This window comes from Sinohyriopsis cumingii, chromosome 1, assembly GCF_028554795.1.
Source record: "Sinohyriopsis cumingii isolate HCF-2022 chromosome 1, ASM2855479v2, whole genome shotgun sequence".
Lineage (NCBI taxonomy): Eukaryota > Metazoa > Mollusca > Bivalvia > Unionida > Unionidae > Sinohyriopsis > Sinohyriopsis cumingii.
Window position 1 is genome coordinate 145,008,919 of NC_142961.1, and position 72,089 is coordinate 145,081,007.

Genomic DNA, 72,089 nt, shown 5'->3' on the forward strand with positions numbered 1-72,089 from the left:
CCGAGCTATAATATCAAGGAAGGTCATCCTCTAGAAAACGCCAGCCAAATCCAATTAGCCATCCCTCTTACTAAGTGGGGTGGGGGGGGGTATAACAATTCCCAAGACAGGTAGATTATAACTTATATATGGCTTTACAGCTGGGACTTAGCAAACGTGACACATGGCTATATACTAAGACTCAGAGGAACCCAGCCGATACTAACACTCGGCGAAATAACTGTTGCAGCAGAGACAATAATAGTAAGGGAGCCCACACCAATTTTGAGGAAAATAAAAAAGCAAATTGGAGAACTACACCTATCAGACATCTCACTTGAAATACCACTGCAAGCAACTGTAGAACAAATTTGATCAAAAAATTCAACGTAAAGGTGATAAAATCAAGACTAGCTACCATTCCATTAATATTCATTTATATCATCACCATTTTGTTGTTGTTGTTGTTGTTGTTGTGATTATTATTATTATTATTATTATTACTATTATTATTATTATTATTATTATTATTATTATTATTATTGACGTTGTGGTGATTGTTGTTTTTGTTATATAAGCACAGGAGGACCGAAAAAATATACCGAAATTGAAATCATAAGAAACTTACGGAATGAAATCTGCAAATGCTTGTTGTTGCTTGGCAACAAATCTGACTCGTCTATCATATTTTTTTGGAATATGTTTTCATTTTGACAAGATGTTTTTGTCCTGTATATAGATATTACAGATAAAATCATGTAGAGATTTAAGATATTATTATGGTGATTATCTTACTGTTGCAATTGCATGTACTTGTCGTATTTTGCGTTTTATAAAGGGAACAGTAGGTCCAGAAAGTGCTATGGCTAATTTCAAACTTGTTATGCGCTGTATATACTTTTAACGGAAATGGTTATCATGTACTTAATTCCTGCTCTAAAAAACACTCATGGCAATGCATGTGCCCTTTGTAATAATCCTTTGTGATTTCAAGTGACATTTTCTGTTTAATAGAAAAAATATTTAAGCTTAACAATTATACGTAAACTAATGCATGCAATACTGCGTAATCTTTGAAAAATATTCTAAAAATGAAAGGAAATTTTAACATTTCGAAGATTGTGATATTTAATTTTTGTTGTTGTACGTTACGATTTAATTAGTTATTTAGCATTATGTACAAAGGCCAAAGTCGATATAATATAGCTTAAGATTATCACATTAAAAGGTTTAATCAGTCCCCCCTCATCCGTGAACGTACATCAATTCAAATAAATATTTATAAATAAAAACTTTTGATGCCATCCACTTCGAAAGTCGTGTGAAAGTGCACGGGAAGCAACCCATTTAGTAACCATTTGAATCGTAACACGGTTGTCTGTGAGTGTATATGTGTATGGGGTTGGGTGTGTTGAGTTGTTGTCTTGTTTTGTAACTTTGTTTTGTTTTGTTTTGTACCTTGAATATCTGTAAGTTATCTGTTCCCAATCATGATTTTGGCGTTAACAGCAGACAAACCGTTTCGCCATTAGAATGGAATACGTACTAGACTAAAAATGGATGATGAATCAAAATAGGAACCTTTCACTTTAACTAAATGCAGTTCTGCACTGGTGCACAAAGGAACTGAATGTGTGTTAACCCATAAGTTTCAAGGTCTATACATACATTGTTCATGACTTCTTTATGTGGCAGACGGCAGATGCGATAAAGTCGGTTTATGTTCTGCAACGTTATGGACATTTCATGTGCAAAATGTGAATTATAACCGTCTACCGTGAGCACATAGATCCAACGGTAAATTCAAGAATGATGTCATAATCACAAACGATTAGGGCTCGACTATATTCGTCATATTTGAATTTTATTTTGACAGTTTTATCTTCAACAAATATGAAGGATGTGATGAGTTCTTTTTCTTAAAAATAAGAGGTCTTTTCGAGGCATTTTATTTCTAACACTTCCGGGTCACAATCCCACCGACCGAAAGGTAAATGTCCGGTTCCAAAGATAGGTAAGATATTAGAATATTGACTTAGTTTGGTCAGTTCTTGCTAAGTTAATGTTGCCATATTTGAGAGTGCAAATTCTATATGTTCACCAGGTGTCACTGTAGCAGTAACAGCGGCATACTTGGAGTCAATACAACTATTAATTAACTCAGTATGTTTCAGCCTGTAACCGGACGAGAACAGGTAAATGGGAATCAACTCGTGCTTTTGCAGACACGTTTACAGGAAAAAATATCTTGTTAACAAACCTCATAAAGAGTGTAGATGTGAATCTAAATAGTTATGATAATGTAAAGACATTAAATTTTATCCAAATTGCATGCAAAACTGTATATCATTATCTTGGCGTCATCTCATTTACCTTGTCATTCTCTGCAACGTAGAGTGAAACGATATTTACAGACACTTAACGTATGCATAAGGTTTCTTTTTGCATTATCGTAAGGAACCTTGATCAGGTTAAAATACAGTCATGTATTAAATAGAAATAGCACTGTTCCTCATATATGCAATTAAAAATCAGCTTAAAAGGGCGAAAATTAAGGTAAATTAAACAAATGTTTGTTACATTTTGACCACGTCGAGGAAAACGAGAGTCAAGATGCATAAAGCAAAATGGAAATAGAAATTTAGAAAAGAAAAAAAATCATTTTTAGCTGTGCTTTTAAAAACAAATAGTCTCAATAGCATTACAGATATAAATACGTTGGAATTCTCGTATACTTAAACAAATTTCCAACTTATCTATCTGTGGATTGTTGATATCATAAATGATTTGATGAAAAAGAGGTTTATTGAAACATATTATAAAATGTATTACTACCTCATTTGTAAAGCATGGCGTACATTTTCCATCATTTGATTCAACATAGTTCTACTTAAGTAATTACCTTAGGGTTACGTGTTAAAAGTATCTTAAAGTTCATTTACGAAAATATCAATATTCTTTATCAACAACAACTCTAAGTAATATTCTTATTAGACTTCGACCGGTCCTTAATTGAAAACATATAACAACTGCTTGCTGTCGCAGCTAAAGAAGAGAAATTATGTAAATGTAGGTGGCTCAGTCTGTAGAATATTTGTAATCCTTAATGAAAACATGTCTTCATGATAAACGTCAATTTTTACATTTAGACTTTATTATTGATGAAAGTATCCATTCCCTAAAGAGATAAAGAAGAACAGGAGAGATGAAGATATGTTGCATACAGTTCTTTACAACGTTTCGTTCAAAACAATCAAGCATTCGTTACCAAAAAGCATTTGAGTAATTCATTGTAAACAGGAAATGTTGAAAAATTCGTTTGCTTTTTGAAATTATATTTCTATGAATATTAAAGACTGAACAATTACAATATGAATAACTCTTATTCTAATAAACATTCTGCAAATGTGACAAAAACATTTTTCAACAGGAGATGAATAATTATTACCTGACTATTTGTCTTTGTACTGTTTTTCATACATTTGGCTAGAGTCGGCCGAATTCACTTTTAGTTTCCAATACTGGACAATCTGAAATCTTTTTTTATGTTCCAGATCATCGAGGTTACTGATTTGGCGTCAGAAGTGGGATAATGGTCATTTCGTATGGCTAAGAATAGATAACAATGAGATGAATCTGATCAAAGACACGATATCTATGTGTTTGAGAGGATATAAGAAAATATTTCATGAGTGATGTATATTGTGTGGTCACAAGTGGTCAAGCCACAAGTGACAATACTAATGTTTCCACTTCACGAGTGAACTATTTTTTTAATATCTGCTCCAAAACTATAGGTTTGCTTTTTATTATATATTTTAAAGTCAAAACCCGTCGAGTTGCATTTGTTTCTCCATTTTGTGTCTAATACAATGAATATGTGGTTGCTAAGATAGGAGGAAAACCTGGTCAGATCCACTTTGGCGCGGAGTTCGGTTACTAAGACCACTCTTCCGCAAATAATAAAACGTCATTTGTATACTATTAAGTAAGTGATGATGTAAAATCAACAAGCAGGCATGGCCTTGGTGAATGCTCATGTGTAACTCTTTAACAGCATTCCCAATTATGTGGCTGTCCAGCCTAGTTTGTAACGGCACAGTCGAATAAAACAATGGTCGCTATTCACCGCCACGGGGTAAATAATGACTTCAAGTGTAGGTACAAGCCGGTACGAGTCAAATTACAATATATGTCGAGGCGTTACCGCGTATGCAACAAAATAAGGTCCAGGTCCTCCTCCAGATCCAGATCCAGTTAAAAGTCCCGTTTTCCTTCCTTGGGGAAGCATTCATGCATGTTTATCATGCATAAAGAATCCTGACTAACTTTTCCATAGCTAATAAATCAAATGTGGTCAACAGAGAGTGCATTTACCCGTCGTTCCGAGTAATCGAAGACCGTTTCATGTCCCCGAGACGTTGTGCGGGGTCTAATCCCACTTTTCAGGGCCGTACCGGGTGCAGTTCCAGCTGTCCCTAACCCAACCTGTTTTTCAACCGCAGAAACCGCAGCTGCTAACAGGGCTGGAATATCAGCGATCTTTGCATTTGTGTCACCTTTGACTTTGAAAACATTAATGTCACCGAGTTGGTTTTTTTATTTGGCCCCATTAAGGTGATGAAGTTGTATTTGGATAAATCAAACAGAGACATTTCAAGTTAATATTTGCGGAGAATGTCTCAAATTTGCCACGCAATTGTTTCGAATTGTGTTCTTATGCTTTGCAATCTGCTTTGGGCCAACCTTAACGTCGTGATAGGATATTATTATTTGAAATCGTAACAGGTTCAGTTACTTTGTTACGAATTTTCCACAGGCGAGTAAAATACTCTCAGTCGATCACAGACCAACAACAGTCTTGTCAGAGACTATTACCGCAAAACATTTATAACTGCCGACTGTAGCCTCGCCCACACATGTATGAAAGTTCAGGCTCACAACGGACTGCCTGAACAAATAAATGGAGGTGTTCCAATGAAAAGTAATAAATCGGGTACAATGTACAAAAGTACTAAAAAATCTGCAGACCCGTGTCAATGTTTTGATGTTTTCCAAGTACAACCACATATTGTGAGATGCACGTGCGACTTGATTGTCTTAAAGTTTTGCAAACTTTATTCAGAGGGTTCATTATGGCTGTTTAACCGCAGAGAAACTTCATTGTTGAACATCATCTTACTCTGCTCCTGGTCATTATCTTGATTTACATTTTGAAATTCCACGAAATTTTTTTTGAATATGGCTTACCAAGGGCGAGAATAGTGAGTGCGAGAAATGACATCGTTGACGCAGTTTCAGACGACATAAACGACAACAAACCGTCTTTTATGGCCAGTGAAGGGTTTAACACAGCCATCGTTGACACTGTCCTTACATAATAATGCGACTGTATTTGGCTCAAAAAATTGCTTCGATTTCTTTTCTATGGGTGGAAATACTTGCGCTGTCGAACAATTCCATTATGCCAGTTTTGATATACCCGACTGGGTTTACTGTCAAGATAATTATCGTTGTCATTATGTAGAAGTTTTCGAGCGATTTGTAAAAAAGCTTCACAAGGAAGAAAAACAGACATGTTCTATACTTGTAATTCTAATTTTGGTTGATTGAGCTACATAGCCGCATACGAACAATTCTGTAAATATATGTAACTTCTTCGTACCAGCACAGTTTACCTTAGAATTTTGCCATTGTTTATACATAATCAGTTTTGTCTAATACCTTTTGCGAGACAAATATAATCAACTTTCCATTGCTATATATGCAATCGCGGATTCCGCGATACGTTGTTGAGTGTCTTCATTGATGGTGTTATTGGCCATGGCTGGCATCATTGCTGGCGATTGAAGTATAATGGCTTTGGCTCCAAATCGGAGATTCTTGAGTCATTAATCGTCGAAGTTCATTTTGAATCGATTTAACCGCCTGCAATCACATATTTTTAAACCAATCCGCAGCAAAGGTCTGGATGCTGTCAATGACTCCCGTTGCAATTTGTTCAGCGATTGGTGCAGCGCGCAAAGACAAGGCCGCGTGCACATTTGGTGCACTTATGAACAATCCCAAGGCAACGTCACCACGGCCAGTCACATATTATGTAATTATGTGATATAACCGGGTTGACGCAGCTTTACAACACGCACGGGTATTACGCGTTCACAAACTAATGTCATTATATTTAAATATCAGGCCGATCTCTAATATACAGTTCCAACTTGTGCCCGTCCTGGTCCATAAATGTAAAACGAATAATGCTAACAGACAGTTATGACATGAAATATACACTAGAGCCGCGGAAGTAATCGAGAGCAATGTACTCTGGGAAAAATCCAGGAAGAATCCATACAATATATAAACCTTGAGGCTATGTTTCACGAAGCTATGATTGTGGAAGCTCCGCTTTCATACCTATCACTGAAAATGTCACAGTTCAGATTAATAGGAATCGGCGAGATAATTCTAACAATATCTGATGAGATATGGTTTCCAGAGCCTTTTGGCCCTGCAGTTAAGATTTATTTGTCATCAGGAACAGCGTCAGGCCAACCGAAAACCGTTTTCAGCGACGTCTATGCGATATCAAACGCGTACTGTAGAAATTCAATCACACAGCCGTGTTTGTGCTTGTCTTCATTTATCTATTTTAGAGTCTTTTTCAGTCACCAATGAAATCCTTCGTCGGATTTCTTCATTGAGGGAGGCAATGTCGGGCGCGATAGTGGAAAGTCAGTAACATTCCAGGCTGCGCCACCGTCTGAGGAAAACACAAACGACTTATTCATAGGAAGACCCCCTAATGACCGCGATCGAATATTAGGCCAACTGTGATTCACGCGAAGTGACGGTAGTGTATTGATTTGAATGTAAAGCACCATCCATGCAGTCTGGCAAAACCTGTGCACCCAATGGATTCATTGCATACACATACCAAATGGTAGATATAATTGCAAATTAAGTACGTGTTGTGCGTTCTCATGTTCAGAACATGTATGGTGCGTTCTGCAAAGGGGTGATTTGGCATTGATACAGGGCATCAGAGACTTGGGTACAGTCATTGCTTCTGGCGCTAGCGCGTAATCGTTGTGAAGGTGGTGGATTTTCTTTTCCAAAACTTAATAATTATATTTCCAATATAACAAATAAAAGTTTTATACCATTTGTGCTCGTGTTAGAATTATCTTTATGTTCTCACACCGTGCACACTCGTGTCTGACGGAAGGGTAAGTATTGGTAATATCGTGGGGTATAGAAGGCGTGTACCTATCGCAGCTACAAAAATGTAAAACGTCTGTCGTGGTACTACAAAACCAAACTGGAAGATTTGGGTGAATTTTTGAGGTAAGACCATCGTGTTACATTGTCAGACGCTACAAAAGAATGTGCTTGTAATGTTGGCAAATAATGCAGTTTAAAAAATAGTAACAATGAAAATATGTTATTCAGTACGAAACGAGCGCCCAACTGCTGGTCTAATGGCGTCTTATGTATACCACGTAGTATTTAGAACAATGTAGGCATGCCGATAGCGCTTTTCTATTTCGGTATCGGCACTACCATGGGTTACAAAATAAAATCCACTAGTGTCAACTTCAGCGGGTATTTCCGTTTGGGTTTGGCTTTGGTATTTTACAGCACAGCAACACATGCATTTTTTTGGTGCCAATACAATTGGAGTCGAGTGCCATACCAAAGGACGCACCGCAGTGGCCGAACAGGGCTGATACGAGGGTAGAAATTCTAACAAGCACCTTTTGATTGCGTATTCGACACGCTAACCACTGAGCCATCGTGGCTGCTTCGTAGTAAAAGATTACAATGTATTCGATATTCATGCAGACACGTTTATATCATGTCTACTGATAGAATGAATACACACACACACAAGTACAATTCAAATTTGTCACTAGGTACGGTGTATTGTGTTTTACCACACAGTAATTAGAACAATCGAGACAGACAAACAAATGTATCTCAATCTCGTCTATATCATGGGTTACAAAATGAAACCCAATAGTGTGGACAGAATCGATATTTTAGTGAAAGCTGATTATTCAGACTGACAGATATAGATCTACTGATTAGGTGAATTACTAATGTGTACATGTACATTAGACACTCACCTGATTATAAAACAACTATTTCTGAAGTATGAAAGAAAAGAACAAATGACTTGGAACAGTGTGCAATACTTTATGTAACCACCCACCTCCATAAGTATCTTTTTACTTACGTATGTAACTTCCTACGTATATTTCTATATATCTATATACCGTTTTACCTACCTATCTACCTGCACATCTACCTACTCATCTGCCTTCCTATCTGCCTACCTATTTACCTATCTACATATATACCTACCTATCCACGCACCTATCTACCTACCTACATATCTATCTATCAACCTACATATCTACATAGTTATCTACACACCTATTTACCTACCAACATATCAATCAGCTAGCTAGTCGATTAAGCTGTCTCTCTCTCTCTCTCTCTCTCTCTCTCTCTCTCTCTATATATATATATGGACAAACGTCCATCCATGTATGTATGTATGTATGTATGTATAAATACATGCATGCATGCATGTATGTATGTGCCAAAAGTCATTCTTAACCGGTGTGTCAAGGGTTACATCCAACGAGAAAGGAGTAAGCATCAGCTCAGTGTAATATATCTCGGGCTATAAAAACATAATGCCAAAAATGTCACATGTTAATTTATACTGTGTACAATACTGTAATGTATATGACTATTAATACTACCATTATTGTAACTAATACTATTCATTCCCTGGGAGACTATAGCAACAACGTACCCTTCTCTCTAATTATATACAAGGTGTTTTAAGATTTTAAAACACACATCCCAAAAAAAGAGCATTTTCGCAATTACGGATCAAATTATTTTTCACTGGTTACAAATCATATGGAATCAATACGATCATACACGGCATGGTGAATTAAATCAATCAAAATGCACAAACTAAAACACGCATTATATGAGAACAGTTTAGAAGACGCTAGAAAGAATGAATGAATTTGAATGAGGAAACGTTCGAAAGTAAAACAAAAGTATTTGCATGCGATGACTCAAGAAGAACGAGATTTGTGTAACTATCGGTAACGACTAAACAAAGACGTTCATTCTTGAAACATGGTAGAGTGCAGACTTACTCATTTGTATCATCTAAAACAAAGAAACAAAATGTACAATGCCACCGTCTGACGTATGGTGTATTTCCGTTGTATTGAGGAACTAAAGTGACAAAGATGCGAGGAATTCATGCAGGTGTATATAAACGATTAAACTTCAGACAAATTATTCGTATATCTACATATCTACACACCTGTCTACGTAACTACATATTAGAATAATTATTCACTTACTTAAAATACGTCAAATCGATGAATTAAGTGTTCTTGAAAGAAGGCTCATTTATGGTACTGAAATAAAATGGGCTCTACGATCGGTAAACGGAACAAAACTGTAGGAGACTGTAAAAACAAAACTGTAGGAGACTTTAAAAACAAAAATGTTCAGAGAAAAGAAAATCAATTTATAAAGAGTTTTAAGTACGGACGATGCAACAGCAATCACGAATCTAAAATAGATAGACTAAAAATAGATTTGGAGAACGTCAAAAACAGGAATACTCTACTAGAAACCGAACTCGGCGAAATGAAAAAATCGCCATTAGTATCGAGTGCTTTGGAAAATAGTTTAAGAGAGAAAAACAGTAGCCTTGAAAAGCGGTTTGAAGAAACGCTGATTGCAGTCGGGAATGAACTGGCACATCTTCAACGACCAATCACGGCGTTCATAATGCCCGAGGGCGGAAGTGTTCAGGTTGGCGATAATAATATTATGAGTATTATCAGCGATTCAAGTGCGGATATTAGTGATAACAAGGAACAGATCGGGAAGCTTGAACAAACAATTAATAACTTAATGGACGAAAACGGCAGACTAGTTCGTATAAATGCAGATCAAAGGATGCTTCTCTACCAGACTCAGGTATTAATTGTTGCGTGCGTGCGGCGTGCGTGATTTGATGTTTGGTGAATAGCGTTGAGGCTATGACGTGTTTGTATATATATATATATATATATATATATATATATATATATATATATATATATATATATATATTCTGTTTGTGATCACCTTGAATAGTGCTCTTAAAACTCACTTATTTCAATTATAAAAAGACTTAATAATATTTACTTGCTTAAAAATTATTGTCAGCATGTTTTTGTTTTGCAATTTTATTGTGTTTGCTTTTGTAATTTTGACGTTGCATATGTTTCTATGTGTTATCTAATATTGCAAAGCGCTTAGAACGTCTAAAGATTCGGCTCCGATCTAAGTCCAAACTTTGGATATAAAATTAAAGTTTAACGATAATGTAGACTGTGATCACCGAGACTAATTTCAATATACTTTTTACCAATAACAGTAGATTTTCTATTGGACCAAAGAGCAGGCAGTATCAGTTTTCTCTTACATGTTTTAAATGTAAACTTTTATTTATTATTCAAACGAACTTTTTCAGACGCAATGTAACAAGATGCGACGTAACATCACACGAATTGCGAATGTACTTCACATGAAAAACAAGACGATTGACTCAAAACTGTCCCAGATTTCATGTCTTGTGCGGTCTTTTTCAGTCGAAAGTAGGTAAACCTCTTTCAACTTAACCTGAGCCATTGTCCTAGTACCCATACCTGCATGTCTCAAGTTAAGGAAATAAGAAAAGGAAGGAGGGAGCTGAACAGCATGATGTAAACGTGTAAAACAGAAATTACATTTTTAAGTACTATCACAGTACAGAAAGAAAATAATTATCTAGTCATATTCACATTCTATATCCAACCTCTTTAAAAAAAAAAAAAAAACAACAAAAAAACAAAAGCAAATGATCAACAAATAATTTTACTTTCTTTGCGCCAATTTATGATCCAAATAACATCCATTTTGTATATTCAAATTATGTGCCTGTATATTTAAATTATGTGCCTGTATATTCAAATTATGTGCCTGTATATTCAAATTATGTGCCTGTCCTTTTATGTTTCTTTCATTTCTAGGTGTTCTGAAAATGAATGTTGTTCTACTGCACTAGTCTTCAGTTGTCATACACTTGCACCTGTAATTTTCTTTTCTTTTTCAGATTAACACGAAAATATGCCATAATTTGACAATACTCAGACGACAAAGCTTACTCTATCACTAAAACTAACCAAAATGACGTGGTTGGTTGGTTCCGGTGAGAATAATGGCTGCTTGACGTGTCTCAAATTATGGTGCAATGTGTCTCTCAGACGACAAAGCTTACTCTGTGACTAAAACTAACCAAAATGACGTGGTTGGTTGGCTCCGGTGATGAATAATGGCTGCTTGACGTGTCTCAAATTATGGTGCAATGTGTCTCTCAGACGACAAAGCTTACTCTGTGACTAAAACTAACCAAAATGACGTGGTTGGTTGGCTCCGGTGATGAATAATGGTTGCTTGACGTGTCTCACATTATGGTGCAATGTGTCTCTCAGATATATAAATTTGAACAATCAGAATCGTTCAAAATATGCATTTTGGACATATTCGCAAATTTAAGACGTGGATGATATCTCAACTCATCTGTTTACTCTCCATTAAAATACGTTATCCCTGCATTCTTCTTCTTCTTCTTGACATAAAAATGCTTGTTTGTTTCATCACTTGCTAATGTATAATGTGACGTGTTTAGGCTCGAATAAATAGTAACACAGGAAAGAGCGAAAACAACAAGCTTTGAAGAAAAAAATATAATAATTTATTATCCACGAAACATTCTCTACAAATGAAAAAAATATGAACTTACGATTTTAAGAATCAAATCCAAAGTAAATCGAAAATGACTCAGTTTAAAAATATGAACAAGTCTCAGTTAGAACTAAAGTATTCAGAAATAACAATGAGAAGGTCTATCACATGACCCGTGAGTGCAGTTAGCTTCATCAGGGAACAAAAAACTCGCATCTCCGAGTAATTCCTAAAGAATGCGTAAGCGTGCTCTAATTCCGAGTAATTCCTAAAGAATGCGTATACGATGCATTGCCCAACCAAAATTTAAAAAAAACAGCATTAGGCAGAGAAAGTGTGGAAAACACAAGGGCAAAATTGTTCTAATCTGGGTGGAACGGTGACTACCAGGCTTAGTACTTTTACATAACGAAGAAACATGATGGTGATGTAGCACTGCCTGGATTGTTGTACAAAACCCGTTAGAACAAGAGAAAGCATCAGCGACAATGGCCTTAACTTAAGACTCTAAACTGACTGTAAAACAGAAAGGAACGGTTATCGCTAGTAAAACAGAAAGGAACGGTTATCGCTAGTAAAACAGAAAGGAACGGTTATCGCTAGTAAAACAGAAAGGAACGGTTATCGCTAGTAAAACAGAAAGGAACGGGTATCGCTAGTAATAATGTTTCATAATGCAAAGATACCAATTCAAGAACCTCCAGTAATACGGAAACCTGACCTTCTCCAGAGGGTGACACTTCAAGCTGCAGAGATAGAAATGGTACTAATAATCTCCTGTTGTCGCCATATTGTTGAAATAATAGTAATAATGATGATAATAATATTAACAACAACAACAACAACAACAATAATAATGATAATAATAATAATAATAATAATAATAATAATAATAATAATAATAATATGTAGAATATTGGTGTAGAGAGTACCCACAGAATTGCTGTCCGGAGACAATAAGCCTGGCCATCCCATAACTGTCAAATTTCATTGTTATTATGACAACTTGGGAGAGGTGTGACTCACCGGGTATCTGAGGACTTGACACGAAAAGTGGGGGCTACCAGAAATGCACTAATTCCATAATGCATGAATGTGATTAATTGTCACTACCTAGAAAAACAAAACTAAAGATTGTGGGAGAGATAATAATTTGATGACAGTTTTATATGCATATCTAACGAAGGGACAAGCATTGTAGACTACGTGGCTTCTCCGTAAGGACTTTACCAGTTTATAACACACTTCCATATTATAGAAAGAGAATGTACGTTCAAGAAAAAGACGATAGTGTATATTTCTAGTAAAATGCATCCTACGTTTTCCTTATAAAAATTTTAGAGGTCAATACAAGCAATGATTATATGCAGAGTGTACTTTATCTGAACAATTAATATGTGTTTTAAAGAGGAGTTTAAGGAACTGTTTTGTCCATTTTATCGAGACGCATTTATATGTGTGTAATTGATTAACCACGACATCGACAAGTCGGTTAAGTGTGATTTTGAATTTGCTATGTAGGATTTCTGATGTTTCGAAGTTCGCCACATTCTCTTTGAACTAAAGATCATCTCAGCTTGTTTTGTGGGATAGCGCATGTTTCAAAGTTTGCCACAATCTTTTCAAACTAAAAAGCATCTCGGCTTCTCGGCTTGTTTTGTAGGATACTGAGTGTTAAAGCAGTAAAGGTGACAGATATACGTTGTTACGTTTACGCAGTTTTAGACTAATAAACTCTCCAAAGAATCAAGAGTTATGTAAGCATGCCAGGAACAAATTCAAATATGTGTGTAATGTAAAGAAAGCAAAATATCAAGATAAACAGGAACTTTCTTATTTCTGTGAGAGATAATCCATAATAGGTTTGAAAACCGCTTATATCCTGTGGTAACAGGGCTCATTTCAGACAATTTGACATATCTGGCTAATAGACCTATACTTGTTTTAGAAACCTTCTATTTTCAGAAACAGTTATCGATTATAGTAATGAGAAGGAACCTCTCTTCGATATATACATCATACAGATTGTGTTGTTATAAATTAACCCACACATGTTGAGGAAGTTGTAAACAGTGTAATTAGACTCAATTCTGGACGGCCTTGTGGTCCAGATAGGATAGTAATTAACTTGTTCAAGAGTACTTCGCCACTTACCACACCATTGCAAATAATACTTTTAACACAGGTTTTAAACTAGTATTTTTCCCCAGATCACGAGTAGAATGTATTATATAGACACTATATAAAGAATGATCTTTAGAGGTCCTAATAATTTTAGGGGTATACCTTTCATTAATGCTATGTGTAACATCTTTACCTCTATTTTAAACTAGCGTTTGGTTGAATGTACTGAAAGTAATTTGATAAAGCACAAACTTGGTTTCGGCGGGGATGCTCCACTACTGATAACCTATTTACTCTACAGTCTGTCATACAAATATATATATATAGATTGATGTGTTTTTATAAGTATAATTTGTTCTTCCCTCACTGTGTCCGTCCTTCCTCTCAAGTTTATTTCCTTCATTTGCAACGTTTGTGTATCTTTCATCCAAATATTTTCATAATCAAATCAAAATAAGCAAACGTGTCTGAGGTAAGTGTCATCGATATATCTGACTTGGCCCGTTATTTTTCTTTCCTGCAGTGTGAACGGAAACGCTGTGCAAACTGTATGAATACACGAAAGAGGCACATCCTAATGTGTGCACAGTTAAGAGGCTTTTCTCTCTAGACATATAGCGGATCTAGAGATCTTCGGTTCATGCTTCACTGAACTTACAGAACTAAACTGCTCAGTACTTGAAACTAAATTTTACACATATTAAGGACATAATAGCTGGAACTCCCCCCTCCTAAAAAACACCCATCCCCCTCCATAACATATATTCGTTCTAACCGCCAGTTTTTGGCGTTCACGAATGAATGCATTTGCCTCCTGGTAGAAGTTACATATGCCTGCCCTAGTTAGTAAAATCAACAGACTTGCAACGTCAACGGAACAATGAAGTCAAATTAAATCAAATTAAATCAATGGCAGATTAATACGCAAGCGATTGAAAGTGCAATATAATTTCCAATTTAATTCGTATGCCATATTTAGCAATGTCGAAATGAGGGATAAGCGCCGACCACGATAATCATACAACATTCTTCTTAAGAAAGTTGTTTAGACCAAAACACGAAATGAGAAATATATTCAACTGAACATATCAAACTTCTGTAAAAGGCAAAGAAGATTGTTCGGTGTTAATATCAATAAATAAAACATTCTTCAAGAAAAAACGGTGAAGAAACAAAGTGATTTGATTGAAAATCGAATTGGCGCATTGAATTCAGACCCGCGAAATGTATTTATGAGCAATATCATCTACGAAAATGAAATTTTCTCAACTTTTCGCTCATTTAAGACTGCTTCCACCTTTTTAAGATTAAATGATTAAAGTAGAAGAATAATAATTGATTTAAATTGAAGTTTAGAAGAACAAAATGTATGTTTGTACTGCCTTTACTTTAGGGCACAAAGCCATTCAAAATATGGAACTGCGACTTGAATGAACGTTAGGCGAAGTCAACCTATTCGATACCGCTTTAGTAATCGACTCACCGTGACCGTACAATTTTTTTTTAAATGTGTGGTTTACTTGTTAAACTGTTACTTGGATTGGAATGACAGGACTGGCGCCTCTCTCTCTTTCTCTCTCTCTCTCTCATTTAAATTTGTGATCTTCATAGTTTCAAAGGCTATTATGTTGAATTTGCTTTACACTGTACACCGGAATTCCAGTTACCGCTTTTCGATTTACTGTTCTCGTAGTCGATGTAAACAAACATCAGCTTGCAATTTTACTTTATCCATGATTCTCTGCTAATGGTCAAATTTGAAAGATGGGTTTATATCATCATTTTGAATTTCTGATCCAATTCTGAACAAACTTGGAATATATGTATATCTATTAAAGATCTCGGACGATTTCAATAATGAGAAAGACCCACTCGTTGTAATTAGGTGATTTTGAATCTGACTGGCTGAGATGTTTTTTTTTTATTTATCTGGAAGCCATATTTCTGATATGAGTTTTAGCAAACTTGGAATATACGCTTCTACCTTGATCTTATGCAAGTTAAAAAATGAATGAGATGCACGCATATTCGTGTGGTGATCTTGTTTCTGGTTAACTGAACTTATTGCCACTCAGGAAGCCACATTTTGTATCCAATTTTGATCAAACTTGAAATATGGGATTATATCATCAAGATCTTGCATGCGTTTGACAACGAGCGAGATCCGCATATATTGATGATGCAATCATGTATTTGTGATCTCATTTTGACCAAATATGAAATTGATGCTTACGTCACCAAGATCTTGCATGTGTTGAACAACGAGCGAGATCCACGTATATTAATGACTTAATCATGTATTTGTGATCTGATTTTTACCAAATATGAAATTGATGCTTACGTCATCAAGATCTTGCATGTGTTGAACAACGAGCGAGATCCACGTATATTGATGATGTAATCATGTATTTGTGATCTGATTTTGACCCAATGTTGAAATGATGCTTACGTGATAAAGATCTTGCATGCGTTTAACGAGTGAGATCCACATATATTGTTGATGTAATCATGTATTTGTGATATGATTTTGACCAAATGTGGAATTGACGCTTACGTCATCAAGATCTTGCATGTGTTGAACAACGAGCGTGATCCACGTATATTGATGATGTAATCATGTATTTGTGATCCGATTTTGACCAAATGTGGAATTGATGCTTACGTCATCAACATCTTGGAAAATATTCAGAATATGCTAGATCCACGCATAATAATGAATTGATCTTGCATATGACTGGTTGGTCTTTATACCACGTGCTAAGTAATATTATGAGTTTTAATCGGACTTGGTGATTGTCTAATATCGTCAAGATGTTCATATATATCTTTATGAACTGGTCTTGTATGTTTGATAGAAATTTCATAAAACTTAGTAAACAAGCCTTTGTCACCAATGTCTTGGTTAAAACTGATTATGATGTGACTTTGCATCAGACTGGATTACGCTGCATCCAAATGACTGAATTTGTCAACAATCTATCAATTATATTTATTATCAAACTTTTATTAAATATGATAAACAGTTTATATTATCAAGACGTTGGATTAATTTGGTTATGAGCAAGATCATGATTATTTTATTTGGTAATCTTTTATTTGATTGGCTGACCTTTTTACCTCTCAAGTGACCGAATACCAGTCTAACTTTGCCCCACCTTAATCTTATAGTACCATTGTCACAGACAGATTCTGTATGATAAGCGAGACCGGATCATAATAATGAGATACCTTAAATCTGATTGGCTGAGCTTGTTACCTCTCGAGATCTAGATACCATGTTTATCAGGCATTTCTGTAAATCAAGGGTTTATATAATCAAGATCTTGATGACGTCGATTTTGAGCAAGGGACTGTTAGCTATCAGTTATGAATTTATCCATTGCACAAACTTTGATCAAGATATAATAAAACAGGTAAAATGAACTTTATATAAAGTGTATATCGTAATGCTTGTGCAAGTTCGACTCTATTTAATGTGGTTGAGAAAATCATCCTGTGGACATTTGTTGCACGTTACGAAAATTAGCAAATATATTGCACCCATGGTAATGAAATAACCAATCAAGCATGTAGTCAAAAGGTCAAGGTTATTGGTTTTACATGAGCCTCATGGGCTTGCAAGTCACTTTTAGAAGATAGGAATCTATACTTTCTAAAGTGGATCTTGAAGCATTGTCACTACAACACGTTTTCCTTTCTTTAAAGGGGTTGTGGAGATTATTATTTATTGAAAGGTAAACGAACTAATTATTTATAATTGCTTGTAGTTTGTATAATGATATGCTACTCCATAAGTCTTGAGCAAATTTTTATACCTGCTGAAAGTGAGATATAAATACAATCGTAACTGCCTCAAAGGTCATAACAGTTAAGCAAGCACCTTTCTTAAAAAAGTTAATTTTTGAAGCTATTTACATCAGATACAGAATAAATGAACCTCTGTAAAACGAACAACTGTTTTCAAAGGCCACTTGTCTCTCTTACCATACATTGCTCCTTAAGACAGATTTGCTTGTATGACTCTATTAGGACATAATAGACGATTAAAAAAGGCATAAAAACCAAAATATTTATTTTAAATACTAACAAAACAAAGTCCAACTACATGTAAATAAAGCACATTTGCTGTAGCGGATAAAGACCGCACCATTATGTACCTGGAATATGTCGGTTTAATAAAAAAAACCTAAATGATATGTATTTTGAACAAAGTATCTACTTTTAGCTTAAAATAAATGCTATCAAATTCCCGAGGTACAAATCCGTCATGTAAACACCAATATCTGGTTCTGGTATTTGACTTGCGAGTTGATTTTGTATAATTTAATGTGGTTGAGAAAACCGTCCTTACAAGATCCAACAAACATTATTTAACGTCGAGAGACGATATATCATAAAAAAGCACTAGCCCTGGACGAGTTATTTACCGACATTACATACAACAGATATTACATATCAAAATAGGCAGTTATAAAGATAGTACACATTTACACTAAAACAATACATTACAGCGCCAATAGTGACATTAAAGCGTGAGTACGTATACGATCCATTTAATATGACATATATTAGAACATATTAAAATGTATATTTACCTCTGACAACTAAATAAAACAGCACAAAACACATTTACCACTGCACTTGTCAAAGAAATAAATTCTGATGGTTTGTCATCTGAGCCTGGTGGCACTCTTACTATGTCCCAATTTGTAGGTTTTCCTAGGGATTGAGTTATACATTTGTTTAAAACTGCTTAATACAATACGCTTTCAATATGTATCAATTCTAAATTCACTGTTCGTGTTAGGAGGTAGGTCTTTTTAGGGTGGTTTTTACTTTTTTCGGAGCATGATTAACAACGATATCCTATAAAACTTGTCATACACAATATTTAAAGTGAAATACGTAATTAATGTGAAAATGATCTTTAAACATAATTAAGGACTAATTATATGGAAATATGGGAACCAGCCTGTAAATGGGTGAACATAAAATAGAGTATATATGGGTTTGGCTGGCCAGGATTGGTTAATAATGTAAGTTATGTTTTAGGGAAAATAATCTTTTGAGAGATTATCCAAGTTGTAAGTGAAAAAAATAGAGACATTGTTTTATTGATGGAATTTTAGTCGTTTAACAGTCTTGAGTTTGGAACACTCATTGCTAAAATTGGTGCGGAATTCAAAGCACATGTTTCAAACACATGCAGATCCAGAAAATGCCGCGGCTCATATCCTTTCCTCTACACAGAAGCTGACATCCAGGATTCGTCTATACTGATAAATATAGGTTTGATCATGAGCACTCAAAAATTTTAAGTTATAGAATTTTTAATATGATGGTGTTTGCATAGGTTTACTATGGGAACTGAATTAGTACTGAGTCCTTAAGGATGCTTTTCTTTGAAGAGTTTTCTTTTAGTTTCTGAAGTGATTTTATGAACTCTGTATGAAACATTATTCTGTTAATGTCGTAGCTAGCATGTGATGCCATTCATTCTTGGCAAAGAAACAAAATTTAATTTGGTTTCAGCCTCAAAAACAGCATTTACTAAGCAGAGGCTATATAGGTGCATAAGACAGAAATGTTTATTGAAGTGGAATTAAATAATAATAATAATGAGAACTTTGTATAGCGCCTAATCTTTAGAACCTCTAAGCGCTTTACAACATTAGACAACACCTATAACATAAAAATCATATTAATATATATAATGATGTGATTACAAAAAACAAACACCATGAAATTAGAAAACATAAAAAACCATGCTGAAATATTTAAGATAGGAAACATTACTAGGTCTTTAAGTTTGTTCTTGCAGTCGCAATAAGTGAATATTAAGAGCACTCTTGAATGGGATCACTGTGTCTTTTTGTCTAAGTTCAGTGGGCAATTTATTCCACGTTGCTGGGCCCTGGTATGCAAAATAACGTTATCCATATGACTTCGTTTTCATAGTGGGAATAATGAGTATAAATGAATAAATGAGTACAAATGAATACTGATTCCATTGGGTTGCATTCTAAACATTCGATGAGTCAAAAAAGGTCAGACAAATAGTAAACAAGTAGAACTGTACAGCTAAATTTTTTATTTCTTTCAAAACAGTAACCCTTAAACTTAGATAAATCCTGGCTAAAATAACTGTTGAATTAAGTCTCTAATAACAGAAACCGATGAACCAGATCATTCAGAAAGACTGACGCAATGTCATTAAATTTATATCTTTATAATACTTATTTTAAGATGACATTATCGGTCGTAATTGGTTGGATATAAGAAGCTTACTCAGCATCACAAATGGGTCTGGGGCTTCACTCGTATTCACATCGTCCCTTGTGTCTTTCTCCGTTTGTGCCGCAAGGGGAATAACTTTCAGTATCATAATTGTGATTGTGTTTGTGGAATGTAGACTGAAGTCCAGGAGTGATGAGCGTCGAATGAAAGTGAGTCACGACGATGAAAATATATGTAAATAATACTGATGAAAAACGAAAAGTTACATATGCTTGGCACAAAGATAATACAACAATAATATTCTGTTTTAACAGTCACATTCCCAAAAATTAAAAGCAAACAAACAAGCAGAATCCTCGAACTGACGTGCACATAAATTCTTTGCAATCTGTTTATACATATCCTCAATACAGTTACTACAAATGGAGTATGTGGCCCCGGTTGACCAAAAGGTCAAAGGTGATCGCCTTTACCAATCACTGCCATCTCACCCCTATCCGCTTGGGTTCGAGTCTCGGGATCAGCCAGTGTGGGTATGTGAGAAATCACCCAGTCTCTTCCTGTGGGTCCAGGTTTGCCGAGTTCTTCCTCCGCCAATTATACCGGCCACCATTTGTAGCCAATCTTGCGTTGAGAAAAGGCGTTGAACACAAAACAACAACAAAAGGAATAAAGTATACATGAGTTGCGTATTAATTGGTATACAGTCCTGTGTACATTAACATCTTTTGAATGGCGTTGATTTTAATGTTAAATACACAAAAGAAATTACATTTGGAACAATTGGTGTTTACACCATATCTATATATGTTGCCAAATTTTGCTGCTAATTAATAAAAAATTACCATACAACATATTTTCGCCAAAACTTTGTTACCATTCACTAAATGGACGGTAACTCAAACAAAATATAGATATTATAAAGGCTATTTTATAAACAACCTGCTTAAATATCTCGCAACTTTAGAAATTTATTTGTAATTCTTTTCAAGGCATGCCTTATAATAAATTAATTGTGTTAATGTTACTGAAATAAAACCTGTAAAAATAACATAGTGCGACAATAAGTCATGTGTAAAATTAACAATTCAAATTTTGAAGGGGCTTTAACTAAAAGTTTGCTTAGAATTAACTCATCTACTACACAATATGGTCAGCGTTTGAACAATTGAAGAAACTTGCTGCGACAAAGAAAAGTAATTACATTATTAGCATGGAAGAGATATTTCCAATATGTACTATTTTCTGCATCTTTATTCTTAATAGACGTACAAGACGATTATTTTTTTCGTCTTTCCTGGTGGGCTGGATTCAGAAGATATCGGGAGTTATTCCTACGCTTAATGTGATCTGATAAAGTGTTATTGACGGAGAAGTCAAAATTCTCACGTATCTATTTTCAAACCTAAACAATCCCTGCTGTCGCTTTTGATAACTTGGTTGTGTACCAAAAAAAATATAAGAAAATATGAATTGTAAAAGGGACTAAAAGATTTTTGCTGGAGCAAATGATCATAAACGCGAACAACACGGTTGTTTTTACACGTTGTGTTTACTGCTGTAACTGTGGTGGAGAATCCCATGATTCTTCTTACATTAGGTATCTATTATGCAGAACAGCCAGGGCAATTTTAAAAAGTCAAATATATTTTAAGATTTACCTCTGTTTACAACACACTTAGATTGATGCCATTTAGGGATTCAAATAATTTTAGAAAAGGTTTTCCTACTTTTAACGTTTCCAATAATTCAGGGTATCCTAAGGCTTTTAAGTTTGTCAGGAACATCAAGCACAAGGAGTACACAGTCGAATGAAAAGAAATATTTATGTACATCAAAAGATCCGACAGAATATTTTAGCAGCCCGTTCGACTACGTCGGTACAGTGTTATTGAAGAGTTTGCCGCATGATATTAAATAAACACCCAATGTTTCAACTTTTAAGAAACTGAAATTTATAGACGTGTCGTATCATACCCACTCACACGTACGATCACGTGCAGTTTGCATTAAATGTTATGACTTTGACTCCAAGATATCGTTAACGATTAGAACGATTTGTACTCAAAATATTTAAAAAGGTTTCCAATAAAATAGGGATAAAACATATTAAAAAACCTCAGGAAAGCAGTAAAATAAGAGCACAATTCTGAAACAGACTGGATATTCACTACAATGGAAAAGGAAATAAAATGATAAGAGCTATACGTTGTGCACAGGATTGTAACACTTCAAAGGATACAAACCTTGGCTGTGCATAAAGTCTGACTCTTTTCATTACATACATTATCCCGTTTTACGCGAGAGAAAAAAAAAATAACTTGAAAAATGCAACAAATGGCAATGTTCACGATATTAAGTGTGATATGCACGGTATCAAAGAATCTCTAATTTTCATATTTCTCTCTTGGTATTTCTGCATTTAAGTTAAAAGATGCTTTATCTAAATTCCTTTTGAAAAATGTGACATTCATATGTTTTCGTTGAAACAGCATTATACGAGAGAGAGAGATTATGACATTGGTTTTTTTATCGACACTCTTGGTCTCCATCCTCGAATAATTGTTTTAACCTTAAACGTATCTAGATGAGTTAGATTAAATGGCTCTTTGGAGAGTAAGTCAGAAAAATTTTCATTCATTAAATGCTGGAAAAAAGCGCCATCCAGTTTTCCTGCTTTACATGTATTAGCCAGTTCTTCAAGTCCGCAGAATATGAAACAATCGTAAACCTCCCTCACGGTGTAAGAGTAAAACGTTTCTGGGGGTTCCATTTCTTCCCTTGTGCCTAGAGGTAATAGCGAACAGTAATCACCTTCTTTGTCTGAATCAGGTTTTTCAGCAGCCATATCCCCACTGTGTACAGATTGTGGGATCAACCCTGTGCGTATTGGGGCGTTGGTATAAACGGCTTCTAACGTTAAACCTGACATCTTGTGCGAGACTTTGTCAGGAGGGTGTTTCTTCAGGGCAACAGAATCTACACTGATGCGCGAACGTACTGTTACATATCCATCGTCAGAATCATCTGATTCTGATCTCAAGATATTTTCTTTGGTGGATTCGCCTTCAGGGTCTCCTCGCAAGTCATTATTTGAAGTATCATTCCGACAATCTCCGGTACCTATCTCTTTCTGTTCTGTCGCTAATGATTTCTCGTCACTCATTTTCAAAAGCTCGGCCCGGGTGTTCCCGTTCGCGTGCGATTCTTCGTTCGCAGTCTTAAAATTGATATAAACGATGTTTTCCACCACGCAGGGATGTTTGGCCTCAGAAGTCAGATTCTGTAAGGAAGAACGTACATTGACGAAAATCAGACCAACAATAAAATCACCAATATAACTAATTATAACTTGATACCGTCATCGCCTACTCACATTTTCAATGATGGTGCTGTAGAAAATGAAACAAATGAAAATGTAGGAAACAAGGATATAGACATGGAAATCAACCTAATGGCAAGAAAGTTATATGAAAAGAACAGAATGATGAGAAAAGAAAAGTCGAAATTGATAAACCAACACCAAAAAATAGTTCTGTCACCGTTTTCAGCTTTCTCTCTAGCAAGCGTACACGTGAATTGGCAACGTTCGTAGGTAGATGCATTTGCTACAGTGAAAGTGAGACAAGAAATGAGGGCATGATTTATTTAAAACAAAACCCAAAACCCAAGTATCTTATAATCGTTGTTGCTTTTTTTTATTTAGAATTTTGTACCTCATTTTGCCACACTTCTACCAGCTTCATCATGTCAGTGCTGCTATACGATCAAAAAGTTCCAAAAATGTGCTGAATAAACTTCCATGTTTTGTAATTACCAATATATGTGCCGACCTACCAATCAACCGATCTCCTTATATGAAACAAATATGCACTAGACAGTATATATATATATATATATATATATATATATATATATATATATATATATATATATATATATATATATATATATATATATATATATATATATATATATAATACAAGGTACATATTCATCTAATTTGCTTGTTTTTGTCGTACTTACATTACTTACATGGTGTAAAGAGAGCTTCGTTGGTGACATATATGATCCTGGAAGAAAATAAAATTCTACATTCATAATTTAAATGGCATATAATCTCTAGCTGGGATTAAGTTTTATCTTATTCAACAGACAATGGGATATGTTCAATGAAATCTATTTCTAATAATTTAAATTTAATAATTATTAAAGTTATTTTCTTTTCCATCTTCCTCGATAAGAGAAGTGATACATTAAAATCATATAATCCAGTTTTAGTGCTTCTCGTTATCGCACTTATTGTATACCAGTCAATACAAATGACACTGTCATTGTGTCCTAGTAAAATTGTATACCAGTCAATACAAATGACACTGTCATTGTGTCCTAGTAAAAATGTATACCAATCAATACTAATGACAGTCATTGTGTCCTAGTAAAATTGTATACCAATCAATACAAATGACACTGTCATTGTGTCCTAGTAAAATTGTATACCAATCAATACAAATGGCACTGTCATTGTGTCCTAGTAAAATTGTATACCAGTCAATACAAATGACACTGTCATTGTGTCCTAGTAAAATTGTATACCAGTCAATACAAATGACACTGTCACTGTGTCCTAGTAAAACTGTATGCCAATCAATACGAATGACACTGTCATTGTGTCCTAGTAAAATCCAGAACAGGACCATGTGGAAGATAGCACATCAATCTTAAATTTTGAATATTATGCACTCTCTTCCCTAATGTGCTCTTTGCCTTCTTATAACTAATTATCTTAATTTTATGATTTTATTAATTAATAATAAAAGAATTATGATCAAACAATCGTTGTATCACTGTAAGGAAAAATAATGATCCAAAACGCTTGACGCCAGAATTTCAGGTCAACACGGCTTGCCTTTACAAATTTTTTGAGCTATATTCCAGCGTTCGCTTAAATGGAATACGTCTTGTTACGCTTTGACTTTTGACCCTCTTCGAGGTGTTTTGTTGCAAATGTGTATTTAAATGTAATGAAAATGTAGAGTCGTCGCTTTAGGTTGAATTGTTACCTTGAAAAATAATTTCTTCTGCTTCACTTAAAGTCAGTGACAATAATTATAGCACCCAGGGGATCACTCATCTTGTATTGATTGTATAGTTCTTGATTGTTGCTACGCATACACATATATATTTTCTGTCTATACAAACCTTTCCATAAAACAATTTGCATTTTGTACATATTCAGCTTTTGACTTAAATCAAATCCTTGTCGACTTTTACAAGTACGAGTTGCTCAAATCAAAGATCAGTTAAGGAAATACACTTCGTTCTTCTTTACATATTGTATATACTTTCATTAAACTGTATTTAAAATATGTGAAAGGTGTTTTAGAAAATAGGGAATGATGGAATCCAAACTTATTGTAAAATATTGGAAAGAAATAGTGTAGTTTTTTGCGTTATACAACATGAAAACTTGTCGCATGATTCTATTTCAACTTGTTTATGTCATCATGTCGTTAGGCATATTTGCATACCAGGGCATCATGTCATTAGGCATTTTTGCATACTAGGACGTCATGTCATTAGATACCTTTGCAAACTAGGGCATCATGTGATTAGGTTTCTCTGCACACTAGGGCATCACATCATTATGTATCTTTGCATACTAGGGCATCAGTGTCATTATGTATCTTTGCATACTAGGGCATCAATGTCATTATGTATCTTTTTGCAAACCATGACTTCATATCATTAGGTATCTTTGCACAATGGGGCATCTTGTCATTAGTTATCTTCGCATATTATTGTATAATGTCATTATGTATCTTTGCATACTATGACATCATGTCATTAGGTATCTTTGCACACTATGGCATTATGCCGTTAGGTATTTTCGCATAATAAGACATCACGTTGTTAGTTATCTTCGCATACTAGGGCCTCGTGTTATTATTATCTTCGCATACTAGGGCCTCATTTTGCTAGTTATCTTTGCATACTAGGGCATAATGTTGTTAGTTATCTTTGCATACTAGGGCATAATGTTGTTAGATACCTTTGCATACTAGGGCATAATTTTGTTAGATCCCTTTGCATACTAGGGCATCATGTCCTTAGGCATCTTTATATACTAAGGCATCATGCTATTATTTTGTTACTTAATATTTATGAGTCTTTAAATAGCATGGGGACATGCAGTTTGCCCGTATGCACTTAAGGTGGTATGTACTGTTTTAAGAATGTAACGTACTTCAACTCTTCCTACATGGTTTGAGATAGACACACGAAACTAGGACCAATGATAGTTCATTGGTTCCAGATTACGTCGACACTTTTGGAATTCTGATCGCGTCCCTAATAGTTTGATTTATTTGTATGGGGGAAATGTTAGATTTTTATACAAATTTCAAACAACTTTTGTGTTCTGTGTTTCATGTGCATACTAATTAATGTGTGTGATCATTCCCTACTATTAGGAACATACACCTGGTAGTAACAAAGGAACTGTTGATATTTCCATTCTATAACCAAAAATACGCTTACTAGGCACGAAATAATAAATTTATAGATGCAAATGATATGACACTGGGGTCCATCCGCACCCTTTTAAAATGGACACATTTAATGGGTATAAAAAGATAAACGCACGTATCTAACTGACTTCTGACCTAGGCGAGACATTTCCCTCATGACTCCCGCCCCAAGCTCAAATATCTCAGTGGAGGGCAAAACGAAGTAGCACAGGGACGCTGTTTTAAAGAGACATAATTGTAGTTTATTTAGACGCAAAATCTTAGAAGTCATAATGAACTTATTTTACTTTTTATCGTTTCTTTATTTTAAAATTGACTGGAAGCGATGAAGTTTCGTGGATTTTTTAGTATTGGTCTGTTTCCGGTCCGGATTCCTTGTTTCATTTAGCTCTCAATATTGAACCTATCTTAAATTGTGTGAAACAGATACGTTCAGAAAATGGCCAGGCAAATACATTGCTATGTTTTCGAAAATATAAATTTAAAAGAGTAGTAATTAATAAATAGCTGGGTGGTGAGGGCAAAAATAGAAAAACACACTGTAATACCTTTCCCCGAGTGCAGACTCAAACTTTTGACACTGGTATCAAGGGGACATAAAACTTCAGTCTGTGGCCTACTGATGGGTGGGTATATCCCTCTGTCATGTGGCTTCCTTGCTTTCTTCGGCCTGGAACTATTTTCAAGAAATATCGGAGAACTCGTATCTGCTCCACTCGAACCTAAAATTAAAAGTTGAAGACAGCAGTTTTAAATGTCTTGCAAAATTGTTATCAAAGCCTTGTCATTCAACATCCAATGACAAGTTTTGAAAGTTAAACAGTCTTTACAACGATATACATTTTGAATTATATTTTGGCCTGCCAGCATTTTGCTTAATTGAATCAGGCAATAAAAAACCACAGGTGCTCGACGCGAGCTTGATGTTAAGAAGAAAAAACAATAATCTAAAGGAAAAAAATCATACAGAGTGACAAAAATACCTTAGATTACCCCCACGACCCGTTCTGACATAGGACCCTCTCTATCATAATCCACCTGTGTAACAAACCGAGCTAAATATCTAAGGGAGAGTATTATATCTGACATATTCCAATTACAAAACAGGGCACACGAGTTCGCTCACTTGACACGATGATTCGTATGTCTTCGCTACATAAGACCAGTGTTATTCCCGAACATTAGAGTTCAAAACAGTTTCCTGGTCAAAAGCAGAACTTTAACATACTTTTTTATGAGTAAGCGAAGCAAAATGAAGCTAGCATTAAATATTCAATACATTCAAGCTACCTTGCTAACAAGCAGATATATGAAATATATAACAATCCATACATTTATTTTGACAGTGATATATAACAATCCATACATTTATTTTGACAGTGATATATAACAATCCATACATTTATTTTGACAGTGATAGATCAATTTACAAAACATGCTTAAGCTAAAAACAAAAATCATTAAAAAGACACAGAAAAAGAATTTTAGAAATAAAGATAATTATTAACTGCAATAAGTAAAAGATAGAAAACTTTCCAGCTTACTCTGACAAAAAATTGTATTATAGGGTAATGGGTTTAGCAGATCCTTGAGCACTAGAATACAGAGGTATTTCACTCGATATAAAATCAGAAAATGGGTCGATAAAACAGATGCCAAAACTAACCAAGTAATACAACAAAAGCATCGTTGATCAATATAGTTTGAAACAATCAAGAAAGATAAAAGATAAATTTATTCAGTTACCTTTCGACAAATACACTAGGAACGACTAGGCTGAATATAGGTGTTAGAATATTGAACTATAAAACAATTTGTAAAACGCTTGTTATAACTTTAGCGAGGAAATATTTAAAATAGGCAAGTAATTTAAGGCAATCCGGTCATTTAAAAACTGTAATACATGAAGGACATTTTGTGCTTTACAGGAGTAATCAACATAGAACAAACGAGATAACAAATACAAAGTCAAAGAGAAATGCATGTACTTGTGAAATGGAAATCATTTGATTCATCGTTCGGAACTTGCAAATCAGCTGAAAATATTAAGTAATTAAAATAGGTGAAGAGGATAACTTAAACATTACCACACCTATAAAACAACTTATAGGTAGAAATATTAAACAGTATGAAAACTCTGACTGTTTATACCATAATGAGTGTTTTTTATGTTTCTTATGCTTCATATGTATAAAAAAGTAAAGAAACAAAAGCAACACAAAAAAGAATACAACAGTTAAACTTGATCGGTTTTTGAATTATGTTGACTACGAAAGAGAGAAAGAAAGAGTAAATAAAACAATTAAAAGAAAAAATTATATTTTGTATTTAAAGAAGGTACAGTAGTTATGATAACTTAGCGGTTAACGTCGTAGTATTCCTAACAAAACTTCTTTAATTTTAACACATCTAAGTCTTATACCACATGGATGATGCAATATCCGAAACGCCTTTAATGGTGTGTAAATATATTTATTTTTGAAGATACCTTTGTTTTCAAAACCTCATGTGACATGTAGAAGTACTTGGAATTAAATAACTAAAATAAATGGCTCACTCGCTTCTAAAATATTTCAAGTACAACGATGAAAAGGTGATAAACAAATCATAAACAAAAGAAACAGAGAACAAACAAACACAAAACTTGCCAAAGATGTAAAGAAAGCGTTACATCAAACTAGAATAAAATTGTAAATGAAATGAACAGATTAGGTTGAAGCAACAGGAAAATGTTGAAATACGATAAAAGGAGGATCAGTAAATGCTAATTTAATATACCAATCTAGATAACAGGAAATGCTAATTTCATATACCAATCTAGATAACAGGGAAATGCTAATTTCATATACCAATCTAGCTAACAGGGAAATGCTAATTTCATATACCAATCTAGATAACAGGAAATGCTAATTTCATATACCAATCTAGATAACAGGGAAATGATAATTTCATTTACCAATCTAGATAACAGAGAAATGCTAATTTCATATACCAATCTAGATCACAGGGAAATGTTAATTTCATATACTAATCTAGATAACATGGAAATGCTAATTTCATATACCAATCTGGATAACAGGAAATGGTAATTTCATATACCAATCTAGATAACAGGGAAATGGTAATTTCATATACCAATCTAGATAACAAGGAAATGCTAATTTCATATACCAATCTAGATAACAGGGAAATGCTAATTTCATATACCAATCTAGATAACAGGAAAATGCCAATTTCATATACCAATCTAGATAACAGGAAAATGCTAATTTCATATACCAATCTAGATAACAGGAAAATGCTAATTTCATATACCAATCTAGGTAACAGGGAAATGCTAATTTCATATACCAATCTAGATAACAGGAAATGCTAATTTCATATACCAATCTCGATAACAGGGAAATGCTAATTTCATTTACCAATCTAGATAACAGAGAAATGCTAATTTCATATACCAATCTAGATCACAGGGAAATGTTAATTTCATATACTAATCTAGATAACAGGGAAATGCTAATTTCATATACCAATCTAGATAACAAGTTGGCCATTGTTATCAGAGACAAACGGACTTCTGGTTTAAAATATAAAAGACAAGTACCGAATCTTACTCAAGTAGTATATGGGGCCACCCTAGCGACAATGGGAATTAGCATTACAAAACCCCTTGGGCCACTCTAGCGACAAGGGAAATTTAACATGGAGAAAAACCCTGGGTCACTCTAACAACAAGGGGAATTGAACATGGAAATTGAACATGGGAATGTCACCTGGGAATCAGTGGGAATTAAACATTGGTAACGTCATAGGTTTATAGGGTCAAAACCTTTTATAGGGTGAAATGTATTTGTAGGGACAAAGGGTTGATAGGGACAAACATAGACATACAGAAACAAACAAATACACATTGAAACACACAGAAAAGAGGACAGAAATATTCTAAAGAAAGACTCACAGATAGAATAGACTCGATAAAGAAAAGTCTGTTGTATGGGTTCAAAACATTTATTCAAGTACATATATACATGGGCTCTCTGGCCTGTGCTTTGGTCTAAGCACTATCCATTAAATACATAAATATTTGAACATAAAAGAAACACGAGTTGTTTAGTTATTGACTCTAGTAAACTAATGTTTAAAATTAACGTTCACTCCTTTCTAAAATCACTTCATATGCAACGAATTTACATTAAATGTTCGTTTATAAGAAAAAGTTAAAACAAAACAAGTAACAAACAATCAAATAAGAGAAAGTTCGTGTTTGTCTCTCTATCCGTTACACACGTTGTTTAAAATCTGGTCAGCTACCACTTGTGTCCCAGCATAGATGTTTCCGATCTCGTATTCCCTGTCAGACGTAAATCTGCTGTTACGTCCATCGTGGTAGGTACACTTATCGGTAAGCAGATCAAGAGCAGTGATCGTCTTCTTCCCATGGAGGTACAACATATGCCATATGAATAGTCACTTTTCCATCGGTGATGTCAAATTTTTCTCTCACCGACCGCACGTCTTCAATAGCCCTCAAAAGTTTGGAAGAAGTTATTTCTGCAGGTGTGCTAAATCCGAGACATACAGGCGAGTTCAAACTGTCGTGATACATAGATAGGCTCAAACGACCTTCATCTTTGACTTGGCAATGACATTTGAGTTCCTCTAACAGTGAGTCAAGTAGATCCGTAATGAAACCTGATACTTCCTCGGCTGGAACGTCAGACGCGAAGTCTTTAAATCTCACCGTGTAGGTGTAAGTTGTCGTTCTAAATTTTCTCGAGGTCGCTGTCTGGGTCATTTGGATGCTAAAATACTCCTTTAGGTCTATTGAATCCTTTCCCTTCTTGAACGCACTTTGCTGTGACGGTATGGTGGTGAAAGAGGTCAATGATGTTTGTTCCTTCTCTTTTTTCTTCTGCGTAGAGTTATTCATCTTTCTCGTCGCTTGTCCTCGCAATGAAGTGTCGTTCTTGGAAGTCGTCCCTTTTTATACTGGGTGATATCATCATGTCCATAAGGTAAAGTTTTGTGGTCTGGAAGTTTCACTGGTTGCACGTAGTTTGTCATGGCATTAGTACATAACAACTAAGATGTGGTATTGCATTGGTGATGTGATCGTGAGGCATAGAATCACACTCGAGTTTCTCGTTGGACTTGAGTCTTACGCTCTATACTTGCTGTTTGAAAGGATTCATTTTTGTCGATTGGTCTTGGTAGTGACAATGAACTATTGGTCTTGGACGTTGTCCCTTTTTATATGCTGACCAATATCGATGTGACCGTACGGCAACGTAAAGTGATTGGGAAGTCTCACTCGCTTCTGGTACACGATTTGATACATTTTTTCCAGGGATCGACTGACGATGTGGTGAGTGGGTAAACGTACAATCTTGTTCGGTTGGTGAGTGGTCACTTTAAAGTTTCCATCCTCTCCCGATTGCAAGGCTTCTTTCAATACCCCAAAGTTGACCACTCGACTGGTACGATAATTCAGAGTCAGTCCTTTCACTTTGCACTCCGTGTGCACTTCTCCTTGTTTGTCCCGGTATTGGTAGCCGTAATTTTTAGGACCGCCACTCGCGAAACTTAGAATCTTGTCTTCGGGGTGTTCGTCTGTCCAGGCTCCTAAACGGTTTTCTTCGATGTTAGGGTGTTGCTGACCCGGTCGATCGATGTAGATGCAACTGTCCGTGTCAAAGTACAGGACGCGTTCCCCTAACAGTTCTAAAGCTTCGTACAATTTTAAGCGAGCATGAGCTGTCACGTAAGCCGCAATGATGACATTTCCAAAAGGGTCGTCTTGCACAAAGTCCAGATCTTCTTCGTAATTGACCAAGATCAAATTCTCTCGAACGACGTCCACGTGTTTCATGTATTTGGTTTTGTCGTGAATCATCTGGAAGTAGCGGGAAGGTTCTGTCAAATATTCCGTCTTGGGTAAACACGGTCGTTGTGCCATTTTACCCCACAAGCAATTTAACATCACTTTGGCAAACGATCGCCTGCCTTCGTTTTTCTCGATGTGGTCTAAAGAGATGCCTTCTTGTTCATAGTATTTCTCTTTGAATCGTATTTGGTCTTCGGGAGTGTGACACCAGGAAGGATAGCCGCTGGCTTCTTGTTTCAGTTTCAAAAAGGCATCCACGTAGTCAGCGAAAATGCCTTTCTGACTGGGATCACCCTTGTGGTATTGTTGTGTCTTGGGAAAGTGGCAAATTTCGTACACTTCTAACAGTTGGTATCCCATGTCCAGAGCTTTGAACAATTCTACGCTGACCCAGGTTCCCGTCAAGGCACGTTCTTCCTGGGTGTGCTGACAAGGTTGGTCTTGGTTGCACGTTTCGGCACAAGTACGGCACAATGAAAACATCAGTTTGCCTTGACAATGGTGAGGTAAGACGGGATGGTATAGGTTCGTGGGAGGCAAAACTTTACACTTGATCAAGCCTTCGTATTGTCGAATGTTTTTCAGGTCGATGTGTTCCGTTAACAATTGCGGGTGCCCTACAGGAAAGCGACAATATTTGCACACGTAGGGATACAGCGAACACACGTCCAAGTATTTGATTTCTTCTCCTTTCTCTTCGTCGGCTTGGTACAGCAAACAGGTGGCGTTGGTCCTTCCTCCGTACAAGCTATCCCTCGGGTTCAGCGGGTCCATGAACTGGTAACTTTCCACGAGGCGTTTAAACTCGGGATCGGTTTTCAAACGGTGATCGTACTCGTGTTCCCACATTTCCACCACTTGGTATCCTTCCTGTTCCAACTTTAGGCGCCGCTGACATGTGTCCTGGTACAAGTCTTCCATGGTTCGTTGTAAAAACTGATTTTTAGTGCTACGATCAGGGTAACAGACGGGACATCCGTGAAATAAGCAACCGTTAAACTCGTACACGATCTTTGGGTTTTCTAAGTCCCAGCCATCTACCGAATACGTTCCGATGGTCTTTTCACCCCCTCCGTTGCGGGCATGCTGAATCCATTTGTTTTCCTTGTCGCACAAGTAATGTAACCAACGTAGGGCTTTGACCGAGTATTGACGTTTGACAAAGTGGGTCGTTTGAGGACTGATGACAGCCACGGTGTTTTCAGGCATGAATCGTTGTCGATACACTAAGGAACATGCTTTGGCAATGGTGCAAGCTTCTTTCAAAGGATCGACCCCTCCGTGTTCCATGAACAGTTCTCGAAATTTTCCACAGCAACGTCGTAAAATGTCCACGTCGGAACGACAATACTTTAGCATTTCTTCCTGAAAGTCGAAAGGGTCCGAGGCGTGAACCTGGTACCAAGCGTAGAAAGCTTCTCGTTGTTCGGTACGCATGTTGTCGGGGTCGTAATAGTGAGCCTCAGGCAAATGGGGTAGAACGGCATGTTGATTGGCTTCCGTATTGAAAAAGTGTGGAAAGTACCCTTTAGCCATTTCTGTCATTCCAAACGTTTTAGGCATTCGACTCAAAGGCATGGCCAAATAGCTCATCGAATCTTTAAACTGTACTTGTCCCACTTGCATGAAAATGATTTTGGCTCCGTTCAAAGTCACTTTAGGACGTTCGGTGCCATGTTCCGTATAGTATCTGAGAAGAAACTGTCCATCGTATCCGGAGAAATTGTGAGCTATCACCGTGGCATGACGATGACAATCTCCGTAACGTTCGATGTCCTCTTGGCTCCACGTCTTGTCGATGGGGTCTAAGACCCATCGAGCGAAATCGGCTAGCGTGTTCGGTCCCCGAAAGATTTTTTCACGTCCTCCAGGAATCTTGCTGCAGTGAGGGCAATGACTGAAGATAGGTTCTTGAATGCACTTCTCGCACGCTCGATGAGCCACGCAGAAATTAGGAATGTGAATGCCAGTCTCTTGCATGCATTCGAAATCGAAAAAGATGAAATTGCTTTTCTTCTTGTGACCATCCTCTTTCTCTGGTTGGGGTTGGTATTTTTGCACGTAGCATTGGTGTTTCAAGTCCACGATGTGATGACAAATGTGACATTTTTTTTTCCTGAACATACGTGTGCCTTGGTACTATTGGTACGTATGCCTTGTCTACACGTAGGGCACAATCTCAGGAGTTGACAAGCACATTTCTGCTGTGAACCTTGCGTCTTCAGATGTTGTTGGTAACAGGCAGGGCTGACAAACGTGCGCAGACAAGCAGGACAATGCAATGGCTTTTGGCCTTCGCTCAGACAGGGTGGAGAGGCCAAACATCCTGGGCATTTCGATCCACAATGTTTGTGTTGCTCTCGATTATTATAACCAGGGTCACATTTCTCACAGTAATATCTGTATCCCAGGAATCCGGGGATGGCGGTAATGGTATCGAAATGTTCATCGTGATAATAGACATGAATGTATTTTCCGTCCTTAAAGTCCTGGCCTCGAAACAACAGAGGTCCGCGCACTTCTTGAGGGTGCACTTTCAAGGTTTATCGTGGAGCTAGGGCATCTTGCAATTTTTGCATCTCAGGAATGCCACAGGGTGTGTCTTTGGACAGTCCGGCTTGTTGTAACAGGAGTTCTGCTTCATTTCGTTGTTTGGCTCGATCGGATCGTTGAATAGTTTTCCAGGTTCTTTTCCATTCTACCGTGTCGTTCTTGTTGGCATAGGTTCGTCCCACCACGATGGCACGGGCTAAACACATCTGGTCTTGAGGGTTGTTAATTCGGACGAGACTTGTTTTGGTGTTGCGAAGGTCGTCCACCAATAAGACCTTTTTGCGTCCAGTCCCTTGAGGAGGAGAGACGTGGGCCATTTTCAGTGTGGCTTTACCATCGGTGATGTCAAACTGATCATTAGATTGTTGTACGTGTTGAATCTTGTCCATGACCTTGGAAGGGGTTAGTTCTGCGGGTCTGCTAAACTCGATCCAAACAGGGGATTTCAAGCTGTCGTGATCTATGGATAGTGTCAAGAAATCGTCTTCTTTGGGTTGACATTGTCGCTTTAGTGTGGTGAGCAAAGAATCCCACATCTCGGTGATAAACCCTTCTGCTTTCTCCAATGGTACGTCGGACTTGAAATCTTTAAACTTCACCGTGTAGGTGTAAGTCGTGGTTCTAAATTTTCTAGAGGGTCGCTTTTCCGTCTCTCGAATGTGATAGTACTTTTCAGGGTTAACTGGTGGACTTTGGTTTGGAGTGGGCTCTCTATGTCTGGTCGCAGACGTGGAAGGTGTTGGTTCAGGTTTGCTCATGTCTTCGTTTTGAGCGAACACTTCTTTTCGTGTGTGAGGCGATACGTCACTTCGCTGCTTCTTACGTTCTTCTTCTCTCTCACTGAAATCGTGCGATCGTTTCATCTCGATTGCTGATTCAGAAATGATTTAACCAAGTTCATTCTCTCCATATATACCCTCTCTACCTCTTGTTGTCACAATGACTTGGTATATTTCACAAGGGCAAGTGAAAGCCAAGCATATAGGAGCCCAACGACAGCGGTGCGTCTTATACACCTCATGCATCTTGATGACCCTTCGATTCAAACCCTACCACGAAAGAAAAAAGTTGCAAGAAAAAAACCCAGACAGTTGGTGTCTTCAAGAGAGCTAGAGACGCCGGCACTGTGTCGCTGGGACACGTACGTACTCCAGAAAACTACGCCACTCGACAACGTTGTCTCCTTCTCTCAGTCACTTCTACTTTGTCGCTGAATACATTCTACCAACCCTGTTTTAACACACGTTTCTTCATCTGATATTTTTAAAAAATATACTAAACGCATTTTTAAAAGAACTACCCTTTTTCGACAGCAGTGACGGCGTCTCCTCCTGCTGTTACCACTGTTGCTGCACAAAGATGATCTTTCCTTAAGATCAAAATATGAGACAGAGCAAGTAAGTTGTGAAGTTGAGCGGAGGTGTCTAAACAACAACTGTCAAGCCCCTATGTTCCATTTCTGTTTGTGATAATAACTTGTGATACTTCACATTTTCTAAAGTGGAAATCTTTACAAACCGTACAAAAGTTATATGACTTTGGCTTCTGACAGTTGTACAGACTCTTCACTTTATAAGTGTCACGAGAAAATAGTGCATCTAAGTTTTACCATTTTCCAAAACACCCACACACTTGCAACGTGACCAGAATCTGTACTTCTTTATTTGTGGATATCCAACAGACCCGTCCCAGCATATATAGCTGGTTAAGAACTGTAGGAATATCACCTCATTTTTTTTCAGAAATATCAAAGCTTTTATGTGTATCTTCTCTGTTCCACACTTTATTAGTGCTTAGGTATATTCCCTAAAACACAAACAATTTGGAACAAAATTAAATTTTGAATTAAGGTTTCTCTCTGTTTATACATTTTTTTTTTAAGTTGTTGGTACATGGCATATGATATCCAAATACTTTCTCAAACTGAGAGGCATTTCTACACATGTCATTGCCTTTGTTAAATTCGGTTTTGTTGGTTAGTCATCGTTAAACTTTAATCTGAATTCTAAAGTCAAAACGTGGGTTCAGGAAAAAATGTAACAATGTTCGTCCTATCCTCCTGAGACGAACATTGTTACATTTTTTCCTGAACCCACGTTTGGACTTTAGAATTCAGAGTTAACCATAGGCAGGGTTATACAGTGCAATGTCGCTTGCTTCATTCTTGAAAAAGCCGTGTGATTGTCTTTTTTTTCTGAAAAACTGTAAATCTAATGTTAGAAGAAAAAAAAATTCCGTGACATGTTGCAGTTCCAAAATAGGATAAAGTTAAGATACCAGAATTGTGCAAACTCAAGCTTTTATTTTATCCAAAGATTTACTGATGGAAGAAAAAAATCGTTCTACAATTTTTTAGAGTGTAAACTTTTGAAAAAAATAAGATGACAAACGGAACAGTTCGCGTAATTATGGTGACCACTGATCACAATTTTGGAGAGGTATCTTCAAACGGGAACATATTTCATTAGGGTATAAATCAAAACCAGAGAGAGAGAGAGAGAGAAAGCATGTATTCCTACTTTAAAAATATCACGACACGTACGTTTGTTTCTTTTATGGTATATTTTCCTTATGAAAGTTTCAAAGAAACACTCATTCCACTTACATAAGATAAGATAAGAATTCTTTATTTCAGACTACATAGTATACATCTAAATTAAAATACAGATACAAAGTAAAATCACTGAAAACATAAAAGAACATATAGAACATAACAATCACATCCATAGAAAAAATACACCCTTTAAAAAATATCACAAGAGTGAACTGAAGACGCATGTGATTAAAGAGTGACCACAGAAAAGTACATCCAAACAAGTCGTGATATATTTCGTAACATGACTAACATAATTTCCATGAGTCGCCCATGGCGTGATCATTTGTGTGTTAGTTTTATTGTTTGTGAAGTGACTAATGGTCAGGTACAGAAAAACGCGTCTGATCATCTCGCGGTGCGAATAACAAGTGAAACCAATTTGATGCTAAGGCGGTGGAAAATATCGACTGACCAATGAAGTCACTTACAATGTGCAACACATTGTTTGGTTGTAAATTCAGGGCAAGTAGAGTAGCGACCAGCGGCAGAATAAAAAAAAAAACAAAAAAAACACGTCCGATCTTGTCACTGTGCGAAACGGTACTGAAGTCAATTCGAAGCGAAAGCGGTAAGAAAATAAGTATAGCCAATGAAATCGTTTATGATGAGTGATGCATTGGGGTTTTATTAAAGGTAGTGTGGCAAAATAATACCAACGCAAGTGTGCTATTACCATTGCAGTGCAGACAGATTGGAGTGTAAACATACAAACCCTTTGTTGCGTATTGTACCATTTCTTCTTGCCACGTCAAATATTAAACGGCCACAGTACTGGTTCGAGTTTTGAAACTGACAAACATTTTTAATCTTACTCAAACATTTTGACAAGCACACTCACATCAATAGAGACAGAATTGTAAAATATCGGTTAGCCAATGAAGTCACTTACAATGTGTAACACATTGTTTGATTGTAAATTCAGGGCTTGTTGAGAGTAGTGTAGCGACCAGCCGCAGAATATAAAAAAAACACGTCCGATCTTGTCGCTGTGCAAAAAGGTACTGAAGTCAATTCGAAGCGAAAGCGGTAAGAAAATAAGTATAGCCAATGAAATCGTTTATGATGAGTGATGCATTGGGTTTTTTTTTAAGGTAGTGTGGCAAAATAATGCCAACGCAAGAGGGCTGTTACCATTGCAGTGCAGACAGATTGGAGAGTGTAAACGTACAAACCCTTTGTTGCGTATTGTACCATTTCTTCTTGCCAGATCAAATACTAAACGGCCACAGTACTGGTTCGCGTTTTGAAACTGACAAACATTTTTAATCTTACTCAAACATTTTGACAAGCACACTCACATGAATAGAGACAGAAGTGTAAAATATCGGTTGGCCAATGAAGTTACTTACAATGCGTAACACAATGTTTGGTTGTAAATTCAGAGCAAGTAGTGTAGCGACCAGCCGCAGAATAAGAAAAAAAAAAAAAAAAAAAAAAAAACAAAACACGTCCGATCTTGTCACTATGCGAAAAGGTACTGAAGTCAATTCGAAGCGAAAGCGGTAAGAAAATATGTATAGCCAATGAAATCGTTTATGATGAGTGATGAATTGTTTTTTCTTAGGTAGTGTGGCAAAATAATGTCAACGCAAGAGCGTTGTTACCATTGCAGTGCAGACAGATTGGAGTGTAAATGTACAATCCCTTTGTTGCGTATTGTACCATTTCTTCTTGCCACATGAAAATATTAAACGGCCACAGTACTGGTTCGAGTTTTGAAACTGACAAACATTTTTAATCTTACTCAAACATTTTGTCAAGCACACGCACATCAACAGAGACAGATGTGTTACAGTACCAGGTGTCAGTTTTTTGTTATTTTTTTCCCTTCAAGCTAGTGATTTTGGGGTTTCTATGAAGTAAAGAAACTAAAAGTACAATGAACCTCAAGGATGATAACCCAAGCTGTCTATCCATTGATGTATGTATTTACATCAGAAGAAATATGATCCTAAAACAAAAAGATATAAGGCAAGCATGATTAGAACGAACACAAAGACAGCAAATTGTAGTAACAAAGGTATGTTTTCCTTCACGTCCGCGTAACTTAAAGTTTCAATCCCCTTGCAAGACAAACTTGGTACCTTTTGTAGAGCTTGAAATAAAAAACTGAACAAACTTAAACACTTTGCTATAGATACATGCATTTTCTTTTTTGCAGCAACAGACTAAACAACATAAATAAATTAAATCTTCTAGCAAAAAAGAAATACATCATGAAAATAGAATTAAAGATTAACGATGACTAACCAACAAAACCGAATTTAACAAAGGCAATGACATGTGTAGAAATGCCTCTCAGTTTGAGAAAGTATTTGGATATCATATGCCATGTACCAACAACTTAAAAAAAAAATGTATAAACAGAGAGAAACCTTAATTCAAAATTTAATTTTGTTCCAAATTGTTTGTGTTTTAGGGAATATACCTAAGCACTAATAAAGTGTGGAACAGAGAAGATACACATAAAAGCTTTGATATTTCTGAAAAAAAATGAGGTGATATTCCTACAGTTCTTAACCAGCTATATATGCTGGGACGGGTCTGTTGGATATCCACAAATAAAGAAGTACAGATTCTGGTCACGTTGCAAGTGTGTGGGTGTTTTGGAAAATGGTAAAACTTGGATACACTATTTTCTCGTGACACTTATAAAGTGAAGAGTCTGTACAACTGTCAGAAGCCAAAGTCATATAACTTTTGTACGGTTTGTAAAGATTTCCACTTTAGAAAATGTGAAGTATCACAAGTTATTATCACAAACAGAAATGGAACATAGGGGCTTGACAGTTGTTGTTTAGACACCTCCGCTCAACTTCACAACTTACTTGCTCTGTCTCATATTTTGATCTTAAGGAAAGATCATCTTTGTGCAGCAACAGTGGTAACAGCAGGAGGAGACGCCGTCACTGCTGTCGAAAAAGGGTAGTTCTTTTAAAAATGCGTTTAGTATATTTTTTAAAAATATCAGATGAAGAAACGTGTGTTAAAACAGGGTTGGTAGAATGTATTCAGCGACAAAGTAGAAGTGACTGAGAGAAGGAGACAACGTTGTCGAGTGGCGTAGTTTTCTGGAGTACGTACGTGTCCCAGCGACACAGTGCCGGCGTCTCTAGCTCTCTTGAAGACACTAACTGTCTGGGTTTTTTTCTTGCAACTTTTTTCTTTCGTGGTAGGGTTTGAATCGAAGGGTCATCAAGATGCATGAGGTGTATAAGACGCACCGCTGTCGTTGGGCTCCTATATGCTTGGCTTTCACTTGCCCTTGTGAAATATACCAAGTCATTGTGACAACAAGAGGTAGAGAGGGTATATATGGAGAGAATGAACTTGGTTAAATCATTTCTGAATCAGCAATCGAGATGAAACGATCGCACGATTTCAGTGAGAGAGAAGAAGAACGTAAGAAGCAGCGAAGTGACGTATCGCCTCACACACGAAAAGAAGTGTTCGCTCAAAACGAAGACATGAGCAAACCTGAACCAACACCTTCCACGTCTGCGACCAGACATAGAGAGCCCACTCCAAACCAAAGTCCACCAGTTAACCCTGAAAAGTACTATCACATTCGAGAGACGGAAAAGCGACCCTCTAGAAAATTTAGAACCACGACTTACACCTACACGGTGAAGTTTAAAGATTTCAAGTCCGACGTACCATTGGAGAAAGCAGAAGGGTTTATCACCGAGATGTGGGATTCTTTGCTCACCACACTAAAGCGACAATGTCAACCCAAAGAAGACGATTTCTTGACACTATCCATAGATCACGACAGCTTGAAATCCCCTGTTTGGATCGAGTTTAGCAGACCCGCAGAACTAACCCCTTCCAAGGTCATGGACAAGATTCAACACGTACAACAATCTAATGATCAGTTTGACATCACCGATGGTAAAGCCACACTGAAAATGGCCCACGTCTCTCCTCCTCAAGGGACTGGACGCAAAAAGGTCTTATTGGTGGACGACCTTCGCAACACCAAAACAAGTCTCGTCCGAATTAACAACCCTCAAGACCAGATGTGTTTAGCCCGTGCCATCGTGGTGGGACGAACCTATGCCAACAAGAACGACACGGTAGAATGGAAAAGAACCTGGAAAACTATTCAACGATCCGATCGAGCCAAACAACGAAATGAAGCAGAACTCCTGTTACAACAAGCCGGACTGTCCAAAGACACACCCTGTGGCATTCCTGAGATGCAAAAATTGCAAGATGCCCTAGCTCCACGATAAACCTTGAAAGTGCACCCTCAGGAAGTGCGCGGACCTCTGTTGTTTCGAGGCCAGGACTTTAAGGACGGAAAATACATTCATGTCTATTATCACGATGAACATTTCGATACCATTACCGCCATCCCCGGATTCCTGGGATACAGATATTACTGTGAGAAATGTGACCCTGGTTATAATAATCGAGAGCAACACAAACATTGTGGATCGAAATGCCCAGGATGTTTGGCCTCTCCACCCTGTCTGAGCGAAGGCCAAAAGCCATTGCATTGTCCTGCTTGTCTGCGCACGTTTGTCAGCCCTGCCTGTTACCAACAACATCTGAAGACGCAAGGTTCACAGCAGAAATGTGCTTGTCAACTCCTGAGATTGTGCCCTACGTGTAGACAAGGCATACGTACCAATAGTACCAAGGCACACGTATGTTCAGGAAAAAAAAAATGTCACATTTGTCATCACATCGTGGACTTGAAACACCAATGCTACGTGCAAAAATACCAACCCCAACCAGAGAAAGAGGATGGTCACAAGAAGAAAAGCAATTTCATCTTTTTCGATTTCGAATGCATGCAAGAGACTGGCATTCACATTCCTAATTTCTGCGTGGCTCATCGAGCGTGCGAGAAGTGCATTCAAGAACCTATCTTCAGTCATTGCCCTCACTGCAGCAAGATTCCTGGAGGACGTGAAAAAATCTTTCGGGGACCGAACACGCTAGCCGATTTCGCTCGATGGGTCTTAGACCCCATCGACAAGACGTGGAGCCAAGAGGACATCGAACGTTACGGAGATTGTCATCGTCATGCCACGGTGATAGCTCACAATTTCTCCGGATACGATGGACAGTTTCTTCTCAGATACTATACGGAACATGGCACCGAACGTCCTAAAGTGACTTTGAACGGAGCCAAAATCATTTTCATGCAAGTGGGACAAGTACAGTTTAAAGATTCGATGAGCTATTTGGCCATGCCTTTGAGTCGAATGCCTAAAACGTTTGGAATGACAGAAATGGCTAAAGGGTACTTTCCACACTTTTTCAATACGGAAGCCAATCAACATGCCGTTCTACCCCATTTGCCTGAGGCTCACTATTACGACCCCGACAACATGCGTACCGAACAACGAGAAGCTTTCTACGCTTGGTACCAGGTTCACGCCTCGGACCCTTTCGACTTTCAGGAAGAAATGCTAAAGTATTGTCGTTCCGACGTGGACATTTTACGACGTTGCTGTGGAAAATTTCGAGAACTGTTCATGGAACACGGAGGGGTCGATCCTTTGAAAGAAGCTTGCACCATTGCCAAAGCATGTTCCTTAGTGTATCGACAACGATTCATGCCTGAAAACACCGTGGCTGTCATCAGTCCTCAAACGACCCACTTTGTCAAACGTCAATACTCGGTCAAAGCCCTACGTTGGTTACATTACTTGTGCGACAAGGAAAACAAATGGATTCAGCATGCCCGCAACGGAGGGGGTGAAAAGACCATCGGAACGTATTCGGTAGATGGCTGGGACTTAGAAAACCCAAAGATCGTGTACGAGTTTAACGGTTGCTTATTTCACGGATGTCCCGTCTGTTACCCTGATCGTAGCACTAAAAATCAGTTTTTACAACGAACCATGGAAGACTTGTACCAGGACACATGTCAGCGGCGCCTAAAGTTGGAACAGGAAGGATACCAAGTGGTGGAAATGTGGGAACACGAGTACGATCACCGTTTGAAAACCGATCCCGAGTTTAAACGCCTCGTGGAAAGTTACCAGTTCATGGACCCGCTGAACCCGAGGGATAGCTTGTACGGAGGAAGGACCAACGCCACCTGTTTGCTGTACCAAGCCGACGAAGAGAAAGGAGAAGAAATCAAATACTTGGACGTGTGTTCGCTGTATCCCTACGTGTGCAAATATTGTCGCTTTCCTGTAGGGCACCCGCAATTGTTAACGGAACACATCGACCTGAAAAACATTCGACAATACGAAGGCTTGATCAAGTGTAAAGTTTTGCCTCCCACGAACCTATACCATCCCGTCTTACCTCACCATTGTCAAGGCAAACTGATGTTTTCATTGTGCCGTACTTGTGCCGAAACGTGCAACCAAGACCAACCTTGTCAGCACACCCAGGAAGAACGTGCCTTGACGGGAACCTGGGTCAGCGTAGAATTGTTCAAAGCTCTGGACATGGGATACCAACTGTTAGAAGTGTACGAAATTTGCCACTTTCCCAAGACACAACAATACCACAAGGGTGATCCCAGTCAGAAAGGCATTTTCGCTGACTACGTGGATGCCTTTTTGAAACTGAAACAAGAAGCCAGCGGCTATCCTTCCTGGTGTCACACTCCCGAAGACCAAATACGATTCAAAGAGAAATACTATGAACAAGAAGGCATCTCTTTAGACCACATCGAGAAAAACGAAGGCAGGCGATCGTTTGCCAAAGTGATGTTAAATTGCTTGTGGGGTAAAATGGCACAACGACCGTGTTTACCCAAGACGGAATATTTGACAGAACCTTCCCGCTACTTCCAGATGATTCACGACAAAACCAAATACATGAAACACGTGGACGTCGTTCGAGAGAATTTGATCTTGGTCAATTACGAAGAAGATCTGGACTTTGTGCAAGACGACCCTTTTGGAAATGTCATCATTGCGGCTTACGTGACAGCTCATGCTCGCTTAAAATTGTACGAAGCTTTAGAACTGTTAGGGGAACGCGTCCTGTACTTTGACACGGACAGTTGCATCTACATCGATCGACCGGGTCAGCAACACCCTAACATCGAAGAAAACCGTTTAGGAGCCTGGACAGACGAACACCCCGAAGACAAGATTCTAAGTTTCGCGAGTGGCGGTCCTAAAAATTACGGCTACCAATACCGGGACAAACAAGGAGAAGTGCACACGGAGTGCAAAGTGAAAGGACTGACTCTGAATTATCGTACCAGTCGAGTGGTCAACTTTGGGGTATTGAAAGAAGCCTTGCAATCGGGAGAGGATGGAAACTTTAAAGTGACCACTCACCAACCGAACAAGATTGTACGTTTACCCACTCACCACATCGTCAGTCGATCCCTGGAAAAAATGTATCAAATCGTGTACCAGAAGCGAGTGAGACTTCCCAATCACTTTACGTTGCCGTACGGTCACATCGATATTGGTCAGCATATAAAAAGGGACAACGTCCAAGACCAATAGTTCATTGTCACTACCAAGACCAATCGACAAAAATGAATCCTTTCAAACAGCAAGTATAGAGCGTAAGACTCAAGTCCAACGAGAAACTCGAGTGTGATTCTATGCCTCACGATCACATCACCAATGCAATACCACATCTTAGTTGTTATGTACTAATGCCATGACAAACTACGTGCAACCAGTGAAACTTCCAGACCACAAAACTTTACCTTATGGACATGATGATATCACCCAGTATAAAAAGGGACGACTTCCAAGAACGACACTTCATTGCGAGGACAAGCGACGAGAAAGATGAATAACTCTACGCAGAAGAAAAAAGAGAAGGAACAAACATCATTGACCTCTTTCACCACCATACCGTCACAGCAAAGTGCGTTCAAGAAGGGAAAGGATTCAATAGACCTAAAGGAGTATTTTAGCATCCAAATGACCCAGACAGCGACCTCGAGAAAATTTAGAACGACAACTTACACCTACACGGTGAGATTTAAAGACTTCGCGTCTGACGTTCCAGCCGAGGAAGTATCAGGTTTCATTACGGATCTACTTGACTCACTGTTAGAGGAACTCAAATGTCATTGCCAAGTCAAAGATGAAGGTCGTTTGAGCCTATCTATGTATCACGACAGTTTGAACTCGCCTGTATGTCTCGGATTTAGCACACCTGCAGAAATAACTTCTTCCAAACTTTTGAGGGCTATTGAAGACGTGCGGTCGGTGAGAGAAAAATTTGACATCACCGATGGAAAAGTGACTATTCATATGGCATATGTTGTACCTCCATGGGAAGAAGACGATCACTGCTCTTGATCTGCTTACCGATAAGTGTACCTACCACGATGGACGTAACAGCAGATTTACGTCTGACAGGGAATACGAGATCGGAAACATCTATGCTGGGACACAAGTGGTAGCTGACCAGATTTTAAACAACGTGTGTAACGGATAGAGAGACAAACACGAACTTTCTCTTATTTGATTGCTTGTTACTTGTTTTGTTTTAACTTTTTCTTATAAACGAACATTTAATGTAAATTCGTTGCATATGAAGTGATTTTAGAAAGGAGTGAACGTTAATTTTAAACATTAGTTTACTAGAGTCAATAACTAAACAACTCGTGTTTCTTTTATGTTCAAATATTTATGTATTTAATGGATAGTGCTTAGACCAAAGCACAGGCCAGAGAGCCCGTGTATATATGTACTTGAATAAATGTTTTGAACCCATACAACACTTTTCTTTATCGAGTCTCTATTCTATCTGTGAGTCTTTCTTTAGAATATTTCTGTCCTCTTTTCTGTGTGTTTCAATGTGTATTTGTTTGTTTCTGTATGTCTATGTTTGTCCCTATCAACCCTCTGTCCCTACAAATACATTTCACCCTATAAAAGGTTTTGACCCTATAAACCTATGACGTTACCAATGTTTAATTCCCACTGATTCCCAGGTGACATTCCCATGTTCAATTTCCATGTTCAATTCCCCTTGTTGCTAGAGTGACCCAGGGTTTTTCTCCATGTTAAATTTCCCTTGTCGCTAGAGTGGCCCAAGGGGTTTTGTAATGCTAATTCCCATTGTCGCTAGGGTGGCCCCATATACTACTTACTCATGTCCTGTAAATCAATAAAATGCAGAAGGTGTTATCGTGATGTTATAAAAATATTTAACAAAATTTCTATGTTGTAACAATATTTGTAATTTACAAGCTATAAAACACTTGGTAACTACACTTTTTGAAGTTTGTCGGTGACGACATCAGAAAGAAACAGATCACAGTGTGGCATGAGGTATTTGGCAGAATTATCTATAACGAGATGCTTAGACAACAAGATCTAGCTGCGGGATGTTTTGTTAATGCATTGGATAGATAGAAATGTCATAGAATTGGTAAAATCCATACACAGTTTTCATATTTATTTGCAGCTATAACAACTGCACTCTGAAATGTGAAATGCCTTTACTGAATGACGATGTACATTGATGAAATGGCAACATCATAATATAGTACAATTTCATTTAGTATGCGAAATTTTTAAAATTCCACCACATAATGGCTTTTGGTACATCATATGAAAACAAATACCGGGTTCATAATGGGCCAGAAGAACATGAAATGTTCCAACAACTTTTCTTTTAAAAGTTTCTTACAAATGTAAATATGGCCGAGGAACCGGTACCGTTGAATAATTGAAAACATTGCAAGCTTGATAAAATGATGTCTGGGAAAGACAACGATGACCATACTGGACGGATTCTTAATGTGGCAGGAAAGCAGCATATGAAAGTATGTCTCTAATGTAATCTGCTTATTGCATCACAAGATCAGCGCAGAACATATATTATGCTGTCTTTGCACTCAGTGTTAGACACTATTAAAAAGTTACCCGAATTATTAATTTTATAACAGCAAGGTTAGGCCACAGACAATAAAACATTATGGAACAATTTCACAATACATAACATATTACTTTTCTTCATGTATTTTCCAGGTCAGTGCTGCAACGAGCTTCTCTTTTATATATGTCATATTGGATTGTATCCCCATTTATTTCTTTATAATCTCACAATCTGTGTGTTCATCCACTGGCTTTGGTATACGTCTTCGGTCAGTCGTCGTATCCCACGAAAGTTTTTATAGGCGTTGCCTTACGACAATACAACCGAACTTGGACCAATACGACTGACCTAGCTTGGAACTAAAACATCGTCAGTACGAAATTTAAATAATACAATACTGTAAAAATCAAATAGTTTCAAGTTACAAGAAATATTTTGCTCAATTAAATCCCCATCCTCTTCATGCCCGTTTTGGCCAAAAGTGTATATGCGTATGCAGATGTTAAACATACCTGGTGTTGAACATACCTATTGTTGAACATACCTATTGTTAATCATACCTATTGTTGAACATACCTATTGTTGAACATACCTATTGCTGATTACTTATTTTCACGGTTTCCAAGCAATCATTGTATTAGTCAATAATGACATCATTATTACGACATACAGAGCATACTAATCTTTATAGTCAGCTTCTTTTCTTTTGGTATCAAGCGTGACCCAATTTACATATCATAGCCCATTTTTAAATTTGTACATTTTCCAATAGTACAAGAATCTTCTTCTTCGACCATACAAGTATTCAATTAAACCTGCAAATAAGTTTATTTCACCTATTGCATGACAAGTTTCACGATAGCCATAATCTTACCAAGTCTAGTAGGAGGGATTCAATTTTAAGCTTACGAAATGAATGAGATAAGCAGTAGTGACACCATTATTACGTCACACAAAACAGCCTTCCATAGGTTTTCATTCATTGATCTATCATCTTTCTTTACTTAAGACCACTCCGGTGGCCTAGCGGTTAGAGCGTCCGCCTCTGATGCGGGAGGTCGTAGGTTCGATTCCAATCAGACTTATAAAAATGGTACTAATAGCTGTCTTGCTTGGCGCTCAGCATTAAAAGATTAGTGTTAGGACTGGTCGGCCAGGTGTCAGGATAATGTGACTCGGTGGGACATCATGCTACCTGCCTGCAGCATGATGTCTTTATTTTTGACTAATACTATCAACAATATAGCCGACGTCTTTCCAATCTGTAGCCAAATGAACATTGGGACAAGTATCACAAGGATGCGCAGTAGAGGATACAAATGCCGGAATGTTACCAATTTACTCTATGTAGCATTCTCCGAAGTCAAGCTAAAACTAGAATGTGAGCAAACCAGCAGTACGTGTAACTGAAAATACGGGAGAATTGAGAAAGTCCATAACTTTGTCTACCATAAACATACCGAGTCTATGTTGAGAAACATTCGGCATTCTATCGTAATGCAGATAGTCTCCTTTACATCGCTGCTACAACGTGGTATGGATCTTGTCCTCTACCCCAATCCGATGTTTAAATGTCAACCAATAAGAGTAAATAAACTCGCCACTGTTATGTAGAGAATGTCGACAAATCCTGGTCTCTCGACTGTCACTAACAAAAGTTATCTGACAACAACATTCTTCCAAATCAAATAAAGCAAATATCTGGTAACAAAAGGTCTCTATCAGGCGATAACTACAGCTATACTAATACAAATCAGAGCTGGCATTTACGATTTATCATCTCTTCTTAGCAACACCTCTATAGATTAAGTGCAGTGTCTGCTTCCAATAATACTACTTTCGGATTTGCATCCAACGACTGAAATATATGTCTTGTATCATAGTATCATATCATACACTGCATCTGTGGGGAACGTTCATATTGGAATCGACACACTTTTGGTGCAAATGGTGTTGGCAGTCTCATAGAAATCCATGTATATATATATATATATATATATATATATATATATATATATATATATATATATATATATATATATGGCGCCTCAACTACTTAACCTGACAATGCCGAGCGAACTACTATGTGCCACCATAGACGAATTTCCTTCGGAGATACAGTGTTCAAATATGATTTTGCTCGTGTCAAATAACCAACTGATTTGTAATTTGTATAAAAGCAATAAAACAGCAACTTTTGAATGCTGTTCGACATCCAAATATTCAATATTGTTCGACTCTCATCTGGGACTATTTCACATTCCAAATTTGGAAGGTGCAGCCTCAGAACTAGAATTTAATGAAATGATGCAAATTGCTTTTTTTCTTTCTATCTAGACTATTTTCATTCTAAATACAACTATTTGATAAACCGAATCTGAACTGAGCAATGACTTAATAGTAAATTTATGAAACTTGTTAAATCAATTCTCGCAGGGATACAAAAGCTAGAAACTGTTGACATCGTTCCATAAATTCCATATTAAATCATTAATCATTTTAATTCTGCTATAATTACTCCAGAATTTGGTGCTCAGATTATATGACTGTATTATGGAATACTATTCAACAGATAATATCAAACAGAAAATACTCAGAAGATAATATACAACAGAATATATCAAAAAGATAGTATCCCACATACAATATCCTAAAGATAAAATAAAACAGACAATCTTTCTAAGATAATATCCAACACATCACCTCTTTCAGGCAATATCTAGCATTAACTATCCAAAAAATAACATCCAAATATAATGTCCAAAAGAGAATATCTAACAAATAATATTCAACATCGAATATCCACAAGAGATTATTTAACAAATAATATTCAACATCTGATATCTATAAGAGAACATCTAACAAATAATATCCAACATCGTATATCCACAAGAGATTATCTAACATCTAATATCAGCGGAGAACATTTAACAAATAATATTAAACATTTAATATCCAGAAGAGAACATCTAACAAATAATATCTAATATCTAATATCCAGAAGAGAATATCTAGCAAATAATATCCTTAAAAGATTATCTAACAAATAATATCCAACGTCTAATATCCAGAAGATAGCATCTAACAAATAACATCCAGCATTTAATATCCACAAGAGAATATCTAACAAATAATATCCAACATCTAATATCCAGAAGAGAACATCTAACAAATAACATCCAGCATTTAATATCCACAAGAGAATATCTAACAAATAATATCCAACATCTAATATCCAGAAGATAGCATCTAACAAATAATATCAAACATATTATATCCAGAAGAGAACATCTAACAAATAACATCCAGCATCTAATATCCACAAGAGAATATCTAACAAATAATATTCAACAGCTAATATCCGAAGAGAACATCTAATAATAATAATAATATTCAACATATAATATCTACAAGAGAATATCTAATAAATACTATGATTTTATTTTTGTTTTAACATTTACTATAACTACTTAATAATTTACAACTATTTGGGAAAATGTATTGAAATACATTCGCGTTTGTTTTGCATTCTCCTTGATTGTGGACTTCTATTTTTTTTGGTGGTATTCTTTAAATATTAAGACAAGATGATTGCCTACTGTTTCATCCTAACTCAAATATATTAATATAAGCAACATTTTCTGAGAGTTGAACCGTTTACATTGTGTGGTCGTTGCCCTTACGGTTAACTAATTAATCACTGCATATTTTCTTCAAAATATTTTCTGTTGGATAATATGCTTTTAGCATTATTTGTCGGATACTATCTTTTGGACATTATGTCCTTGATGTTATCTGCAAGATATCGTCTGTTGGATATAATGTTCTTGATATTATCTTTTGGATATCATGTTATCTGTTGGATATCATATTCTGGATAAAATGTTATATGTTATATTCTGGATTTTTATCTTCCTGATGTTTTCTGCAGGGGATTGTCTGTTGGATATTTTCCTTTTAGACATTGATGGGTATTTTCTTGTTGACATTATCTATTTATATTATCTGTTGGATACTGTCTTCTGCATATTAAATGTTGAATATTGTTTCTGGATATTAATTATTGTATATTATAAGCATGATATTGTTGGTTGGTTATTCTCTTCTGATATAATGGATATTAACTATTTTGCATTATTTATGGATGGTATCTTCTGAACATTATCTGTTAGGCATTTTCTGTAGGATATAATTTCTGTATAGATGTTTATTAGATATCGCCTGTTGGATATTATCTTGTTGATATTACCTGTTGTACATTGGTTTCTGGATATTATCGTTTGGATAGTATCTGTTGGATACTATCTGCTGAATACTACATTCCGGATATTCTATTAGGGATAGTGCCAGCTGGGTATTATCTTCTCGACATTATATGTTGGACATTATCTATTGAATATTATATTCTGGCTATTGTCTGTTTGGTATCATCGTCTGGATATTATGTACAAAATCTTATATTCTGAACTGGTCTGTCTCGGTATGCAAAAGCAATATATGAAAACAACTAAAACAGCTGAAATAGTTGGAAAAAATCAACTGGTTTGTTTCGGTCAGTATAAAGCAATAGCGTCATAAAATGTATCTAGTGTATCTCATTCTGTTGAAAAAAGACAAAGTCGCTGAATTTGCCAACACAAGTGATCTAGTATTCTTCAAAAATTTATTAGTGAGTCTAGGGTCGTGGTGACCTAAGATGTTAATTTAAAAAAAAATATTTTATCGCGCAAATGTGTGTGTTGTGGGGTGGTAGAAGGGTCTGTGGTGTCTGCTCAAAATTAATAATAGTAGAGAAAAGTTATCCAGAACTAGGGCCGGATTAAAGACAGAGAGGCTAATGTGAGGGAACGGTCTAAGTATGTATTAAATATTTCAAAAAAAGTGAACGGAGGGCCTACAAAGTAAGTGGGCTCTAAGGCTATATCCTTTTTAGCCAATGGGTTAATCCGGGTCTGGTCAGAAAAACAAATGCGTGTAACTTATGAACATCTGGAAGTTTTTCCATCAATTATTATCGGCAAGTTTCGATATTTTTCTGATTGGCAAATGGTTGGATAGTTTTGTCTCTCTGCTCAGAATTTTGTTTCACATTCAGTTTAGCTGTATTTTTTGTCTTGGTGCGTTTGTTACCTTTGGTTAAGACCAAAATGAACTAATTCATATTAGAAGTCGAGTGAATTAAGGTCTCCAGATATCTTACTGTTGAATTAGGACGAGCCTTATTCCTGGTCATAGGTACGAACACGTGTCTCAAACTAAGCTAAAACTGTTCTGCTATTATCGTCAGTGCATATATTAGTTGCAAATCTGTATGAAATATGAAAAACAATACGTGTCATTAAATTCAAATCTATTTTATTGACACTGCAACGTACCCAAGCCAAGGAAGATTATCTTGAAATATTTGATACTTGGAACTGAGTAGAGTTGAGTATTTAGTAACCAGAAAAAATATTTAATTAAATTAGTACCTCTTTCTTTATCATGGTCCTTCCAGTCTGAATCCGAGTCTGAATCAGATGATGACATAACTTTATCGAATTTACTTTTAATAGGCTGTTGAACGATATCTTCTAGACGAGAGGCCCCAACGGGAAACACGTTAAGATCTGTTCAAGATGAATATCTTAAAATGTAAAATATAAAGATTTAACATGTATTAAAGAGTCGTCCAACATGCACAGTATAAATGCAACCAAAACAGATCATGTATAACTTTAGACATGGCCATATTTTCCAAGCAACATAAGACAGTGACAAGTTAAGATTAAGTAAGCAGATCTTTTCTTAAGTACTCATGTGCCTAGAGACTGTAAAAGTGCCCGATTCATCGTGTTAATTCATCTTTCATTCTTGTCTTCAATATATTTCTTGTCTCTAACGAACTGATGTAGGCAGAAATTTCCATGTGTGTGTGTGTGTGTGTGTGTGTGTGTGTGTGTGTGTGCTTAAAATTGGGTAGATATACTAAAATTTGTGACTCTAAGCCCGGATCATCCGAACTGTTTCAATTATTGAACTCACAATTTTTTTGAGATTTTCCACATTTATATGCAGCTATGGTTGCTAATGTTTATGTTTGTTTTCTCCCGTAATGGTATTGGCCACTTTAGCTTGATGTCTGGTAACAAGTCAAAATGTAATTAGTTGGCTTTGATCAGCTCAAAGTCTTTAGCACTGTTTATTCAAGTTATAACACACACACACACACACACACACACACACACACACACACACGCACGCATAATGCAAGCGAATATTAATCAAGGAGAATACACTGCAAACATAGTGCTGAATACAGTACCGTATAAATGTACAGTGCTTAATACAGTACCGTATAAATGTACAGTGCTTAATACAGTACCGTATAAATGTACAGTGCTTAATACAGTACTGTCACCAGGTAAATGCACATTATCCAACGCGAATAGCCGAAACAAAGTCTCACATTTATAAGTATTGCAAGTGGTACAGCAATATATCTGCAAAGCTCATATCTAGTCACCCAAATATCGACACTATATACATTGCGATCACGGTATCAAAGTGCAGGTGATTAACAGCACGTACACTGTCAGCTTTATAGGTGTGGGATTAAAGTCTGCTCAGAATTTCTTCTCCCATTTGTATTAAGGTATTACAGTCGAACATTTGATTGCACTTTAGGATAAGAGCTGTTGGCAAGGAATAACTCAATATAGGTGGGTGGGGTATGGTACTCTGATTATTAGGAAACGGCTACAACTTAAGATAATAGCGATGTCCTGTTTCTTTCAATAAAGTATCCTGCAGCATATGGCAATAAGTGTGTGAAAGGATAACTTATAATTAAAACAAAATTCCATACCGTTCTTTGATGCAGTTTACAGAAACATGGAGTCTGTATGTGGTGAAAATGAAATGCTACCAACACTTAGGAATACTGCTTTTAGTGGCAAGGTGAAGTGGACTTGGATAAATCTTGGAGCAATTGATTTGGATAAATCTTGGAGCAATTGACTTGGATAAATCTTGGAGCAATTGACTTGGATAAATCTTGGAGCAATTGAAAATGAGCTGTGCTTCTGCACATACTGTTTGCAAATAAAATCTATTCTTGTCAGTCCTAGACAATCTTAACAGCAGTTCCTGAAAGAAGGTCGGAAGACCAGTATTGGCCATAAGTAACATATTATGATGGAGTAAATAACACAATTCTCCATGCATTTTGATAATAATAATAATAATAATAATAATAATAATAATAATTATTATTATTATTATAAATTATTTTTATTATTATTATTTATATATTATTATTATAAATTATTATTATTATAACAATTTATAGTTCTAAAACTTTTATGATGATCCACAAAAGGAACAGTCTGGAACATCTATCTACCTGTCTTCCTGTCTGTCTGTCTGTCTGTCTATCTATCTATCTATCTGTCTACTGTCTACCTACATACCTCTCTCTTTCTCTCTGTCTCTTTATATCTATCTATCTAACTATCTATCTATCCCAATTGGTATTTCAGTTTTATATACTTTATTAATTAATGAATATTGAATATAAATCCCGAGCTACTTTCTTTTTAGCCTAATAGTGGGTTCGAGGCAAAATGTACGAAATCTAAGACTTTGGTCTAATATTTACACTTTATGTATACCACAAACCACATTGAGCTGCCGCCTGGTATCCTGCTTTCTCAAGCATTCCATGTATTTGCAAATGACAAAACTTTACAACTGATTTACGTATTATTATTATTATTATTATTATTATTATTATATATGCAATATTCCTAATCATTATGCGTACTTAGTCTAACCTTCACAATTAGTGACAATCATTACATCCAACAGTACCTTCTTCTAAAATATGTTATTGCCCATATATCTGTTCAGGTTTTAACTTTATCATTGTCTTTTTCTTAATTTGAATCACACTCTTGTTTTGCGGGAAGTGCCTTCTCACATAATATCGGAACGCATACCATGACTAAAAGGTTCATACTTGCAAGTATGTTCAACATATATCCCATTTTTGTATTCAAATACTGTTTATTTAGGGTAAGCAGCTAATAACAAGTGCTTTTCATTATCTTTAGACGAATATTAAGAACGAAGGACTGATGATACCATCAGATTTAAACGTCGGCGGATTAATATTTAGAGAACTATATGTGGTGAAAGAACATATGAAAATAAGTAAAACAGAAAGAAGCAAATAAGTCATTTTGAGGTATGTATTTAAGTAATCTTTCGGAATTCTCTTTGCAATTATCAGTACCGACCACAACAGTACTCTCAATATGGAAGATTTGGTAACCATCGGTTACAGGTATGTGTGTAATATGACTGTCAGTCATGGGATCGGATTGACTGGAAGTAGACCAATGTGGCAGCTCACATTACATATCACTGTAGTGTTTGCCACGTGCACTGTACGCAAGGTCCAATGTATATGAAAAGTGTAACGCTCGTTGCATCTTGCTTAGTCTTCATGCATTAAGATAATAACAATGCAACAGCTCGATACTAAGACAATACCGCGATCTATTGCTCGTATCCCTGAACATTTACATGACAGTTTGTTTAAGTTAATAATTTATAACTGTTCATTTATTACTTACTATACGTCATATTTGTCTATATTACAAAACCATCCACACCGTTAAGCCCTTTTGGATAACCAAGAGACCTTAAGCACACATGCCGCACAAAAACAGACCAGAACAAAATATAAAAGGGATAGCTCAACTGGTAGTGGGCCCCTAGTGTCTGAGTGGTCTAAGGCGCTCGTCTTTACAGATCACAGTCATCTCACCTCTGTCTGCGTAGGTTCGAGTCTCGGCATAGCCATCGTGGGTATATATGCTTGCCAGTTGCTACCCTTGGTTCGGTCGTTCTTCCCGAGGTTTTCTCGAGTTTTTCCTCTACCAAAGATAATGGCCGCCATGTAAAGCCTATTATGCGCTGAAAATGGCGTTAGACTCACAAAACCGAAAGACAGCTCAGTTGGTAGATCGTCGAACTCGTAATCCTATGGTCACGGATTCGATACCCATCCAGACCAGCACAGGTCGACTGTCTCAGTGTGTCCTTGGGAAATAATGTATTTAATGTGCCATTACCCTCCCCTACACACCACACATATACCCCCACCACACACATGATCGTTTACGGAATAATTTGTCACGTTCGATTCCTCTTCACCTAGCGGTACCACAAATTATTATGTACCAATATGGCAGCTCCAAAGTCAGGTGCTTATTGATAGCTACTAAAAAGATGCTTTCGGTCGCCAGAGATTTTTTGCGACAACTTACTATTATGGAGGTAATCGCATGATTACAGTACGTACATATTAAATACATTCAAGACGGATTGTTTTAATAAACTAATGCCAAATTGACAAATTGACACTGGTTCAGGAAGTGATTTTAAGTATGACAGTGATTTAGCAAACCGACAAGATAACATTTTCCACTAGTTCATAAACTGAATGAGGTCATTATTTTTAATGATTATAGCAAGAAATTTGTCGGTTTAATAATACTTATTTGTATCCAGTATTTTAAAACTCCTAATAATTTCCTTACCTTTAACCAGCATGCTGTCTAGTTCAGAGCCTCTTTTTCAGATCGTCCGACTACACACATCGGGCAAACGGTGAATAAATTATGACATAACTCTACTCTTTCCATGGTTACTATCTCATGCTTAGAGCATGTCAAGTGACCCTGCATTGATTTTTTTAAAATACATCAGTAGTATAGGAGTACACTCTGGAGGCGGAAATTACACTCATGGTACAATGGAAACTACCATTAGGTCACCATTGAAAAGGATGACACTCCGGAGAGAAGGGAAAATGTAATTTTAAGAATTATTTCCCATAGCTTTAACATCAGTATGACACTCTGGGGACAAGATCAGTTTAACATTACACTGCTCGTATATGATGGTTTTAGGAATGGTAAAATTAACTGACATGTACGACACTTTGGGTACAAGCGGAATTCAAAATTAATCCATACGATTAACATTATAGGTCGGTATGGGCACAAGGTGGAATGGTACTATGAAAATGTCAATAGGAATAACATAATTGGACTGACTGGGAACAAGGAGAAATATGTTAAATTATACTTATTATATACTCATTTTTTTCTCCGTTAACTTTACAATATCAGAATCGTTCAATATTTTACGATATTGCACACCTTCATATTGCACCCTCGCGCAGGACACGTGTGCCCAATAGTGTATTAGGAACTACTTTGTAAACAAATCATGTACATTCGCATAGTAGGCGCAGTACGTTTTGGTTGATTAAATTTGTTTCTGAATGAACTAAAGCAGATGTTTCGTGGACTGCAACAAACCAACTGATTTGCTAAATTCCACGTTAACTTTCTGATACATCGTTTCAGATTTTGCGATAGACACCATATTTCATAAAATTGCTTGGTACCTACAAATAACATGCAAACTATAAAGGCATAAACTGTCTTCTTTAGCTGGTAATAAGAATGGCAAAAAAATATACTTACAGTTTTACATCCTGAATTTCCTCAAAATGTACTTTCTTAGTTCTGCAAATCTGAATTACATGAGCCATGTCATGAGTTCTCAAGCTTGATTACCCATTTCGAAATTGTAATGTAATTATAGGTTACTGCATTTGTATGGAAAAACATGAACGAGATTTTTGGATGGAACACTGTACGACTTCAAAATTAAATAAACATTAAATTCAATAGCGTCTTTTTGATAATTGCAATTGAAACACTTCATATTTCCCCCACATTATGATTTAAAATATTCAATGACAGAACAAATACACTTACAGATGTAAACACGCTTCTCCTACGTTGCTTCAATCTGTCAATAACTAGACACGCCATTTTCTTTCGAAAGTTATGCCGAGCGCGCGACTAAGTTCAGATTTATCTGGGCGGAGTTGTGTGCGCATTAATAACGTTGTTGTTGTGTAGTGATGAATCTGCGCTTGTGTATTTAGTTTGGAATACGGCATACATTCATTTACGTTGTTTCTTGTAGTGTATTTTGTTTACATAATTAAGCCTTGGGTAGAATAAGAAAATGAGCATATAATAAAAAGGTTACTGCATTTGTATGGGAAAATATGAACTCGTTTTGTCGGATGGTTATACTGCACTCCCAAGGTCGTGCAGTATTCCATCCAAAAACTCGTTCATATTTTCCCATACAAATGCAGTAACCTATAATTACTAACCAATATACTGTTGGACCGACTGATACTGACTATGGAAAAGAGGAAATGTAATGTTAAAGCTGTACTTACTAACTAATATCTCGTTTGAACTATCAAACACAAACTCATCTATTGACTAATACTTACATTTACTAACTAACGGAAAGGTTAGGAAAATGCACATATTGAACCCCAAAATACGCTTATATACTATCTCAAAGAGGTGTAAGAAATGCAAGAAGAGCAAAAGGTAGGAATAGTCACACACCGTACTCACTTATATACTATTACTTACAAGGGTAGGAGTGCTAACACATACGCAAACATACATATTACACTGGTCAACAGTGAAATCATTACTGACTTGAAAAGGCCCTAATCTGTAGTATTTTGGTGTGCCGAACACGAATATAACCGTGAAAAATTTGTATTGGCTCTCGTTTTGAAGATATTCATATACCTCATTTTCTATGTTTCACTGTGTAAATTTCTCCAGTAGGACTGCAGCAACATCCGGAATAATGATGTAACATTGCATAATACCATCATGCTCACATCATCCACAGTTGATTGCATCATTTTCTGATGCAATGCAATACTAATGCCATGCGGCTGCTGAAGTAAGTTGACGTCAGCAGTGTACTATACATGTGTAGGCCTATTATACTAATGCCAGGCGGCTGCTGAAGCTGACGTAAGCAGTGTACTATATAAAGCCCAATCAGATAGGTTCAGCATTTAAAATATTTTAGACGTTGTGCGAGACAGTTCAAGCTACTGTTACATAAAACTTATTATTTTATCCATTTACGTACAATAAAGAACAGTAATGCCTCGAAAGTGTGTTAATACCGCGGACAATTTTTGCTATATTTGTGGGGAAGTGACATTTGCCAACCAGAAGAAAAGTATCAATTCTCAAGTGAAGAAGGCATATCATCTTTACTTCGGATGCAAGGTTGGTGACCAAGACAAGCCTTGGGCTCCGCATATATGCTGTGCTACATGTACAACACAGCTTTCACAGTGGTTGAATTGCAAAAGGTCATCAATGCCGTTTGCAGTCCCAATGGTGTGGAGAGAGCCAAGCAACCACCTAAATGACTGTTACTTCTGCTTGGTTCCTCCTCTTTCCGGCGGAATAACGAAGCGAAAGAAGTCGAGAATAGTCTACCCAAACATTCCGTCTGCATTGAGACCAGTTCCACATGGTGAGGGACTTCCTATTCCAGAACCTCCAGCAGAATATTCTCTTGATTCATCTGACGAAGACAAAGGTGAGTCGACCTGTTCTTCTCCTGGTCCATCAGCATGCAGTGATCCAGATTTTCACTGTGGTGCATCATCAACCCCACACAGAATAACACAGGAAGAACTAAATGACCTGATTCGTGATTTGGACTTATCAAAGAACAAGGCAGAATTGCTAGGATCAAGACTCCAACAATGGAATCTTCTAGAAGAAGATGTCACAATTACTGCATATCGAAAGCGCCACCAGCAATTGGAGCCTTTCTTCAGAAAGGAAAGTAATCTGATATTCTGTTCCGATATTGAGGGCCTCATGAATGCTTTAAAAATCACTCATGACCCACAAGAATGGAGACTATTTGTGGACTCTTCGAAACTGAGTCTCAAGGCTGTGCTTTTGCACAATGGAAACATTCTTCCATCTATTCCAGTAGTGTATGCTGTCCACATGAAAGAGACATACGATAACTTAAGGCAGCTACTGAATTCCATTGAGTATAACAAGTACAGCTGGCACCTCTGTGGTGATTTGAAGGTAGTTGCCCTTTTAATGGGACTGCAGCAAGGATATACAAAATACATGTGTTTCTTATGCGAGTGGGATAGCCGAGCAAGGGAAATGCACTACATGAGGAAGGAATGGACTCACAGGCAGAATGTAGCCATTGGAGAGAAGAATATCCAACACCCAGCTCTGGTTGAGGCTCAGAAAATCTTGCTACCACCCCTTCACATCAAACTAGGTTTGATGAAGAACTTCGTGAAAGCCATTGACCGGACTTTGCCAGCATTCCGATACCTGCATGAAAAATTCCCTCGACTCAGCGAAGCAAAGATTAAAGAGGGAGTTTTTGTGGGTCCTCAGATTCGAGAGTTTTTCAAAGATGACCGGTTCAACAACTTGCTGGAAGGTGACGCGAAACAAGCATGGAATGCTTTTCGCCTAGTTTCTACAAACTTCCTCGGAAATGTTAGGGCAGAAAACTATAAGGAACTAGTAGAAGACATGTTGATGAAGTATAAGAAACTTGGCTGCAATATGTTTCTAAAGATTCACTTCCTTCATTCCCATTTGGATTTCTTTCCTAGCAACTGTGGTATTGTTAGTGATGAACACGGCGAACGTTTTCATCAAGATATCGCAACAATGGAACAAAGATACCAGGGAAAATGGTCCACTACAATGCTGGCTGACTACTGCTGGACACTCCTCAGAGATGCTCCCGAACAGCTGTACAAGAGACAGGCGAAGAAATCTAAGATGTAGTCAATGACTTGATTTTTTATAGGTAGGCTATTACAGTTGACCTTTTACTATTGGAATGCATTTCGTTATGTAAACATTAATTTCTTGCAGCTTACAAAAAAACTAGAGCCAATTTTGCAATTTGACTGTCATATTCGTGTTCAGCACATAAAAATTGATAAGAATTGACTAATTTTATTTCAGTAACATGACTTTTGTAAAAATTTGTTGTCCAGTGTTATCACCCCTGAAAAAGGATAGGAATGTTCACACATACACACAAACATATATGGGTAATAAGTGTAAGGTTAGAAAAAGCTTTGGAATATACACACACTATTCCAAAACAAACACTCTTCTAGTATCACACACAAGAGTAGGACTTCCAACACACTATGTGGATTTATGTGTTAACCGTGACAATGACTTAGAAACAAATATTGTCAATAAACGAGTCGTATCTATGCTTCTGGGATATTTGATCGCAATACCGCTGGAGTTGTTAATCAAATATGTTTAACACAGGTGGCAAATAGATCTTAATAATGGTATTGTGATACACGAAGACTGTTGGCACATTAACATATTCGAAGACCTGGAATTCATTCAGAACAGTCGATACTTTTGGACTTGTGTAGAACGTTTTAAGATTATTTTTTGTTTGGATTTAATTCATAATACTGTAATTTCCTCCTAAATTTGCATTTTTGCAAGTTAGAGAATTAAATTATTTTTGAAGTTTTAAAAATAAATTTTTGGTTTCGCTTCTTTGCATAGTTTTAGACCATAGAGTTGTAACACCTCATACAGCTAATATTAATTGAAAAGTTAACAATTACATCCGTAGCGATGTCAAACCTATCATGACCAGAAAAAGGGGAAACTTTGGCAAATGCTTCCTGCTCAGCTGAGGATTATTCAATGAGTTACGAGGTCTCATTTGTTAGCAAGCCTACCTTTCAATAGCATTTTTTGGTTACAAAAATAATTACCTTCCTAATCTCATTCAAGTACTTCCACATCTCAGTCTTGCACAACGTTTAGAAATTAAACGTCTGTTAAGACTTATCAGAGATCCTCATTTTTTCCTATGTGCACTTCTGTAAAGCAAGGCACGTCATTTCGGATTGCTGCAAGTTGAAAAACAAGCATCAGAATAAAGACAGAGCTATTTCGAATGCACAAGGTCATCGTCTTGAACGGAAAAAGTTATATTCATCTGATCAAATAAGCGAAGTGTGATTGTATTTTGGAGAATTATGAACTATTCATTTCTAAAGAACAAGGAATAATCCGATGTTCTACCCGACGACCAATATTGACCAGTCCATCGTATTACGAGCAACATCTTATGAAACAAATCAAACAGCCAAAAAGTGCTTAAATATTACTAAAACGTGTCCCACCTGTGGACGCAGTGGGTATCGAACCTTTGATCCACGCGACACTTTGTTTGGACAAACCATTGCTAAATGCTATTTGTACGTAGCCAACGATTCTCAAGGAGAACAAATTAAATTTATCCATGTGTTTTTGTATCCAGTGTGTGTATATATGTTTAATTTCCTACCGGTCACTCTGAAAAAAGCTTGACAGAACACATCGATGTCGAACACATTCGCGAGTACGAACGTTTGATCAAGTGTTAAGTTCTTCTACTAACGTGTACCATTCTGTATCAACTCATTGCCACGAAAACAGATGTTTTCTCTATGTTGTACGTGTAATCAAACGTGTGGTCAATAGCAACAATGTCGTCATGACGGTGAAGAATTACCTTGGCAGAAACATGGGCAAGTGTAGAATTGTTTGACTCGATCATAAAGCTTCCCAAGTTGACAATTTGCCTATTACGGAACACTGCAAACATGGCGAATATTCGAGTCCATGAAGATTTTGACGTTACGTCAAGAAGGTTCTGAAAATTACTTAAAATCTCAGCATCACATCTCTACCTGAATATAACAATATAAGTCAAATATATTATAAACTAGTCGCTTTCTTTCTTTTGAACTCTCTCTCATGGGAGCTGGATGATGATCATAGTTGTAGATGGCGATGCTCTGGAGACATGAATGACACTCTCTGGACAATGGAAATTAAGATTAGGCCGCCTTTGGAAAGGACGACAATCTGGGAACAATGAAAATGTAATGCTAAAACATTTTTCCAACATTTTAACATTTATACGACACACTAGGAACAAGAGGGACACTAGTCCATATGTAGATGCGGACTTAAGAATGGTTTAAAAAAGACACGTATGACAGTCTGGGTACACGAGGAATTTAATCTTAGTCCATACGATTAACGTTGTGAGTCAGTATGGATTCAAGGGAAAATGCAACGTGAAAAAATCTAAATAACAATGGGACTATCTAAGGACAAGAGGAAACACAATGTGAAACCTACATCTACCAACAAATATGCAGTTTGGACTGACCAACATGAGACTATCTGAGGACAAGGGGAAATGTGCTGTTAAAGCTATAACTGCTAATCAATATGCCATTTGAGTGAATAATACCAGTAGTGAAGTGGGGCGATATAAGGACAATGGGACTTATCATTAAAAACACCCCTGGGCCTGTATAGAGACTATGTAAATCTATTTTGGGTCAGTCTAGGGACAAGGGATATTTAACATGGGGAAAATTGCTGGGTCACTATAGGGACAATGGGAATTTAACATGGGAATATAGTTTGGGTTTGTCTAGGGACAAGGGGAATGGAACAGGGGACTATAGTGTGATCTGTCTAGGGACAATGGGAATTGAACATGGGGAATAGATCGTGGGACTGTCTAGGGACAATGGGAAATTTAACATGGGGAATAGATCGTGGGACTGTCTAGGGACAATGGGAAATTTAACATTACGGAAACCCCTGGGGGATATAGCCTCAGGGAATTTAACATATGGAAATTGAACATGGTGGGTCTGTATAGCGTCAAGGGGAATTGAACATGGTGGGATTGTTTAAGGACAATGATGGTAGCGGGTCAAACACAACAGAGACAGAAACATACATACACTAGTACAAGCGTGAGATTTATATATAAAGCATTACCAAGACCTGAAATCTTGCTGGGGTGTTCAAAAATTTGCATAATTGTAATGATGCTATAAATAGCTATAATCAAGGAAATGCTCAACGACAAAATGGATGTGACTAAAAGTAACGCTAAAATGACGAAATTGTCCCAGAATTTAAAGGAAAATAAACATATCCCCGAAAATTAAGTTACAATGGTTTAGACTAAAATGGATAAAATTAGTAACTACTTACAATATCAACTTGTGTGACGATCGTGGATAAACACCCATGTATCTATTTATAGCTATAATCAGCTAAAATTCCTATGAAATCCCACTATCTACTTATACTACAACTTGTGGGTTATTCCTTTGGAAAACCCCACTATCTTTTTATAGCCTCAGCTTGAGTGACGTTCCTAGTACGTATGTATAGCTACAACCTGTGGAAATCCCCAAGTCCATATTTATAGTCTCGAAATTTCCAGCGTCAGTGACGTCACTGTACTGAACACTAAGGGATAAATGTCAGCAGTGTTGCAAGTGGCTGACCTGAATACACGCTACTGCAGGTAGGTAGGTAGAGTGTATATGATAGGGATAAAGTGAGTTTTATAGGGACAGAGACCAATACACACACACACACACACACACAACGTACGCGCGCAGACATACGCACACACACACACACACACACACACAGGGAAGAGGAAAAAACAAACGCCAAATATACTATCAACACAGAAGGGAGGTAATACAAACCCCAAATAAACTATCCACACAAACGTACGCAAACGCATACAAACCCCAAAATATACTATCCATACAAACGTACGCGAACGCATACAAACCCCAAATATACTATCCACACAAACGTACGCAAACGCATACAAACCCCAAACATACTATCCATACAAACGTACGCGAACGCATACAAACCACAAATATACTATCCACACAAACGTACGCGAACGCATACAAACCCCAAATATACTATCCACACAAACGTTCGCGAACGCATACAAACCCCAAATATACTATCCATACAAACGTACGCGAACGCAATACAAACCCCAAATAAACTATCCACACAAACGTACGCGAACGCATACAAACCCCAAATATACTATCCACACAAACGTACGCAAACGCATACAAACCCCAAAATATAATATCCATACAAACGTACGCGAACGCATACAAACCCCAAATATACTATCCACACAAACGTACGCAAACGCATAAACCCCAAATATACTATCCATACAAACGTACGCGAACGCATAAAAACCCCAAATATACTATCCACACAACGTCGCTAACGCATACAAACCCCAAATATACTATCCACACAACGTCGCTAACTCATACAAACGCCAAATATACTATCCACACTCGGGAGGAAGAAGAAAAAAACAACCAAATATACGATCTACACAACGTACGCGAACACACACACACACACACACACACACACACGCACACCACAGAGGGAAGAAGAAGAAAACCATTATACACTATCCACACGGAGTGAAGAAATAACCCTTTATATATACTATCAACAGAGAATGAAGAAAATAACCCATTATATTCCATCAACACAGAGTGAAGAAGAAAAAGTTTTTTGAAAGCACCTAAGCCCTCACCTGCAATGACCAACTCTGCCAAACACCTACACCCCACCCCACCCCCACTCCCAACACTACAAAACCCATTTAACCCGTTATTTTATGGCATCAGTGTGTGATTTAGGAAACATCAAGACACAAAATAATGGATGAATAGACTGACTATTGTTTACCGACTTGCATGCCTAAAGAGCGTGCGTGAAGGAAAACATCCTTCCATTTCAATTCTAACTAAAACATGATCCAGAGGGATAGAGAGAGGTGAAAGAGCACAATTTCATAAAGTGTGAGTAAAAACAAAACACGCCATCCTTATTATACAATGTCAAGACCAAGAGACACTTACGTTTTCTTTCTGGTCTATTCTCTTTTAGAAGGTAGTATGAAATTTCACATCAGGGCCAACGCATCGGCTCACATTGTCAATTTTTCCATTTCCATGTCTTCACTGGCACAAGTTCTTCCTCATCTTCAATTTCTTCTTCTTCTGAATCCCTCTTCTCTGTTTCGTCTTGTTTTTGTTTCTTCTCTTTTCTCGTAGGGCACTCTGAATTCCAGTGTCCTTTCTCCTGACAACGATATTAGGTATCTTGATTTTTGTCTCTCTTTCTTAGACGAAGCAGGTATTCTGGAGACAAATACCCATTTACCTTTGCAGATATAGCAAACTTTATTAGCAGTTGCACACTTTCGTATGACTCTCATCAAATCAACGACCAAAAGAGTAAGTTTTGTTGCCACTTTCGCCTGTGAATTATGCTTTCGTATGACTTTTAGCAAATATTTGACCAGCACGTCGATCTGTGCTTACTCTTCCATCTTCTTGATCGTTTGAGGGTGGAATGAATACTCTGACGCTAAGACACTCTCCTTATATACATGGACCTGCTGCGTATGAAACCTAGTCAAATGTAATTTTGCAATAAGATGAAACGATTTCATTGAGGAAGTAAAAGGCAATGATGTACCGTATCGCCTCACACAAAACCTGAAGTGTTAGTTCAAATCCGTGTCAGCGATTTCTAAGACGACATAACTGAGCTTTAATCAATGCTCTCCAATTATGCCACAAAACCATGAGTCCTGATTCGCGCCAAAAGAAATTTCGTTCGGTCCATAAAAAATAGTATCACATCTGAGAAACGCAAAAACGAACTTCCAGAAAACTGAGAACGACGGCTTACACGTATAACGTAAATGTATGAGTTCAAGTAGTGCGTAAAACTTAGTCAAATTAAATTTTTATAGTCAAGACGAAACGATCTCTTTTCGAAGAAGAAAGCAGACATCAAGCGACAATGGCGATCCGTGTCACACAACACTTTTCAAAATGTGTATTATTAGAGGTTTGTTCTAGCGATCTGCACGGTTAAATTAAATGTTGATGTATTTTGCAATAAGACGGACACAATTTCCATGGGATCGCCCATGGTACCATTGTTCGTGCATTAGTTTAATTTTTTAAAATATTTTTTATATAAATCGCCTATAGGATAGACCCAGTAAAGCATGGACATTCTCGTCACTGTCTGAATAGCTACTCAAGTCAATTCGAAGTGAACGCGGTAAGAAAATAAGTATAGCCAATGAAATGGCTTACAACGGGTGATGCATTGTTTTGTTCTAGGACTGTGTGGCATAATAATCCCTACGCTCTTGCGTTGTTACCATTACAGTGCAGACAGACTGGAATGTGAACTTACAAGCCCTCTTTGTCTGTGTTGTACCATTTCTTCTTACCACATCAAAATACTGAGCGTCACAGTATTGGTTCGCGTTTTCAAGCTGACCATTTTTTTATATCTTACTTAAACATTTTAACATAAACACTCACACTCACATCGGTAGAGTCAGAACAGACGTGTTACAGTATTGATGGGCATGTTATCTTTTTTTCTTTTCAAACTAATAAATTTGGGGTTTGTATGAAGTAAAGAACCGAAAGTACAATGAACCTCAAGGATGATGACCCAATCTGTCTGTCTATTGATGCGTGTATTTACTTAAGAAGAAATATGACCTCTAAAACACAAGGAGATACGGCAAGCATGATTAGAATGAACACAACGATGTTTTCCTTCACGCCCGTGTAATTTAGAGTTTCAATCGTCTTTCAAGACAAACTTGGACTCCTTTTGTAGGGCTTGAAATAATAAAAAAAAACTGAAAAATCTTAAGCACTTTGCTATAGATAATTTCATCAACAGACTAAACAACATAAATACCGTTACAACACTAGAAAGCCTTAAATCTTCTATCAAAAAGAAATGCATGAAAAAAATTAAAGATTAACGATAACTAACCAATGAAACCGAATTTAACAAAGGCAATGACATGTGAAGAAATGCCTCTCACTTTGGAAAGGTAGGCGAATGTACTCTGTCATGCACCATCAGCTTGACAAAATTATAAACAGAGAGAATTCAGTTGTTGTTTTTCTTCAAAATTGTTTCGTTTCTTTTTTCTTTTTTTGGAACAAATCTAAGCACTAATATAGAGTGGAAAAGGGAAAATGCACATACAAGCTTTGATATTTCTGAAAAAATGAGGGGATATTCCTAACGTTCATAATCACCTATATATCCTTGGACTTGTCTGTGACTTATCCACAAAGCAAGATGTACATATTTCTGGTCAAGCTGCAAGTGTATGCGTGTTTTGGAAAAGGGTAAAAATTGGATATACAATTTTCTCGTGACACTTATAAAGTGAAGAGTCTGTGCAAGTGTCAAAAGCCAAAGTCATATAAGTTTTGTATTTTGTACGGCTTGTAAAGATTTCCACTTTAGAAAATGTGAAGTATCACAAGTTATTATCACAAACAGAAGTGGAACATAGGGGCTTGCAAGAGAGAAAATAACCCAGACAGTGGGTGTCATCAAGAGTGCTAGAGACGGTACTCGAACTTGCTTGCTTGCTTACTTGAATTAAAGTGATTTTCGCTCTAATGGAGCATGTATCACTGGTTTAATAACGCACCGCGTGATTTTTACTTACTCCTGGGGAAGGAAAGAGAACCTCATCCCCCAGGCTTTTATGTACTCACAGACTATTTTTAAATTTAGCCACTCAGGTGTAGGACTAACTAGTCCTTAACAACCTGACTGAAAGACTTTAAACATGAGTGGGAATTGTCTCACCACACACTCATTTTTCTGTCCGAGGATGGTAAAAGAGGAAAAAGGTACTCAGCAAGACAGCCATGGATGTTAAGTACTCACCAAAACGCTAGCCCGTACTTATTTCAAATCAAGTCGTGTCACCAAAAAGACGACGTGTACGACATCAAAGGCATTGTCAAACGCAGAAACCGTAAAGTGGGCAAACGACGTGTCAAAGAAGTCAAAGTACGTTGGAAAGGATATCCGCCCAGTTTTCATTCTTGGATCGACGCTTCGCACGTCATCGACTATAAAAAGAAGTGACCATCATTCCCTTTCACACAGATTCAGCTACTGCGATTACTCCTTCACCCAATTCTTCTCTGCAAGATTTACAAAAACAACCCTTGTGGGTGTGATGTGGAGAACGTGTGCCTAAAACGCAAATCGTCTTTTTCTGCCAAACCTTCGTGGTGTATTGTGTCATCGGTGCAGCCATCGCCAATTTGAGTTTGCAACAAGGAGACAAACAATTGTGGACCATTGTATTGAGCAGTTGCATCGGTTACCTGCTTCCTAATCCCTCCCTGAAATTCTCCTCGAACGGGAGCCACGGGAACCTTGTGTCCAGTGTCAGTGCCAGTCACCACTCCAACAACAACTCCATTTTGGGCGGAGACATTCCTCTGACTTCCAGTAACACCTCGGAGAGCCACAGAACTCTGGAAGTATGAGCAATAACAACCAATTTTACTTAACCTTACCCAGTGACAGTTCCATGGAGGTGTTTCCCAAGAACACGTTGTGCTGTTACACGGTCAAATTACCTCAGACCATCCAGTTAGATCATGAAGCCCATTGGGAAGTGGCTTTAGTGGAAATCATTCACCCAACACAAATCAAAAACATCACCGAAAAGCAGAACACTTTCGAGGTGGAAATCAAGAATGCCCAATTGGAGGAAGAAATCAATAAAATCGGGTTTTTAGGGGACACAAGACCAGCCAGCAATCCAGCCTTCATTATCTACACCTTGAAAATTCCTTCAGGTTGTTATTTTAGTGGTGAACATTTGGTGGACACTATTGCGGACAGGTTCAACTTAGCCTTTGGCAAAGCACTGGACAGAGCCAAAAAAAGTGTGAAGATTGAGTACCATAAAGTGGCTCATCGTCTGATGATCAAATTTCAAGATACGGACACATTGTCCCTCAGGTTCAATGGTAGTTTGTTTGAAATTTTGGGTGGACATGCAGAAATGGTCGCAAACAATTTGAGCCCCAAGATCAACAGTAATATTGATTTTTACAGAGCTTTTGGAAACCCGGTAGAACTGAACCAAGGACTTAATTTGATCTTTGTGTATTCCGATGTGGTGGAGTACAACGTGGTGGGACACACCTCTGTGCCCTTACTGCGTGTCATTCCTTTCAAAGTGGATAGTACCACAGACAATGACCAGGAAGGTGCAAACACCTATCACGTACACCGTGAATTTGTACATCCTCACTATTTGCCCGTCAGTATGTCGTATTTAGACACTGTCAACATTGCTATAAAAGGAGATCTGGGACAAAATATTCCATTCTCCAAAGGGAAAGTTACAGTGAAACTCCATTTTCGAAAACGGTTCTCTAACGAATTGTAAGTCAAGACAGCGACAAGTGACATTTTCACCCTATAAAATCCGGCCAGATGCGTGTGGAATTTCAGTTTGCAGAAAATCTACGCGCAGATAATACGGTGAACGTCATCCTGTATGCTGAATTTGACAATACGATATAAACCAACAGTTTGAGAGAAGGCATTCTACACTATTAGAAGTCGTGGAAGACTTTTATCAATGTTTATATAGTAAGGATTCTTTGGACATGGAATGTGAAGATCCTGAGGAAGGAGAACCCCAAGACAAAGACGAAGAAGTCATCATGATGAAGTCTAGATGGCCAGAACAAGAATCACATTTAGTTTTCTGTTATGCTATAGTCTTGACAGAAAAGAATTAAGGAATTGATCAAGAAAGATTGCTATGGATGTCATAACGATCATCCCAGTCAAATTCAACACGATAAATGCCTGATGCTGAGTCAAGAAGAAAAATTGGACGAATATCTGGACGAAGCTTGGAGTCTGATCTCGGAAGAAGACGTGTTACAACAGTGGTATAAAGGCTTGCGTGAACATTATTGTCCACCATTAACAACTCAAGAGATCCATCGCATCGAAGCTCTCTTGGATCAGAGTTGGAAGACAAGGCGAAGAAACGGTTACTTGTCAGACATTTTCAAGCAAAAAGTCAGGATCGAATTGATCACTTATTATTACCTGTGAAGGAAAAACCCACGCAAAACAGGGATACCTGGGAACTTTATTACCTTTTGAACCACAGTTCGTACAATGCTTCTTAGAATCTTGTCGTCTGTGCTAAAGATGAACTCCCTCATTGCACACCTCAAAACCATCAAGCTTATGTGATCAACACGGACGACAGTCATCTCCCAGGAACCCACTGGGTAGCCGTCTACTTTCCTCAAGAAGTACGTGTGGAATATTTCGATTCGTACGGATTGCCCCCTTTGGAAGACGATATCATCGACTTTATGAGAAGAAATGCTCAGACCACACGATTCAATAATGTGAAATAACAAGGCACAGATTCTTTGGTGTGTGGACAGTACTGTGTGCATTTTCTGCATCATCGCAGTCTGGGCTATTCTTTAGAACATTTAGTGACTTATTTTGGTCGTCATTCTTCTAGAAACGATGAGAAAGTACATCGATAGTTTTGTGACCAGTATGCTTATCTTTTGTCTCAAGCTAGGAAACGTAGTGTCCATCAATGGCCTAATGATTTACAACAGTGGAAATCACAATTTCATTCACAACGTTGTCAACCCTGTCCAAAATAATGTGTGAGTTAAAAAAAAATGTTTGTGATTAGAAAAAAATGTTTGATGTTATATTGTTGGATTATTGTTAAAAAATGTTAGAGTTGTTTGTTAGTGTTAAGTAATTTTGAATAAAAATGTTGTGTTTTGAAGAATAAATGCCTTTGTGGTTTGTTTAACTATAGGTATCCTGATTCATGCTCTTTGGCTTCTCTCTAT

The 72,089-nt window shown here is 37.0% G+C and overlaps 2 protein-coding genes across 3 annotated transcripts; one reads left to right on the forward strand and one right to left on the reverse strand.

Moving 5' to 3' along the window:
- The first annotated feature begins 9,223 nt into the window (after window positions 1-9,223).
- Window positions 9,224-11,658, forward strand: LOC149808081 (uncharacterized). The gene is made up of 3 exons (XM_089949219.1): window positions 9,224-9,999; window positions 10,538-10,661; window positions 11,159-11,658. Exons 1-3 carry the CDS (start codon window positions 9,439-9,441, stop codon window positions 11,161-11,163), a joined length of 690 nt encoding a protein of 229 aa, XP_089805345.1. The 5' UTR covers window positions 9,224-9,438; the 3' UTR covers window positions 11,164-11,658.
- Window positions 11,659-17,969: 6,311 nt separating this feature from the next.
- Window positions 17,970-57,161, reverse strand: LOC149808082 (uncharacterized). Of its 2 annotated transcripts, none has more exons than XM_089973342.1 (5): window positions 57,082-57,161; window positions 52,966-53,120; window positions 27,230-27,403; window positions 24,187-24,224; window positions 17,970-23,434 (listed from the first exon to the last, which is right to left on the reverse strand). In XM_089973342.1, exons 2-5 carry the CDS (start codon window positions 53,021-53,023, stop codon window positions 22,664-22,666), a joined length of 1,041 nt encoding a protein of 346 aa, XP_089829468.1. In that variant the 5' UTR covers window positions 53,024-53,120; window positions 57,082-57,161; the 3' UTR covers window positions 17,970-22,663. The 2 variants fall into 2 exon arrangements, with proteins under 2 accessions (XP_089829468.1, XP_089829463.1); XM_089973337.1 differs by having other exon boundaries at window positions 24,178-24,224.
- Window positions 57,162-72,089: the final 14,928 nt, after the last annotated feature.

What these genes read in the sequence shown, in the direction of transcription:
- LOC149808082 (XM_089973337.1), bottom strand. Translation starts at nt 53,023, where the DNA reads ATGTCATCATCTGATTCAGACTCGGATTCAGACTGGAAGGACCATGAT. An exon ending in GGACCATGATAAAGAAAGAG is followed by an intron (nt 27,404 to 52,965) that starts GTACTAATTTAA and finishes TTTTAATTTTAG; the next exon opens with GTTCGAGTGGAGCAGATACG. An exon ending in GAGTCTGCACTCGGGGAAAG is followed by an intron (nt 24,225 to 27,229) that starts GTATTACAGTGT and finishes ATTTTCTTCCAG; the next exon opens with GATCATATATGTCACCAACG.
- LOC149808081 (XM_089949219.1), top strand. Translation starts at nt 9,439, where the DNA reads ATGGGCTCTACGATCGGTAAACGGAACAAAACTGTAGGAGACTGTAAA. An exon ending in TGCTTCTCTACCAGACTCAG is followed by an intron (nt 10,000 to 10,537) that starts GTATTAATTGTT and finishes GAACTTTTTCAG; the next exon opens with ACGCAATGTAACAAGATGCG.